Source organism: Papaver somniferum, unplaced genomic scaffold (genome assembly GCF_003573695.1).
Source record: "Papaver somniferum cultivar HN1 unplaced genomic scaffold, ASM357369v1 unplaced-scaffold_70, whole genome shotgun sequence".
Taxonomy (NCBI): Eukaryota; Viridiplantae; Streptophyta; class Magnoliopsida; order Ranunculales; family Papaveraceae; genus Papaver; species Papaver somniferum.
In genome coordinates, this window is record NW_020649860.1 from 3,174,824 (window position 1) to 3,246,912 (window position 72,089).

The 72,089-nt window shown below is 40.9% G+C and overlaps 1 pseudogene; it reads right to left on the reverse strand.

Moving 5' to 3' along the window:
- Positions 1-17,195: 17,195 nt before the first annotated feature.
- On the reverse strand, positions 17,196-56,828 carry LOC113344027 (annotated as a pseudogene).
- Between the last annotated feature and the right edge of the window lie 15,261 nt (positions 56,829-72,089).

Genomic DNA, 72,089 nt, shown 5'->3' on the forward strand with positions numbered 1-72,089 from the left:
AAGTTGGACAGCCGCGATGAGACCGACATTGGCAGTCTTGTGCGTACATGTTTTCCAAGATGCTCCATACCAGCCTAACCATCCTACTCTAGGATGGTGTTCGGTGGTTGTTTGGGAGGCGTGGTATGTATTCGACCGACCAGGGCATAAACGGGCCCGTTGGTGGTCATTAAGATGGTAGCCTGCTCCTGCTGAGGATCGTCTAGGCTGGTTAAATCATGCCGCCAACTTGCCTGGTCGTGATTGTTTCTGAGACTGTCAGTCCAGATTCAAATATGCTCAATCAGGCTAGTATAACACAATGAGAGATGTATGCTCAATCGGGCTAGTATAACACACCGAGAGAGGTGGGATCAATCGGGCTAGTATAACACACCGAGAGATGTGGCCTGTACGGGTATTTCGTGCATGCCTCACTATTAACACTTGGAGATTCATGTTACTTTGCTGAGAGCAACACTCAGTCGTCATGCCACACTAATAATGAGAGTTATGCGGGAACAACACAGGAAATACAAGGATAGTCATGCATTAATTAATAATGCTGTAAATTCACAGGGTATATGGGATTGTTGCTACATGTTCCAACCTGGATGAATTTTGTGTATTTAATTCACAGAATACTGGGATTGTTTCCACATGCTCCTTTCTAGGTGAATTATTAAAGTGAAGAAGTATTCATCACTTATCAGCAACTTTATCCTTTGCAGGATGTCAGCATTTAAATTTGGTTTTACAATTTTAGCCCTGAACTAAAATCCACCATCAACATTAAGTCCCCTGCCTAGCATATAATGGTTGCATCATTGTGGGGTAGGCATGAGATGGTGACGAATATAATCGTATAAAGACAAGATAAATGAAGTTTACCTGGAGGGACTCTGGCCGGCCATGTTGGCAATCATCCGCGTGAGTACGCCAGGCGTGACCACGTACCTTGGTGGGACCAGCTTCCTCCTTCGGGTATTTGAGCCAAGAAGGGAATCATTCTTCTACCAGAGTTATCCAATTACTTGTGTATAAAAGAGGACCGACCTTTTTTCTCTTTTTTTTTGTTCGAACAGCTTCTCCCGTTTGTGACTTTGTCTCGCCGAGCATTTTTGTCGCTGCCACCGCTGCGGACGCCGCCGGAGCTTGCTGCTGTTGCTATTGTTCGTATGTAGAAAATTGTATCACGTCGCATGCATGAGCGAATGTGGGCCCCACCTGTGCATGCTCCGACCAAATGTGGGAATTGTTGTGCCTGCCTTACTCGAACGTGGGACCCGCCGCGTGCCTGCTTTGATTGGGGCCGGTTGTGCCTGCTTCGACCAATCTGGGGCTAGCTGTGCCTGATCAACGTGGGACCCGCCGCGTGCCTGCTTTGATTGGGGCCGGCTGTGCCTGCTTCGACCAATCTGGGGATAGTTGTGCCTGATCAACGTGGGACCCGCCGCGTGCCTGCTTTTCTTGTGCCTGCTCCGACCAGACACCAAACTTGTTGCCTCACCCAACACCAGACTTGCCCCTTGAAGAACACCGACCTTGCTGATTTGACGAACCCCGACCTTGCTGACGGACATCGCTGCCTCGACCGACACTGGACTTGATGTCTTGTTTCGTTCGAACACCAGCCTTGTCCCGTACACTAGATTTGTTACTTCCGGCCTTGCTGTTGTGACCAACACCGGTCTTGGTGACTAACACCGGTCTTGCTAACCAACATCGGTCTTCCCTTACTCGAACGTGGGACCCAGGCGTGTTTGCTTTGCCCAAACGTGAACCTTGTATGTTCGAACGTGGTGTTGGTCCCGCTGTGTTCATGTCCTCCTATGGCTAAGGGAGCATGCTTCACTGATAATAATGCCGATGCCAAGTCATGAGGTGTTGACAGCTTCAAAGACATGCCAAACATAAATGATGAGTTGTTCACCACGCCCTTTCAACTATCTGAAAACATCCGTCCCACAAGATAACCCTTTTCCTATCGACTTCAAGGTTTTTCATGCTCTGTTGGGCCCTTATGAAGGATGGATGAGACGCATGTTGAGAAATGAGTACATCAAAGATAACTTGACCAAAGCGCAGATTATTGATGTAGCTTTCATGTTGAAACGGCTCGAGAGGATGTTAAAGTGGCTTCTGGTGCGAACGTTGAGGTGGATCCTGGAGAGAGCGTTGAGAGCGCTGAAGCGGATCCTGGAGAGAGTGTTGAAGCGGATTCTCCTGGACAGGCGTTGGAGCGTCTTCCTCTGAAGAGAGCATTGAAGAGGCTTCTTATTTAGTTTGATTCTCCCTCGCGAATTGCATGCTTTTTGATTGGCCATCTCTCCTGTATTGAAGAAATCCCTTACTCGGTCCGTATTGGTTGTTGCTATGATGAAGCTCGGGCACTGGTATCGACAAACGAACAACGGTTCTTAGCAGCAGCTGTGATCAGAGGAGACTAGCAGGAAGAGGCGTGATAGCTTCCTTGATATTGCCTCACGGAATGAAAAATAGGGAGACAGTCCCCTGCCCACGAGCATCCACTGAGCCTTCGACTTGATAGACGTTGTCACACTGGGTTCATGAGGCCATCTTTTCGTCTGCGTTGCGTTTCATAGACATCCAGGAATATCGATGGTCTTCGAAAATACGTCTTCTCTCTTGATTATATCCTCGTCTTTGGACATATTGGAATATAGCGTGCTTGCGTCTCTCAACATCTTTGAGATGGGTAGTGCTAAGCTGTCCCCAGTCACACTCCTTGGGAGACGAAATTTGAACCCGTCTCTCATCGATGTGGTTGCTGTCGAGCCAGATATGGAATATCTTGGACGTTGTTTCATCATTGTGGGAGTCGTGCATGTGGTACTGGAGTTGGAGTTGGAAGACGCGCAGGATATTGTATCTCGGTGGTTTTCCTCTTGCTGCTTCAGGGAAACTGCTTACAGAAGGCTGAAGGTTGTATCGCCTGTTGGTGAGATATATGCTCCCACGAACATTATGAGGCTCTTCATTACCGGCAGTCCTGGTTCTTTCTATCAGGGAAGATGTTGTTGTAGATGAGCGTTCAACAGCTTCACGAAGTTTTCCAACATGGAACGATAGACAAGAGTGATTCTCCCATATTCTTTCTCGTGCGCGGACATCGTTATCTTCCTGAGGCTGCTCCCTTAAGGTGTCGGCTCCAGTAGAAGATTGTCATCATAGCATATTGATACGTTACACCGGCATTCTTTAAACCAAGTGGCATTACTGCATAATAAAATTTCCGAGAGGAGTTCGAAAGGCAGTCTTACTTGCATCATGCTCGTACATCCTTATTTGATTGTAGCCGCTGTATCCATCCATAAAAGAGAACATGCCGTGTCCGCTGGTGGCATCCACTAACATGTCGATGTTAGGTAAAGGAAAATCATCATTGAGGAAACATCTATTCAAGTCTCTGAAATCCACGCAGCACCTGATTTGTCCATTCTTCTTCTTTACCGGCACCACATTAGCCAGCCAGGTCGGATGATGGATGGGTTTGATGAAGCCAGCAGCCGGCAACTTCTGAATCCCAGTCTTGATTTGTTCTTCTACCTCATGCCTGAATTGCCTCGGGGATTGCTTGATCGGCTCGGATCCGGGTATGACATGTAGATGGTGGGCGACCAGTTTTTCATCTAGGCCAGGCATTTCTTCATATGTCCGGGAAAATATGTCTTGGTATTCCTTGAGAAGTTGCACAAGTATCGTGTGTTCCTCCGCAGACAAGGTCGAACTGATGGAGATAGGCCAGGGATATTCCTCATCCCCGATGTTGACCACTTCGAGCTCATCAGTTGTGGAATTGGTATCGCCCTGCAGATGTCGTGGAGCATCTAGTACTTCCTCTTGTGGCTCGTCGTTGTTGTAGCATTTCATTGGGCGGAGAGACTGGGGGAAAGTATCCCCCTGCTAATTGCTAACAACGGCGTTCGTACACGTTTTTCCTTTATGATCACGGCTCGCCACAAAATTCCGCTCCCTCTTCGTGTGAACGTGGGCCGCGGCTTCACATGATAGAGAAAAATGCTTCGTCAGCAAAGATGCATCGTGGGTTTTAGCCCTCAATGATGCAAGTCGGTCTTACTCCTGAATTGACGCCCACGTGGGGAGTGGGATGCAACAAACTTTGTCTGATTCTTTCCGCGGAGCTTCCGTACGTGTTGGTTTGGTTTCCCTCGAAGTCCGTCATTGTAGTAAGCTTCTGTACGACCATGACTGGGCGAACCTTGGATGTCCTGAGAGTCTTGAGATAAATCTGATTCGAAGACGCTCCTGTGTCGATAAGGCCCTCTTGAACTCTGAATCCTTGATGCGTGCGGTAACATGTAGGGCATGATTGTGACCTTCCTCTGGTTGATTGCAGCAAAACGTCTCCGCCCGCTGATTCTTCGAGAGGTGTAAAAGTTCGCATAAACTTTCCACTAGAGAAACCGCTTCCTGATCTACCGGTATCTGGTTCATAGTGAAACTATTGACTTGAGGAGGATCGTTGTGAGGATCAGTCTCCAGTGTAGGAGTCTCCATGACAGGGCCGCTCATATCTGATGTCGTTTCTTTGATCAGGTCCATGTAGGCCCTCGCCGCTGAAGTACCTTCTCCGAGTGCGTTGAATGCGTTCCTTGTTGGTTCCAGGGCTGTCGCGGCTCTTGTGGCAATCGATAAGTTAATGTCTTAAGAAAAGTGAGTACCTCTTTCTGAGTTCTATCCAACGTTTGTTCCCTTGCGAGAACTTCTTGTCTCTCCATCAAATCCACTATGGTAATAGGGAGTTGTCCTCCTCTGGCTCCTCCAGCTCCTCATCCCGATGGAGGAGTGGCAGTTGCTCTGGTGACGGCTAGAGGCGTTACACTTGAAGAGATGCTAGGGTTTGTGGCTGCTCTGGCTCTGGTGATAGGAGGTGTCACGCCCAATGGAATATCTCCTCTTGCTCCGCTGGTGCTGGTAGTAGAGGAAGTAATTCCACGAGATACATTGATGGTATTGATTCGCTGCACGGTGACACCTGAGATATCAACACCGAGAGTGTTGTCAGCGCTAGTCCCGTCAGGATTGGTTGCTGATCCAGACCTAAGATCCACCATTTTCGAAATCAATAAAATTGAATTGGTATTGAAGAAATTGACTTCACAACCGAGAGATTAATCTCCCACTGTGGTCGCAAATTGTTTATGGGTGAAAACTATTTCTGCCGGTTTTGGTAATTTGGGGTGTGTGGATGAGAAATGAATCTAAACCCTAAACAAATGCACTGCACGGGAGTGCTTGTGATTCGAGAAATCAATCTGTACAATTCTGGCCTAAACCAAGAAATGGCCGTTCCATACTTGCTTCGGTCACAAAGTGAAGGAGATGGGGTTGATCTTAGGGAGGGAAGCGAAGAAGGTGTTGAGATTGTGAAGGTGTTGGCTTTTTTATGACTTGTATCAAAAAGCTGAACTGGCTTGCAGGATGTAAGCTATCAGTTCTGGTGTTTGAATACGATTGTATCAACACTTGGTTTCTGTCTTGTCTGTTTTTTAGAAATAGGGAGGAGAACCTATTTATACAAGTCATTGAGCCTAACCCATGTCTCTCATGGGAAGTGGAGGAAGTGGAGTGATGGAGTAGTGGAGTTGTGTGTTAGTGTCACACGACCAATCTTGCCCACTTCTCCCATCATCACTAACCGTCCATGTCTTCCTGACACGTTCTTGTGATGGCGCGTTACGCTGTAAACCGCCAGAGCAATACCCCAGTATGTATCCCCCAGTTTGTGACATGCTTGATGTCTCGAATGTGTGGATGTGGGACCCACAGAAAGTAGCATGTGATGCTAGATTAAATAACTAAGTTATTTAGGAAGTCGATATTTATGAAATATCGTGTGTATTCTATGCAGGTAATGCATCGAATATATTTAGCATGTATGAAGCATTGCTGTTTTAAGGCTTAATGAAGTAAGTTACGAATTTAAGCGTCTTAAAATAGCATCACGTCCAACCATCTTCGAGTGATCGTTTGGAGGCTATACAGGCAAGCCCTGATTTGGCCGATCACCCCATGTGGAAGAGTGGTGGACGGTGATCGTGGTGATACCTCACTGGTTTCGTAACTCATGTCTTAGGCTGTCCGTCCAAATTGGCGAAGTTGGACGGACGAGATGACTTGCAACCCACATCTGCGACCGTCAGATTAGGATTTAGGAGGTGCGCAAGTACCTTCTTTCAGCTTGGTCGAATCCATGCATGGGAGATATTTTTGGCAAGACCGACCGGGCATGCGTGTAGACGGCTTGCCGGTGTACATATTCGTACCTCACTGTCCCATGGAGATGTGATCTAAGCCACTCGATTTTTCCGACAAAGTTGAGTGGTCGAGATCGATTTGCAATTGGAACCGCGCGACCATGCCTAGTTTGGGCGCACGAGTCGAGGCATCTAGCCATCCTTGGTCTTGGCCGATTGGTTACGCATGTAGATGGGCCCACAACGATTGTGTTGACATGCTTGGGACCCTTTGAGTCTACATCTACACCCTCCATCTATGCCTGCGAAGATGGATGGTCGCGACTGATTTGCGACACATGTGATATGCCGCAAACCCTAATTAGGGTTTCATGTCCACGCTACTTTGGTTGGAAGAATTGGCAATCTACGCTCCTCTTTTGGGGAGGCCGACCATGTGGGGACCACATTGGGCCGGTGGTGAACATGCCAATACCTTCCTGACGGCTATGAGTCTGATCTAAGCCATCCAAACATGCAGGTGAGGTTGGATGGTCGTGATCAATTTAAGACCTTTAATGGAATTTCTTGCGACCCTTAAAGCATTACGCCGGCCGAACTTTGGGCGATCGTTTGCGTCTCCCTGGCTAGGTTGTGAGGTGGTCGATTATGCAGGCGTGAAGGAGCCCGCCGGTGTGCAGGACAACGCTTGTCCGGCCATGAGACGATCTATGTCGTCCAACCATGCCGGTGAGGTTGGACGGCCGCGATGAGATCGACATTGGCAGTCTTGTGCGTACATGTTTGCCAAGCTGCTCCATACCATCCCAACCATCCTACTCTAGGCTGGTGTTCGGTGGTTGTTTGGGAGGCGTGATATGTATTCGACCGTCCAGGGCATAAACGAGACCACTGGTGGTCATTAAGATGGTAGCCTTCTCCTGCTGAGGATCGTCTAGGCTGGTTAAATCATGCGGCCAACTTGCGTGGTCGTGATTGTTTCTGAGACTGTCAGTCCAGATTCAAATATGCTCAATCGGGCTAGTATAACACACCGAGAGATGTATGCTCAATCGGGCTAGTATAACACACCGAGAGAGGTGGGCTCAATCGGCCTAGTATAACACACCGAGAGATGTGGCATGTACGGTTATTTCGTGCATGCCTCACTATTAACACTTGGAGATTCGTGTTACTCTGCTGAGAGCAACACTCAGTCGTCATGCCGCACTAATAATGAGAGTTCTGTGGGAACAACACAGGAAATACAAGGCTAGTCATGCATTAATTAATAATGCTGTAAATTCACATGGTATGTGGGATTGTTGCTACATGTTCCAACCTGGATGAATTTTGTGTATTTAATTCACAGAATACTGGGATTGTTGCCATATACTCCATTCTATGTGAATTATTAAAGTGAAGAAGTATTCATCACTTATCAGTGACTTTATCCTTTGCAGGATGCCAGCGTATAAATTTGGTTTTACAATTTTATCCCTGAACTGAAATCCACCATTAACAAATAGTCTCATTGGTAATGACATAACACTGAGACCATGACTCTCCACATCCATAATCTTGCATCACCCATACTTCGACGTAAATCATCGGAACATGTACGAGGGCACAAAGGCGCAGATCCTTTACTCCTATATTCTTCAAGATACGTCTCTGCCCCCACGTTATATTAGGTAGTTGTAGTTCTTGGAATACCTCTTTGTTTATGTCCCACGATAACATTAACTGAGAGGCATGGCCTTTCTTATCACATACCCAATGGAAAGCGCCATTTAGAAATACCTCACCTATGGAATGATGAATATAATAAGGGATGGTTTGAGTGATCCACGACATTTCTCGTAACCCGAAGATGTGAAATGAGGAACAATAACAGTTTCCACGAACACTTGCAGCAATTACCAGCTTAAAATTGTCGGTCTTGCAACCATAACCAAAATTGTTGATCCTGATGTCGAAGTGGCTGTATTCTTTCAGTGCTTCTAATTCCGGTAGTTTCACGTATTCTGCAGTAGCGGGGTTCCAAAGACAAATGAAAAATTGAGCGGGGTCTTTACGGTACAACATGCAAACCAGACCCTTGGAAGAACCCAACAAAAATATATGAAAATTTAAATATTTATAAGGGACATCCGATAGAACAACATACTTCGGCATACTTGTTGGAAAAATTGTATCTAATACTGAAAATTTGTACTTCCTTAATTCACTTCTTTCCAGGATAAAATGAAGGAATTTCAGGTTGTTTTTCTAGATCGCATGATCAACGTGCTGCCGTGCAAAACAAGTTTCAGATATAAAGTCACGTATAAATTTGCAGACATACTTACAAACGAAGGTTGTTTTGACTGGCACCCTAATAAGGATTTCCATCCATATAGTTTCTGGAATGCTTGACATTGTTGCAACTTTTCCTGATCCTAGTGACGAAAAGTTTCTTGAAAAACTCAGTAAATTTCTGATCCTGACCGATGAAAAGTTTCTTGGAAAAATCAGTAATTGATAGTGGTGCTTCAAGACTCTGATTCTAGGACTGGGAAAATGAATGGAACCAGTCGGAAGAAGAAGGAACAGTTATAAGGGCTGTCGATTTTCCAAACTCGGCTTTCATATACCAAGATATTACAAAAGAACTTGGATCACTATGTGTCACGTTTGGAAACCGTAGAACTAGAATCGGAGGGGATTCGAGAGGGAAATCAACGGACATGCGCTACATCCGTTTTATTATTTAGATTAATGGGAAAAAGTGGGCTCATGCCTCTGCCTCACGACACATTGAGAATTTCGTGAGATATTTTCAGTTATCTATCTTTTATGATTGTTTATTGGGGATGGATACCCTTAAATTGACACTCTATCATGATTCTATAAAAAAAAAGTCCGCAAAACCCCCAAAAAAAAATAACAAATTTAAATTGACACTCTACCGAAAATAACCATAATTTGAGACGTATAACACCACCATTTACCTCTTTAAATATCAGCTATTAAAAATTAGCGACTGAATTAAGATCGTTAGATGGTGATGTTTGAATTGTGCTCATTTTCGGTAGGAATGTAGATTCTTATAAGAGGAACGTATTACCAAAATATTAGATTTAAATTCTTTGTCATTTGGGTTTTGCGGTGAAAATGGCGCAAATCATGTATGATAGTGTCCATCTAAGAGTGTCCATGGATCCTTCCTATAATTTATTAACAATTAAAATTACAAGGGCACCTTTTATTTTCGGTCATCTATCTTTATTGATATTTAGAGTTCAAATTTACGAGGGTGGCCTTTATGGACTTCACTCGAGCAAAGGCAGAAGCTACATCTTCTCATCTATCCCCAATCCTTGATTTATTTGAGTATTACATTAAAAAAGTTATATTGTACCTGTTTCAGTTCTGATTTCTGATCCCTCAATCCTTCCACCGTGACGTGTTGCAAAATACTGCTGGTCCATCACATTCAATCAAGGGTGTGTCAATTTCTCCTGTTTTTTGGAGAGACACATCCCTTGGAAAATCGGCATGGGGTAGAAACTATTGAAGACGGTAAAACAGGAGGAAACACAAACGTCTTTTATGGTGAGTCGTTATGGGTAGTCTCCAAATGGAGACTAAATCATTTATATGAAGGAGGACTAGTTCAATGGAAGGAGTGAAGCCACCATGGACAAAATGAAAGAGTGACACTACCATTAGCCCTTGCTCTAAGCATAGGGTAGACGGAGTAGACACTAGAGTAAAACGAAAGAGAGGTAAAAGGTGACATCTTCTCACCTGCCCCCGAAAATGTTAATGGAACCACGATCATCTGCCTCCAAAAAATTTAACGGACACACGACCGTGAATATCCTGTAATGAAATATGACTTGAAAAATGACTTGAAGGGATATGACTCATGAGTTGAAAATCTCAGTATCGAAATAGCATCGACTTATTTTTTATTTTGTTTTATGAGCAGAGCAAATCTGCAAATGATTATGCTTATAATAATAAATAATGCAAAGGTATATTTCTATGGCATACAGACATACAGTACCTAAATTTTTGGATAAACAAAATCAACCGTTATGGAAAAAAGAAATTTCACTAAATGGAGTTTGAGGAAATTTTCTTCACCAGAAATAAGAATTTCCATAATCCAGGTCCAAAGACTCTGGTGGCGAAACAAGGGTGCAAACCTAATTTTTCACTCAATGCAAGTGAGGTTGCCTTCCTTGTGATATCCCTTCCCTTTATTTGAGGGATAGGGAAGGGATGCCATGCACCATAGTGCTTTGCCTAAGGGGCTTGTCTTGTTCATGCAGAGAGTAGAGATCCCTAGTATAAACCCTAGCCTAAGCCCCAGAGTAAAGACTCCAGACTAGGGAGGTCTAATTCCTTGCACTGTCACTCATGATGGATTCTCCCGCCACGTTGGTTGTTGTGGTTATACATGATCATTGAAGGTATGCTAAATTTAACCCAAAATCATGTAATGTAATCAAAGGAAAATTTTATGTTGAGAAATCCTAGAATTTGTGGAACTCCGTCATACAATTTAGTCTTAAATCTGTGACTTGCACACCATAATAACATCTTTCTCTGTCATAAGCCGCACACGAATTATATGGTGATTGGTTAACAAACATTTAGACACGTGAAATATTGTGCAAAAGACATTTTGCACCTTCAAAATTAAAAGATTTAGCCGTGTTTTGCCGAAGCACGTTTCACGAGAAGACATTCAGACAAGTGTTCTTGCATCCTTCGTAAATATTTCTATAGAGGGAGGATTAACTCACATGGGTATATTCACATTATGTCACAGTTTTGGCGATATGTTTTCCCCTTGACCCGTATTGAACTTAAAAACCACCTCTTCCAAATCCCAGTAAAGGTTTTACTTTTTGAGGTAAAATAGGAAGTTAACCAAAAATCTAGTTAAACAGTTGGAAATTTCCTAATTATGTCCTTTATCTACTTAACAAAAAGGAAAATGATACAGTGACCGAAGAAGAAGCACCGAGTGTGCACCGCGGGAAAGGGTGGTGGGAACACTCATGCCCCCATATCCATATGCAGAGAAGGGACATTTCAGACCATCCGATCCCCTCTCAGTGCACACTTCGGTGCGGGGCTTTGGTGGATGTAGCAAAACAAAGAGCTTTGCTAGATACACCAAGAAACAGTACCGCAGTGAGCACCGAAAGGGAAATGGACGGTCCTGGTATGCTTCTCAGCATTGGGATAATGAGTAGGACATGAGTGGGCCCTACCCTCCCTCTCACACGGTGCACAACACGATAGTCTCTCTTCGGTGCATCTATCATTCTTGCAAAATAATAATGTAAGGATTATTTGTATAATTGTGTTTAGTGGGACCCTAGTTTATTGTTTTTTTTTTGTTTTTTTAATAGGAAAGAACATACGTTATCACTTAAACTAGATTTTAAACTACATATAAGGAGTATTTCATGAGATCTCCAAACTCGTGACCGGAGACTCGATCCGCTGACCTCCTACTTGAGAGTCAGGCTCCTGGACAACTGGGCTAATCCCTGATGGTTTAACCCTAGTTTATTGGGTGTATTGATTATCTGGGCATTTTTGGTTTTGGCTTTGTTTCTGTCCCTGCCTTAGTGTTTCCGATCTAAAAGTATGTCAAAGCCTTTTTTATTTTTTGATAAGAATGGAAGATATATTAAGAAAAGAGGAATTTACAAAGGAGTTCTACCAGTGATAGATTAAAAGAAAAAAATGGGAAAACAATACAACTAAATAAAAAGAGAATCCCAATTATTAAGAATGGCGCTAGAAATTATTAAGAATGGCGTTAGAAAAATTAAGATGAACTCTTTGACCCGATGCGCTAGAAAAAGTCCGTCAAAACCTAGACCTACTATAGTTACTAGCCATGTCCCAGAACCAAGTACTACCACTATCAATTGATGTTAACATCTCAATGGGCCCACTCACTCGGTAGTTGCTCCTAGGAAGCAGAGCTAGCTACTCATAGGATTGGCCCAGGACTAGCGAAAATCGAAAGAAAAAAGGGAGAAAAGAGGGTTAGACCTAGCTACATATTTTCTGATGATTCATGGGGAAGGCTATGACCACGAAATATAATAAGTACTATATATGCTTTGCTTGGAAGGGTCTTGTCTTCTTATCTTGAGAGTAGAGACCCTAGTAGTATATAGACCAGGGGGAAGCAGACATCAATCTATAGGTAGACTAGGGGGAAACAGACATCAATCTATAGGTCCAAATCCTTGCCGTGTCATGATCGCCTTCTCACACCAATTTGTCGTATCATAAAACAACTTTGCTACACACACCATAGAAGAGTAACGTGAATTGCATTTCGGGGAAATCTGACGGTCTAGGAATGGCTCTGAACATCGGGATAGGGAGTGGGGAAGGAATGGGCCACACCCTCCTCTCACACGGTTCACACACCGCTCGGTATATAAATCATTTCTGATCATAAAATTAGCCCCAAATAATAAAACGGAAATGATTTATACACCGAGCAGTATGTGCAGGAGGGTGGGGCCCATTACTGCCCCACTCCCTATCCCGATGTTCATAGCCATTCCTAGACCGTCAGATTTCCTCAAAGTGCAATTCACGATACTCTTCTACGGTGTGTATAGCAAAGTTGATCATAAAATTATCCACCGCTTCCCCTAAGTTCAAGGCTGTTAGATATGGATTTTAGCATAAGTGGGCCCCATCGACTGTATTTACCGGTATAAACTGCGGTGAAAAAGCGAAATAAACCTAGACTTTTCGAAATACGTATCTAGGGCGTACCCAAATTAATGTAAAATCACCCATGCTGAGCAAACCTCTGTTGTCTGTTTTGATTACTTTATTCGCTTTTTTAATTATTTTGATAGGAATTTTCTAATGATTATTAGTAGACATAGGGTAGAGACCATAGACGGCCCGAAAAGAAGACGGAAAAGCATACGTCTTATCTTCCCAAAAATTTATTTAAAATTAATAGAAACAAAATATAATAATTATTATCTCAGCGGTCTTGTCTCGTTTCCTTGGAAGGGTATAGTCCTGTCTTGTCTAGTCGTCTAAAAACCTACAGTGAGTGAGGAGAGTAATGAGACGTAACCGGGGGCACCAAAAACAGAGTTACAGAGATTGGTTGTCTACGAATTCGAAATATAATTGTAATTTCCGCCCATTGCTTTCCCTCGTGACGTGTTGGCAATCTAAGATCTAAACCCTTAATCAAGGTAACGGCGAACCCTTAGGCTGGGGAGGTCCCGGACTGAATAGCGAAATGAAGTTGAAAACAAATTTCTTCACCAGAAATAGAGGTGCTAACCCACTGTTTCACTCAACATACATGCAAGAAAACACTTGAAATTTTTCCTCCTTCAAATTTCCTCCCGTCCAAAATTTAGTTGATAAAATAAGGTTTTTTCTTAAGAGAGAATTTTACCATAAACATTTTATATTTTCCCCTATTATTTCTTGATTATAAAGAACAAACTAAAAACTAGTATTAAACAAGATTTTTGGGAGATTGATGATTACCATAAATCGCTAGAATAATAAAATTTGCTGGTCCCAACTAGTCTTGTAAAGGCTAAATTTTAACTCGATATATTTTACCTGCTAAATTGTATAGGCTATTAATTTTTCAAAATTTTACTTGTATATTCATCAAAGTACTACCACATTTATAGAGAGCTTGATTTATACATAAAACAGAAATGATTTATACACCGAGCTGTGTGTGCACCGTGTGAGAGGAGGGTGGGGCCCATTCCTGCCCCACTCCCTATCCCGATGTTCAGAGCCATTCCTAGACCGTCAGATTTCCCCGAAATGCAATTCACGGTACTCTTCTACGGTGTGTGTAGCAAAGTTGATCATAAAATTATCCACCGCTTCCCCTAAAGGGTTCAAGGATGTTAGATCTGGGTTTTAGCATAAATGGGCCCCATCGACGGTCTCTACCGGTGTAAACTTCGGTGAAAAAGCGAAGTAAACCTAGAGTTTTCGAAATACGTATCTAGGGTGTCCCCTAATTAATGTAAAATCACCCATGCTGAGCAAACCTCTGTTCTTTATTCGTTTTTTTAATTATTTTAATAGGGATTTTCTAATGATTATTAGTAGACATAGGGTAGAGACTATAGACGGCCCGAAAATAAGACGGAAAAGCAGACGTCTTATCTGCCCCAAAATTTAGTTAAAATTAATAGAAACAAAATCTAATAATTATTATCTCAGCGGTCTCGTCTCGTCTCGTTCCCTTGGAAGGGTCTAGTCCTGTCTTTTCTAATCGTCTAAAAACCTACAGTGAGTGAGGAGAGTAATGAGGGAAAAGTTTATAACTTGGACAACTAACATAGTCCAGATATAGGAAAATTAATCTAGACATTTGATTATTCTCATCTTCACCCCACTACCAATCCCAATGCTAGAATCATTCCCTTCTTTACCGTTAAGATTGTAACACCTATTGTCCAAATTTTGTACTAGCCCCTGTTGGACTAGATGTAGCAAGGTCGAGTAATAAGGCGTAACCGGGGGAACCAAAAATAGAGTTACAGAGATTAGTTGTCTGCGAATTCGAATTGTAATTTCCCCCCATTGTTTCCGTCGTGACGTGTTGGCAATCTAAGGTCTAAACCCTTAATCAAGGTAACGGCGAACCCTTAGGCCGGGGAGGTCCCGGACTGAACGGCGAAATGAAGGTGAAAACGAATTTATTCACCAAAAATAGAGGTGCAAACCCACTGTTTCACTCAACATACATGCAAGAAAACACTTGAAATGTTTCCTCCTTCAAATTTACTCCCGTCCAGAATTTAGTTGATAAAATAAGGGTTTTTTTTTTAAGATATAATTCTACCATAAATATTTTATATTTTCCCCTATTATTTCTTGATTATCAAGAACAAACTAAAAACTAGTATTAAACAAGATTTTTAGGAGATTGATGATTTACGGTAGAACTTCGATAAATAGCTAAAATAATAAAATTTTCTGGTCCCAACTAGTCTTGTACAAGCTAAATTTTAACTCGATAAATTTTACCGGCTAAATTGTACAGGCTATTAATTTATCGAAATTTTACTTGTTTATTAATCAAAGTACTGCCACATTTATAGAGAGCTTGATTTATACGTAAAACGGAAACGATTTATACACCGAGCGGTGTGTGCACCGTGTGAGAAGAGGGTGGGGCCCATTCTTTTCCCACTCCCTATCCCGATGTTCAGAGCCATTCCTAGACCGTCAGATTTCCCCGAAGTGTAATTCACGGTACTCTTCTGCGGTGTGTGTAGCAAAGTTGATCATAAAATTACCCACTGCTTCCCCTAAAGGGTTCAAGGCCGTTAGATCTTGGTTTGAGCGGAAGCGTTCAAGGCTGTTAGATCCTGGTTTGAGCACAAATGGACCCATCGACTGTCTTTGCCGGTGTAAGCTTCGTTGAAAAAGCGATGTAAACCTAGACTTTTCGAAATACGTATTTAGGGCGTCCCCAAATTAATTTAAAATCACCCTTGCTGAAGCAAACCTCTGTTGTCTGTTTTGATTACTTTATTCGCTTTTTTAATTATTTTGATAACGATTTTCTAATGATTATAAGTAGACATAGGGTAGAGACTACCGACGGCGGAAAAGAAGACGGAAAAGCAGACGTCTTATCTGCCCAAAATTTACTTAAAATTAATAGAAACAAAATATAATAATCATTATCTCAAAGGATGTGGTCTCGTCTCTTCTCGTCTCGTTTCCTTGGGAGGGTAGGGCCCACTCATGTCCTACTCCTTATCCCAATGCTGAGAAGCATACCAGGACCGTCCATTTCCCTTGGAAGGGTCTACTCTAGTCCTGTCTTATCTAGTCGTCTAAAAACCTAGAGTGAGTGAGGAGAGTAATGAGACGTAACCACCAAAAAACAGAGTTACAGACATTAGCTGTCTGCGAATTCGAATTGTAATTTCAATAAGTCTAGATAGACTTCGAAGTATCCACCGAATATTTCACACTCAGACACAAGTGGCGGGATCCATTGCTTTCCCTCGTGACGTGTTGGCAATATAAAGTCTATACCCTTAATCAAGGTAACGGCGAACCCTTAGGCCGGGGAGGTCCCGGACTGAATGGCGAAATGAAGGTGAAAACAAATTTCTTCACCAGAAATAGAGGTGCTAACCCACTGTTTCACTCAACATACATACAAGAAAACACTTGAAATGTTTCCTCCTTCGAATTTCCTCCCGTCCAGAATTTATTTGATAAAATAAGGTTTTTTCTTAAGATAGAATTTTACCATAAACATTTTATATTTTCCCCTATTATTTCTTGATTATATATAACAAACTAAAAACTAGTATTAAACAAGAGTTTTGGGAGATTGATGATTTACGGTAGAACTTCGATAAATCGCTAGAATAATAAAATTTCTGGTCCCAACTAGTCTTGTACAGGCTAAATTTTAACTCGATAAATTTTACCTGCTAAATTGTACAGGCTATTAATTTATTGAAATTTTAGTTTTATATTAATCAAAGTACTACCACATTTTTGGAGAGATTGATTTTGTGTGAAGTATAGAACAATTAAAAAGAAGATGTTGTGGGTGGCGCCACTTTCATATCGTTACACTGTATTCAGGATCATTATATCGCATGATAAACGAGGGATTACAATCCTAACACAATTGGGAAACGAGTTTTTCACTTGAAACTTTGATGTGAAAAAAATAAAATATGCAATAATTGTCCGCGCCGCTATTGCGAGGGTAGGGCCTTAAGGTTGAAGTCGGGTGCGAGTAAAAACCTGCGGGTGTCGGTCGGGTTTGTGCAACCCCATCACATGAAAAATAGGATACTCCTTAACACTTCACCAATAATAATTTCCTACACGATAAAACCCATGGTCAAAACCCAATTTTCCATTTTGGGAATACTTTTTTTATTTGAGGATGCCAGCATTTACCTTGTAATCAAGTTTTTACAAGTTTTTTTCATACTCGTAACACTGTTCGCGGACCCTCTTGCCCTCTTGAATTAGGATTCTAGACTTTCCACTTTGCAACCCATTTTGAGCACCACTGACAAGCTGTTTATCTAGATGGACTGAGTTATCCGTTGAATGTCCTGCCGAGCTTGCCTGCCTTTTCGAGATTTCTGGTTCTATGATGTGATAATGTTGCTTCCTCTTAGGGGATATTCGTGGTCTGGTAGTAAGATGATTGGTGGTAATACAATTAGTTTCTCCTTTTCCTGAAAATGCATACAGGGGTATCCCATGATATTGAAATAGTCCACCTTCAGAACCTACTTTTGGACTGTCAACCCCCGTGATCCGACTTATTTCGTTAGATTTTTTATCATGAGTTTCTTCCAAAAGCTTTTTGTTGAGTTTTTGGGAGAGGATTAATCCACAATGAAAATCCCAATATTCCAAGGTCATTTGTTTCAGGTGTAATTTAAGCTTTTCAAGAACTACAGTCTTCTTAAAACCTTACTTGTTGAGTGTAGGCTCAATAAAATCTGCCTCCAGAACACCTACAACACCATTTCCCCTATGGTCGTCGTCATTTAGAACACGCCATAACGATATTATAAGCCTGTTTTTAAACACTGAATCTGTGTTTGTTCACATGAGGAGCTTCCTTCAGGAACCCAATTGTTGTAACTACCACAACCTCCGAATCTGGGGCTGTTCGAGGCTTATAACGAATGAATTCATGAAACTTGATATCATCTGCAATGTTGTGATGCTTAACAACTTCTCCACGCAAAATTATTCTGAAAAATGGATGTGGTCTAAGATATAAGATGGATAAGTACTCGCGAAGAGAATAAAGGAGCAGGTTGGAGATATATTATTGGCTTATAGTTTGTGAACTGCCTTTTTCAGAAACTTTAGGGGCTCTAGCCGCTCTAGGTAATTGGATATCCTTCGTATCTAAATAAAAATCAAGTTCCTTTTCCCCATCATAGGTCTCCAGGAGAATGTAGATTATAAATTTTGTGTCGTGATTTCCTATACTATCGAATTGTTTCATCAACTCGGTTTCCGTTTGTTTGTGGGTGAAAACGGTTTCTGCTGATTTTGGTAATTTCGTGTGTGTGGGTGAGAAACGAGTCTAAACCCAAAATAATGTACTGCACGGGAGTACTTTTGATTCGAGAGATCAATCTGTACAATCCTGGCCTAAACCGAGAAATGGCCGTTCCAGGCTTGCTTCGGTCACAAAATGAATGAGAAGGGTTGATCTTAGGGAGGGAAGCGAAGAAAAGTGTTGAGGCCAGAATAGTTGATTCTGGAAGTGTGGGTGTTTTGCGACTTTTATCCGAAAGTTGAACTGGCGAGCTGAACGAAAAGCTACCAGGTGATTTCGGGATGTGTATTGTTCTCCTGACCAAAAACTTGTTGTTTAGTGGAAATAGGTGAAAGCTATTTATACAAGTCGTAATAAAACGTACTCTGACCTCGTAAGAAGTGGAAGCGGTTGAGTGGTGGAAAAGTGGTAACGGGTAACGCCTGGAAGAGATGTTTCCATAATGAAGATGCGTTTCACCACTTATTTCTTTCCATTACTAACCGCCTCACTCTTATGACACTTTCTTGTAATGGGCGTATTGCACGCCGCACGCCGTAAACCTCCAGACCAATACCTTGATGAGGATCCCCCAGTTTGTGACATGTTTTGATGTCTCGAGAGTTTTCGTGGAAAACATGTAGCACTTTGCTACATGTGGAAAGTTAATATTGAGAGGTTTGTCGTAGGTAAATAGCATATGTGATGCTAGGCTCGTTTTGGCTAGTAGTTGTGCCATGGTGGCATGCCAGTGACCGTGGCATAGTGACGTGCTAGTAGCTGTGGAATGGTGGCATGCCAGTGGCCTTGGCATAGCGATGTGCTAGAAGCTGTGGCATGGTGGCATGCTAGTGGCCATGGAATAGCGACGTGCTAGTAGCCGTGGCATGATGGTGTGCCAGTGTCCGTGGTGGTGTAAGTGGCGCTGGCATGCGCGTCTGGCATGCGCGTCTGGCAAGCGCGTCTGGCAAGCGCGTCTGGCATGCGCGTCTGGCATGCGCGTCTGGCATGCGCGCCTGGCAAGTGCGGCATGCGCGTGCGGCATGCTGGCATTTTTGGGAAGCTAGCGCGTTTTTGGGAAGCTGACGTGTTTTGGGAAGCCAACTTAGCATGGCGACCTTTTTGAGGCCGTGGAAGGTTTGAAGCGACCTGATTGGTCGACGGGAAGAGGGCCCACATGCTAGGGCGCGGCTGCACTTTTAGCGCGCTGTGGCGGATTTGATTGCCTGGCTTGTTTAAGCATGGTTTCGAACAACGGGGTCCAGTATACTGCGCGGAGCGCGAAACCCTGATTTGCAAATTAGTTGGGTTTATGAGTTCTTTGCGAGTTATCACAATAATTAGATGGATTTTGTATGTTGTCACACAAAATCTTTATCCACAGACTGCAGTGTGCTTTCTGTTTGAGCATTTCTTGCAATGGCCTTAACTTTGGTACTTGGAGGTTCATACTACTCCGCTACGAGTGAACATAAATCCGTCATGCCATACCGATTAAGGTTTCTGCTGGGGAACATAGCACAGGAAAGTACTCAGTGAGTCTCGTATTGGAGAGGTGCCGAAATTTACAGAGTGTTATGGATAAAAGTATATTGAGCGGCTCAATAAATGTGTCGTGGAGAGGTTAGTACTCGCAACACCGTTTCCTTGCAGAGTGACGTCACATCTGATACAAGGTTTTACGATTTTAACCCTAAGCTAAAAACCACCATCAACATCAAGTCCCCTGCTTAGCACCTAACAATGGCATTGTTGCGGGGTAAGCATGAGATTGTGACATGCGAGAGAAAAGTCGAGAGAGCAACATGTGAAGAGATCGCCGAGGAAATTTAACTAACCTTTAGTGGAAGGCATGAGAAATCCGTGATCCTTGTGCTGGCGGATTTTGTCTAGATTTATCTTGGACATGGGTCATTGGTACCGCTAGCTTGAAGTAGCGGATGTCATGGCTAGCTTGGACATGGCTTGGATTGGCGCGGCTTGGACGCGACTCGGACGCGACGCAGCTCGGCTTGGTCGCGGCTCGGGCTTGGATTGGCTTGGACACGGCTTGGACGCGGCTTGGCTTGAGCGTGGAAGGATTGGCACGAAGATGACGCTGGCTAGGCGCGGAAACGATGGTGTTGTCTTGAGACGCGCGCTTGGGATAGGAGGATGGCGCTGGCTAAGTCAGAATGACTCGGACACCAAACCCTAATTGTTCCGTATAAAGAAATATCTAATCCAGCTGGTATCACGCGTGTGAATCCTTAATTCATGACTGGTAAAAGATTTTCTGCTGAATATAAGAGGTGACCCTGAATCCTTCGCCCATACAAATCATCATAAAAATCGCGTCCATCTTCCCACAGGTATTGTATCATGTTTATTCCCCTAGTTCCATTTTGTCTTCCTCATCATGTAGATTGTTGGCACAAACGTGGTAAAAAATTTTTTGTAGCATATAATGGGATCTTCCGGTGATGATTGTACCTCTTCGGAAAGAAATTCTGAACCCGACGAAACCCAGTCTTCTTCTCATGAGGAGGTATTAGACAGAATTGATTCTCTGTTCCGTGAGGCTGACGAGATTATACGAGACATGTATCTTGACCATTTATGCAGAGTGCGAATGTGTGTTCAGACTCTCTTGGCTTCAGTGGACATGGAGGAAAGGTGGAGGCACGATGAAGAATCCCGTCTTGTCGGGAGATCTCAGAGCAACGAAGCTTTTCTACAAACCAGTGCTAGGGCTGAACGATTCTCCTCTCGGTTGAAGTGGCGAAAGACTGAGTCCATGAAACTTTTATGTGAGGAACAGTTTAATTACCATGTCCATGATGGTATCGAAATCCTTGACTTTGATGCAGACGAACCAGGACATCCTCAAGAAGTAGCTGGAAAGGCTCATGGGGAAGACGTCGACACGATCTACAACACTGAAACAGCTTCTGGAGTGGACGCCGAAACTGCTGTCAGGGGTGTTGACGCAAACGCTGAGGATGTCGTCAAGGCGGATGAGGAGACGGAGGCAATGTATGCTGGAGAAACTGGAGAATCTACGGAAATATATGCTGGGACTGCTGTTGAAGCAAACGCCGGACAAGAAGTGGAAGCTGCTGTTGTGGTAGCTTCTGGATGGGACGCTGCAGTTGCTGCTGCTGAGGCGACTTCTGGATGGAACGCCGAGGTTGCTGCTGCCGATGTGGCGTTTGGGATGGAACGTTTGCTGTCAGAAAGCGTGCTTGGGGGAGTGCTTGAAGAATCTCTGATGAAGGCGCTATTGATCCAGGCGTCTGCCATTAACGACCAATTTTTCCACTTTTGCTATTTCTTCTTAACGTGTAGCCTCTTTTGACTTTCCAGAAGTCTGCTTTTAATTTTTTGCTTTCATGGTGGAGTTAGGGTTTCGCCAAGTAACATTCCGTCATTCAGCTTTTATGGTTTCACATCTTTGAATGAATTAATAAAACCTTCATATTGTTTCTGAGATTTGGGGCCGAATATTCTTGAAGAAGATATCTGTTCTGCCGCCTGATGATCGTCTTCCTTGCATATTTCCTTCTTGAGTATTTTTGAATAGGTATTTTTGGGGTAGTTTGATTTCTCTGGTTTTCAATTGACGGATAATGACTCTGTGAGAGTTTTAGGTTTACTTGGTATTTTTCCTTTAAGGGGAAAACTTTTCAAGGAAAGATGTTCTTTAATTGGAATTGAAAATTCTAATCATGAACGCAAGCAGTGCAATCAATTTTGAGGAGTTACAAACATTGCATGAAAAGGAAAATGCTGAAAGAAATGCTGAAGGGGAACGCTGGAGGTGAAGGTAGCACAGCGTTTTAGGTATTGAAGGGTTTGAGCTATCGCGAGTGAATCGTGACACCTTCCAATTTGTCGGTATTGATGAGCTTGCAGTAACCACCCAAGATAACATCTGCCACCAGATATGGCTCGTCTTCCTTTTCTTTAGGCGGACCGGGTCTAGTGGCCATCTTTACTGGTATGTTCCCAAATTGAAACGAGGTCATCTTGACTACTACATCTCCAATTTGAAATGGGTTGGAGCGTTGCGCAACCACTTGATTGAAATCGTCATGTTTGGCTGTGATAGCTTCCAAATTTTTGACAAAGTACTTGAAAGGCCCAACAATTCACATCTCTTAATGACGCCTGGGTTGGTAATCGAACCGAGTCCCCATGCTTGGCCGATAGGAGAGGTGACTGGGTGCAGAAAGGATTGTTTAACCAGACTTACTTGTGTTCGGAATCTTCGGATGAACGCCGACGGGCTTTCTCCAGGAAATTGAGTTACATTGGTAAGTTGTTGATATGGCATCATGTAATCTTCAAAGTTGGACGACTTGTTGGAAATTCTTTCGGGTATCGACATCGGCAGAGGGGATACCCCTAACTTTGCTTTGTTATCGTGTACCCACGTGCGCCCCAGAATCATGTCGTAGCTTGAGAGTTCTTTGACAATGTAGAATTTGCCGTGTGTTAGAGTGTCTCCCACCTTGATTTCAAGATTGATGTAGCCATACGCGTGTATCGCCTCTCCTTCCAAGTTTTTGACCATGGTTAGGGAATGGGTAGCCTCCTGCTTCAAAACTCCCGAAGCTCTCAGAGGTTTGATGGTAATGATGTTGAAGTCAGAAGCCACGTCGATGAATGTGTTATCGAGCTTGGCGTTCCTCAGATGAACTGCGGTCAGCAGTCCCCCATTGTATTTTTCAGCACCGCTTCTTGGGAGAGTTTGTGGTTCTGGTGTGGTTTCTTCAGTAGGAAAGAGTCGCTTGCCTGATACAACGGCTGTGAAGATGTCTTGACGTTGTGCCTTGGAGAGGTCGAGAATTTCGCACACATGTTGCATCATGGATTGCACAGTTTCGTGTACGGAGTCCCCAGAGACCATGCAACTCCTGACTGGAAGTGGATCTCTGTGAACTCTTTCATTGTCTAATCGAAGCTCCCCTGCTTCTATCTTTTCTTTAAAGATATGCTTCACCTTTTTGCAGTCATTGGTCGGGTGGTGGACAAATTTGTGATAGCGGAAATATTTGGGCTTCGCCATTTGCGCTTCAGTTGGTGGGCGCCTGATAGGAGGTAGCCTGATGGCGTCGTCTTTTATCCATGCTTCCAAGAGTTCAATCACTTCTTCAGTTGGGAACGGGAAATCCAAAACATTTTCTCCAGCCTCTTGATGTCGCATGGGAGCTTTAGCGGTGGTCTTCCGTGACAGAGGTGCCTGTCGTGCTGGCGTTGCGCGCTTGGATGGTCGTTCTGTTGTTGGAGCCTTCCTTTTTCCTCCTTCTTCTACCACGCTCACAGAGGAGGGACCAATGTTGTATTGCTTATTGATGAGGTGTCTATTTCCTCGAATTTCACGTGCGTCCTCGTTTTTAGTTGGCCTGGTTCTTTCCGACAATGCTGGTGCTGTTGTGGCTGACCGTTTTGCGGCTTCATGAAGCTCAGAGAATGTATGGAATCGCAGATTCTCTAGTAAGGCGTGGTAGATGGGAATCATGCCATTGATACAGGAGTCCACCAATTATTGTTCGGTCACGTTTGGGTCATGACAATCGAGCGCTTGACAAAATCATTCGGATGTTCGTTGTTTCGTTGAAACATCCTTCCTAGATCTGACAAGGTAATTTGCTCAGACATAAAGAAGTATTTCTTGTAGAAATATGCAACCATGTCAGACCAGTTGGAGATGCTTCCTGGCGTAATGATGTTGTACCATGTGCATGCTCTTCCAGTAAGTGATTTCGAAAATTCCCTCAAACAGAGAACGTGATTATATTCGTGTTCCCCCAGGGACTCCAAGAATTGAGGGTAAGTGTACCCCATTGGAAAAGGAATTCTTTGTACTTCAGGAGGATACGGGGGCTGATGCTGATGCATGTCCATGAAGTCGCTTTTGTCTCTGTTTCGGAGAAGTCGTTCCAAATCTTCTCTCGTGACAAAATTGGGAGGTTGATTTCTTTCAGCTGAAGTTCTCGGGCGAGTCTCTTCGTCTACAAAAGTGTGCCATGTTGAGGTGCTAGCATCAGGGGTATTGGATGTGTTCCTCATTGGCTCTGGCTGGCGTGATTCTTGTGGTAGCCGCTCTGTCAGTGTCTTGAGAAAAGCAAGCACCTCCTTCTGGGTTGAGGCCATGTATGTTTGGGCCCTGGCGAGAACCTCCTGCCTTTCTATCAAATCAGCAATAGTAATGTAGGGTCGGCTCCCTCTGGCTCCTCCAGTTTCTCGTCCTGACATCGGAGTAGCTGCAGTTCTGGTAACAATTTGAGGTGTCATACTTGGTGAAACATTGGGAGCGGCAGTAGCAGCTATGGCTCTGGTGATTGGAGGTGTAACACCTGAAGGAGCATTTTCCGCGGCAGAGGCTCTGGCTCTTGTGATTGGAGGTGTAACACCTGAAGGAACATTCTCCATGTTTTCGGTGTTGACAGATGGTGTATTAGCACCAATGGGAGAAATGTTAACACCGAGAATAATTTCGGCGCCAGTGTTCTCGGGGTTTGTTGCTGATCCTGACCTGAGTTGTACCATCTTGAGATCGGGGTTGAAAAAATGAAATCGGGAATTGGAAATTGATATTGTAACCGAGAGATTAATCTCCCACTGTGGTCGCCAATTGTTTGTGGGTGAAAACGGTTTCTGCTGATTTTGGTAATTTCGTGTGTGTGGGTGAGAAACGAGTCTAAACCCAAAACAATGTACTGCACGGGAGTACTTTTGATTCGAGAGATCAATCTGTACAATCCTGGCCTAAACCAAGAAATGGTCGTTCCAGGCTTGCTTCGGTCACAAAGTGAAGGAGAAGGTTTGGTCTTAGGGAGGGAAGCGAAGAAAAGTGTTGAGGCCAGAATAGTTGATTCTGAAAGTGTGGGTGTTTTGCGACTTGTATCCTAAAGTTGAACTGGCGAGCTGAATAGAAAGCTACCAGGTGATTTCAGGATGTGTATTGTTCTCCTGACCAATAACTTGTTGTTTAGTTGAAATAGGTGAAACCTATTTATACAAGTCGTAATAAAACATACCCTAGCCTCGTAAGAAGTGGAAGCGGTTGAGTGGTCGAAAAGTGGTAACGGGTAACGCCTGGAATTGATGTTTCCATAATGAAGATGCGTTTGACCACTTATTTCTTGCCATTACTAACCGCCTCACTCTTATGACACTTTCTTGTAACGGGCGTATTTCACGCCGCACGTCGTAAACCGCCAGACCAATACCCTGATGAGTATCCCCCAGTTTGTGACATGTTTTGATGTCTCGAGATTTTTCTTGGAAAACATGTAGCACTTTGCTACGTGTGGCAAGTTAAAATTGAGAGGCTTCTCGTAGGTAAATAGCATATGAGATGCTAGGCTCTTTTTGGCTAGTAGCTGTTGTAGATGGGGAAAAACGATTTGCTGGTTTTTAAGGAATTGAGGAGACGACCGTACGGAGGAGACTCCTCGAATCGAGCGAAATGTTAAACCTCACACAGATGCACCGCTGCAAAGGAGGTGCTTTAGATTCGAGAGATCAATTTGTAGTACTCCGGCCTAAATCAAGACAATGACCGTTCCAGAGTAAATTCGGTTACAAGAAAGGATGGGTTGATCTGTAGGAGGGAAGATGGGAAATATGTGGAATCAATGGTAATCAAAGATTGTAGATGTGTGAATTCCGAATACGCTAAGCTCTGAGTGATTGAAATTGCTCAATTGAGAGTAGTTGCTCAATTGATGAGTTGATGATCTCGTGTTGTCGATGAGACGTGAGATTGATGATGTTGATGATGTTTCAATCATGATTCAGAGACTTATTTATATTGATGGAATTGTAGACACCATGATTCCATGAAGTGTGACAGTTGACGGAATCAAGGAGTGGGGAAGTGGAGCTCGTGTTTGAAACCAGTTGCTTAACGTGTGGAGACTTGGTCGATTTTCCACCCACTACCTCGTGAATTCCTTCAACTAATTGCACGACTTTCTCACATTCCATCGTGTGTTTGAACACACGTGCCGTAGACCGCCAGACCAAAACCCTAAGTGATATCCCCCCAAGTGACACGATTGACGTCTCGTGGTTTGTTAGTAAATTGATGACTTCGTGGTTTGATGGGACGATGAGTCCATGTAGTCGTTGAGTTGAACATGATGTTCTGAAACTCGTGAATTGAACATGTCATGAGACAGAGGTATAGATCTTACGATGAAGTGAGCAAGTATTGCTCATTCGATGGATCGTTGAATATTGATTGTTGAACCAATATTCCTTGGTTTGAACAAATATTTATCATCTGAGCAAGTGTTGCTCATGTGATGAATTGTTGAATATTTGGTCGTCTGAGCATGTGTTGCTCGTCTGATGGATTATTGGCAGCGTACCAAAAATATTAATTAGAATACTGGTCGTTGAACCGAGCATAATTAATAAAATTAATGACCATGAGGTCGTCATAAAATTATGAAGGTTATAATCTGGAATGATGATCCTTGGATTCAGAAACCCTAATTTGATCAATTGATGATCAATTCATGGTTCGTCAGAATTTCAACCATGGGACGAAGGAGGGAGTGATTACATGGGACCGTGGATCAACCATGTAGTGTCCATATGCTCAGGTGAGCAAATACGAAGAACTCCCGAAGAGTTGACGATTTGTTGGTGAAAGAATGATTAAATGCTGGTTTAATCATTTATTCGAAAATGCTCGTCTGAGCCTTAGGTGAGAAAACCTAATTAATTATGACGAGGCGAGGGACCGACCATGGAGTCATGAAACCGGCCTTGGGTTGTCCCGTGACCGCCTGACGATCACTTCATGAAAATCCAAAGTGTTTGGGAGAGTTTTGGACCTAATACGAGCAATTGTGCAAATTAGGTCAAAACTGTGAAAATTGATGGGACCGGCTTCCGTGAGCCAAAGAGCAAATCTTGGTCGGTCAAGATAGCGTGCTCGTGTCCCCAAGGCGTCCGCGTCTCAGTCCTGAGAATTTTGATATTTTCTGGCGTGCAATTGAGCATCCATTAGAGAAAATATGCCAAAATTAGGGTTTCGACGAAACTGAGGAAAACACCATGAGATGATGAAAAATAATTATAAAATAAGGAATGAGGAGGCGTGGGACAGCCGTGGTCAAGGCATGGTCGGTCGGTCGTGACCACGGTCCCGTGGTGCCTTTTCCTTAATTTTATAATATTTTGATGATTTTATGAAAAATTCATGAATTTTGAGAAATTTGATGAATTTTGGGAGTTTCCATGAATTTAAGGAGTTTTCATGAGTTCAAGGAAGCAAAAAAATATTAAAATAATAAAACAAGGGCGTGTGGGACCGTGGAAGGCATGGCCGGCCGACTAGGGCCCGGTCCCACGAGTTTTACTAGTTTTTTTAATATTTTTAGGTATTTTGATGATTTGAGGGATTTTTTCCTAATTTGAGAGAAATACCATGAAGTCAAGGAATTTGATGAATTCAAGGAAAACTAATAATAAAATAATAAAACAAAGGGGCATGTGGGACCGGCTAGGGCATGGTCGGCCGGCCAAGGCCCGTTCCCACAAGTTTTCATAATTTATTTTATTTTATTATTATTTGATGATTTCTGCAAAAATACCATGAAACAAAGGAGTTTTTTCATGAAATTAGAAAATAATAATAATAATAAAATAATAAGAAACCGTGGGTGTGGGGCCGGTTGGGACCAAGGCATGGATGGTTGGCCAATGGTCACTTCCCACACTCCTTTCCTTAATTTTATATTATTTTTTATGGATTTATGGAAGTACCATGAAACCGAGGAGTTTCCTCAAGACGAAGGAGATTTGATAAAATGAGAAAATTTTCATCAAATCATGGAAAATAATAAAAATGCATTAAAAATATAAAACTTGCATGGGATTGACCACAACACGGTCGGTCGGTCGTGTTTCCATGCTCCCAGCACCCTGGTCAATATTTTTAATTATTTATTATTTTCTTCTCTATTTTGCATAGGTTCATCGTTTCGTTGTATTTTTGAAATACTCGTTCGTGCGGTGACTGTTAGTGTATCATCGTTGAATACACCTTCACCATTTGAATCGGGGCTTACTTAGAGGTAGCTCAGACGCCCGGTTGTTGATTATTTATTACTAATTGTGGAATTCAGTGGAGAATAATTCATAAAACTAAGTAATAAGATGTTTATTATTAATCCATAGGATCAGCTGAGGATTCAACTACGAATTCAGAATAATAAAGTGAGCATTACCATTCCATGGGATCGTAGATTCGACCATAGAATCGGAGTAAATAAGGTTTATCTATTACCATTTATGAGACCAGTTGTGGATTCGATCATGAAATCGGAGTAATGAGATAATATAGTTATTGTTATTCTATGAGATCAAGCTGTGGATTTGTTCATAGAATCAGAACAATTGTTATTGTCATTCCATGGGACCAGGCGTGGATTCGACCATGGAATAAGAGCGATTGTAATTAGGAATAATTAACTTTGTGGCTCTATACTAGCAGAGCAAGCTGTCTAGGAGCATTAATTATCCTGATACGAGCTTGCCGGTAAGTCATATCCTTTATATAGTCAGGGTAAACTTGTTGTTTGTTCCTGAAGACGTTATCGCTCTATACTAGCATAGCAAGATGTCTAGGAGCCGTCCATCTCGTGATGCTATATAGAAATAATCACTGAAATTATTCAGTATTCATGAGATATGCCGTTGTCCAGTCATGAGACTACATATCTACATGTACTCTGAGAGAAAGTACTCTCCGTTGAGAATTCGATGAGAGACTCGTTTCTCGATACTCACGTCTTATTGCTGAATCAGAGCTTCGTATAATTATGAGTTTACGAATTTAGCCTTTGTCGAAAATGCACCATCTACATTAAGTCCCCTGCTTACTGAGGAAATCTGTGTTCCTCAGTCAGCATTAAATGGTGATTTTCCGGCCTTAAATAATAATACCAGTAATTGAACTTAGTCGTAAGTTGAGACGTTACCGGATTTAAAGAGCATGAGCAAACCACGAATTGATGAAGGTTTCAATGTCATGATTGGAGCGTATTTTGATGAACACAAATGGGTGTTGAACCGCTGGTTTGGACGACGAGTCCATGGTCGGTTAGGATTCGCGGGTCGGACCCAATAAGGAAATCCTTAGAAAATTAGGTTTTGGAAATAAAATTGATATAAAAGGAATTAATCCTTTTTTTTTCCCACAACCGATCAGTGCTTCATCACCTCTTCACCACCTTTACGCTAGCAGCAGGAGGAAAAAATTCGCCGGCGCTCCACCGACCGCCGCCGTCCGATCACCGACCGGCCAAATTCCTGCCGGCGCCGACCAGGTAAGCGCCGTTTTTTTTTAAGATGTTATTACCTTGATGAGTTGTTCATGTTTTGATCATGATGAAGTTATATACATGTGTGTATATTAGTGTGAGTTTTATGAAAAACCCTCGTTTTTGGAAACGTATGTTCGTTCAATCGTTGGTTTTGTAAACTAACTATAATCTCTGATTTAGGAGAGATTTTTTTTAGTATATGAACCTAGGTTCAGTGATAAAGTTTATGAGCTTTCATGTGTACCAAGGTTTTATCATAAAAGAAGTGAATTTTCATGAAATCGGAATAATCCTTCGTTTTAAAGACAAATAACGATGACACGAAGGAAAATATGTATGATGAACTTGTGTCCAGTGATAAAATTTTGCTTATGAGCTTTCATGTAAATACAAAACTTTATTATATGTATGAGATGTGAGCTTTCACAATATTTTTTGAAATAAACCTTCGTTTTAAAGACAAATAACGACGATACGAAGGAAATTTTTTTTTTTTTATATATATGTATCCGTGACATATATTGTGTAAAATATGATGGTATATTTTATTTGCATGAATTTGTTTTCATTAGATAAAATTCCTTAGAATTTATGTAAGCAATGTTGTATTAATTGTTGTTTTTTCGAAAAATCAGAAACGTGGGTTTTGAGGAACCTTCGAAGATAGACAATATATTTATGATGAAATATTTTATTGTTATGAACTTCATAGGTCAGTTTTGTGAATGTTCACATTATGAAAATTGTGTTCCTGATTTTATAAAAAAATCAGTTTCGAAACTAATAAAGCTTCGTTCGTTTTTTGCAGTTTTCGAAGAGACGAACGATTTTGAGGTGTTAACTCTAGCATTACTATCACTATTGTTGTTGGAATATAAAAGGTAAGAGTTAAGAGTTACAAGACTCCAAATCTATGATCCACGCAAATATTTCTTCCATTCCTGAGTAGGTTTCATCGTGCATAGAGGTTTTGATCCCACCCTCTTACTGTCATGTCGAGCAATAGCATTTCTTCTCAAGATGATCTTCGGTCGAAGCGTGAAATAGTAACGTCTATCTCAGTAAGTTGTACACTTTTCTTCTTCCCCTTTCTTGTCTTTGTTCAGTCGAGATTGTTGATCACAAGAGAATGATTTGTCGTAGGACTGTAATTAGAATGCTATTCCTCATAATGAAAGGCCTAAGCGGACTGTTCGAGCTCCCGCCCGGTATGGATCGGCTAGTGCTGAAGCTGGATCGTCTGTAAGTAATCCTATGACTCTTGAGATTGTACTGAATCCCGAGATTAACACTCCTTCGTTTCATCGTAGGCGGATGTCCGTGTCGTCGTCGATGCTAGACGACGAAAGAGTGGAAAGTCCGTGACCGTGGTTGAGGTTGAGGAAAGCAGTAAGCAGGCATGTGAAGCTTCTGTAGGATCCGTGGAGACCCGAGACGGTGCTCATTCTCGTGAATACCCAACCGCTGGACTTTTATTCGAAGCCCCATTGATTAATACCTTCCCAGATAATGAAATCGGCGGATTCGTGGTTCCCAAATGTTATTTGTCTCTGTATACCAAGATCTGGAAGAATTATGGTCACATTGCTACCACAGAAGTGTGGAAAGGTTTTATTCCAACCCTTTTTAACCACGGTAGCGGGGCTATTGCCGATCATCGAGGAAATGAATCAGATACACTTATGAGATGTCAAAAACCATGAACTGCACCAATGAGATGAAATGATCTCAAATTGTGAGATATTGCGATTCAATGTAAGCTGGCTCCGTCGTCGTCTTGAGATAATTAAGGTTCATAAGGCGACACAGGCTGCTGATGCAATTTCCATGAATGCAGCTTTACTGGATGAGGAGAGGATACTGGCTCTGGAGTCAGCAAGGGTTGAGAAAGCAATCGAAGACTTGAAGGCAAAGACCAAGATTTTTCAGAAGAAGCTTAACGAGGCTTCTTACAGGGATTATCCGTTGCTGGATGGTTTGCTCTGAGTGAGCATTTGTGGTTGTTGTTTTTTTTGAGTAAATCTGAGTTTCTAGTTAGGTGAAACAGTTGATCATGGTATGAACGAATTTTGCTCATTCATGGAATGTTTAATGAACAAAGGAGCACTCGCATGCTCTTTGGAGGAATGAAATTACATTTTTGAAAATGCTTGAAATGATGAAGAGGTAGTTTGTTTCATGGATCAGGCATAATAAGCTTTGAGCCATTTGCCATTGATGATGTTTCTTTCCTTTCCTCCATTGATTGCTAAAATTTTGTAGTACCCGCTAGACACTGCTTTGATAACAACATATGACCCTTTCTATTTAGGAGAGAACTTAGGAGCTGACATGTCTTGTTGAATGTGCTTTGCCGTCTTTAATACCAAATCTCCTACTTGAAATGTTCGAGGTCTTACCATTTTGTTGTAAGCTCTGGAGATCCTCTGTTTGTAAGCTTCCACATATTTTTCCACCTTGGTTCTCCTTGATTCCAGCATATCTATCTCAGCGGTTCTTGATCTGGAGATTTTGGCCTCATCTCATTGTACACCACTGGACGCTGCAATCCTTGCTGAGGGAACTTTGATTTCTGCTGGAAGTACGGCGTCGGCTCCATAGACAAGGGAATATGGCGAAGTACCGATCGAGCTCCTTGGTGCAGTTCTGTAAGCCCATAGAGCCATGGGTAATTGCTCATGCCATGATTGAGGATTGTCATGAATCGTCCGACTGATAATCCTAACCAAAGTCTTGTTGGTACTTTCTGCTTGACCATTTCCTTGTGGATAGTAAGGCGTGGAGAAGATTTGTTTGATCCCATATTTATTAATCAGCTTCTCAACATCTAGATTGGCAAAAGGAGTTCCGTTATCTGTGATGATATGCTTAGGAACTCCGAATCTGCATATTATGTGCTCTTTGATGAAGGCGGCAATTGTAACTCCAGTGGTGCTTCGAAGGGGAATAGCCTCGACCCACTTGGTGAAGTACTCTGTCGCAGTGATGATGTATTCATGTTGTTTTGAAGATGATGGATTGATCTTCCCAATGATATCTAGTCCCCAGCTGTAGAAAGGCCACGGACTATTCATAGAATTCAACGAGAGACAAGGAGTGTGGATGAGATTAACATGGGTTTGGCATTGGTGACACCTCTGAACGTGTGCGACTGCATCATCTTCCATGGTTGGCCAATAATATTTCTCATGAATTTGAAGAAATAGTTTCCTCTTTCCTTGATGTTCTCCATCATGTACTTCCTTCAGGATTGTAGGGATTTCATTTTCGGCTAAGCACCTCAGTAAATTTCCACCAAAGCTTTTGTGGTATAAGATCCCATCGAGATAGACGAATCTCTTAGCTTTCTGAATGAGTTTGACTGCTTGCTTCTTTTCCAGTGGTAGTTCATTGTCCCAGAGGTATTTGATGTAAGGCTCCCTCCAGTCCCCAGTGTGGTAGACCGTCAAAACCTCCAAGTGATGAGGAGGTGTTTGGCAATCAGGACAAGATCCTTGTAAAGCTCTTGACTGAGTCTCCATGGATGGCCAGTAGTACCCCATTCTTTGAAGCTTTATGTAAATTGTTACCACTAACGTTTGCCCACAGACTTCCTCATGTATGCGTTTGAGCTGTTTCTCCGCTTCGTCGCTCCCAAGACATCGTGATAGAGATACATCAGTGTTTCGATAGTATAGACCTCCATGAAGCTAGAAGTAGTTCTTCAATTCCTTGAGGATGACTTGGCCTTCTGAGATAGAGCTGCTCAATTCATGAATGATGGGTGCTCGCCAATCGTTCGCTGAAATGTCTTCGATCTGAGTGAGCCAAGTCGAAGATGCTGTACGCCTCTGTACAGTGATCGTTTTCTGTGCTCCTTCGAATTGCATCTTGGAGGCGAGAGTTTCTAGGAAATCAGCGTGCCTATTGTTAGTCCTTCCAGTATGGACGATCGTTGCGTCAGCAAAATAGGTCAACAGTCGCTGAGCATCGGTTCTGAATGGAGCAAGTGTAATTTCTTTGAGAGAATACGTTCCATTCATCTGGTTGATCAATAATTTTGAATCTCCCCTTATCTCGAGGTGTGTTGCTCCTGCTTGCTTGTCCAAGGATAATCCTAATAGGAAGGCTTCATATTCCGCTAAGTTGTTGGTGCAGTGGAATCCAACTTGAACGAATGTGAGAAAACTTCACCAGATGGAGACACTAGCACTATGCCCGCTCCTCCGGCGTCACTACTAGGGGTGGCGGATCCATCAAAGTATAGAAGCCATGTTTCTTCCTTGATGACCAAGATGTCTGGGAATTCTCCGGGAACTTCTTCATGTAGTGTTGTTGTGTCTTCCCATGGAAAAGCGGCGAGCAAGTCTGCGACCGCTTGACCTTTGATGGCTTTAGGTGGCGTGCAAGCTATGTCAAATTCTGACATCTGGAGTAGCCACTTCGCTGGTATTCCTATCAAGGCTGGCTTTGATAGCAAGAACTTTATGGGATCAGCTTTGGAGATGAGTACGACCCTGTTAGATAGTAAATAATGTATGAACTTCTGGATTGCATGTACCAATTCCAGGCATGCCCTTTCGGCCTTTGGGTATCGCAGTTGAGCATCTCTCATTGTGCGGCTGAAGTAGTAAATTGGTCGTTCGACGCCTTCGTCGTCTTCCTGAGCGAGGAGTGCGCCGATGGCGACGTCACTGGAGGATGTGTAAAGAATCAGAGTTCGTCCCTGCACTGGAGACCTCATGACGGCCGGTGACAATAATATCTGTTGTATTTTATGGAAATCTTCTTGTTGAACAGCTGTCCAGGTGAAGCTTGGTCCTTTCTTCAGCAGAGGTGTGAACGAAGCAATGAGTTGAGCTAATCCAGGAATGAAGCGTCGAATGTAATTTACCATACCCATAAAGCTCTGTAGTTACTTCACGGTACGTGGAGGAGGTATGGTGGTAATAGCTTTTGCCTTGTCTGGGTCGACTTTTATCCCTTCAGCCGTGACCAGGAATCCTAAGAATTTTCCGGAAGAAACTCCGAATGCGCACTTTAGAGGATTCATTTTTAATTTGTATTCTCTACACCTTTCAAAAACCTGCCTTAGAACTTCGAGATGAGATGCTCGAGTCTTTGATTTTACCACCACATCATCAACATAGTCTTCTACTTGCTTGTGCATCATGTCGTGGAATATGGCAGTCATGGCTCGTTGATAGGTGGCACCAGCATTCTTTAATCCCAAAGGCATAACAGTGTAGTGAAAATTCCCAATGGGAGTACGGAACGTAGTCTTGTTAGCGTCACGTTCATACATCTTGATCTGGTTGTACCCACTATAGCCGTCCATGAATGAGAACATACCGTGACCACTGGTTGAATCGATGAGCATGGCAATGTTGGGTAGAGGAAAATCATCCTTTGGACAACATTTATTCAAGTTTCTGAAGTCTACACAACATCTGATTTGACCATTTTTCTTCTTAACAGGTACCACATTTGCTAGCCACGTTGGATTAAGAATATGCTTGATGAACCCTGCTGCCAACAGTTTCTGGATTTCGACCTTGATTTGCTCCTCGACTTCGTGTCGAAATTGCCTGGGCGGTTGTTTGACAGCTTTGGAACCAGGGACGATGTGTAGGTGATGGGTGACGAGTTTGTCATCTAGACCCCGACATTTCTTCGTACGTCCAGGCGAAGACATCTTGATATTCTTTCAATAATTTTACCATCTCGGTCCGCTCCTCTGGTGATAGCGCTGAACTGATCAGGATTGGCCTTGGATCGTCTTCAGTCCCAATGTTGATTGTTTCGAGATCGTCAATGGTAGAGTCAGTGCCGTCCTGTAGTTGTCGTGGGGCATCTTGGACTTCTTCTTCAAGTGATAGTTCACCCTGACACGATTCTTCATGGTGGGGAGACTTTTCATCGTTCTCCCCAATTAATTGCCAATCTTTCCGTCGGAGATAAATGACTCTCCCTTCTACGTGTCGATCGGTCGTGAAGTTTGTCCCTGGAGTTGAGACTTGATCATTATGGCGTTTAGTCGGTGTAGTAGGTGACTTGATCATTTTATCAGCTGAGGACGACGGATCATTATCAGCCTTCTCGATAGTCTTCCAGCTTGGAAGTGGAGTACTGCGAATCCTGCTTGGAGGTTCAAAGACGCCTTTTTGAGATTCAAGGAACTCAGTATCATAGACGGGAGCATAAGGAGATGATGAAGCCGGAATGCGAACGATCTTGTTGTCGAGCAGGGCCTTCATGCATTGATGGTATGTTGAAGGAACCACCTTGTTATCATGGAGCCATAGGTGTCCCAGTATTATTTGGTAGTCAGGTTCTTGCTCGATCACATAAAACTTTGCTTTCGATCGAATCGGCCCCACCCTCAAATCTATGTATGCATATCCATATGTATGGCTTTGACTTCCTTCAAATCATGTCATTAATATGGGATAGCAAACGATTTTACCTTGCGGGAATCTGGCCATCCTGAGAGTCTTCATAGTGACAATGTTGGTGGAATCACCGGTGTCAACAAGAGCTCTTCTAAATTCGATGCCTTTGATGAAACCAGTGACATACAATGCTCGGTTGTGTCCTTCATCCGTCATGCGATCTTCTTCTCCAAAAGAGATGTTGTCGATCAAATGTCCAGGAACTAGGGAGACTTCTTCAACTGATGGTGTTGGTGGCATTATTTGTACGCTAGATGGTATCTGGTTAAGTGCTGAAAATGTGTCTGTGCGCTGATCCCTGGAGAAGTGCAGGAGTTCGCATAGATTTTCAATCAAATGTGTGACCTCTTGTTCCACCGGCTTCTCGTATGTGGTGAAGCTGTTGTTTTGAGGGTCAGATGACGTCTCAGTCGCCGGTGTTGAGGCTTCTGGAGCGGAGATACTGCCTAACTCGGATGTCAATCTGATGAGAAAGTCGAGGATGTGGTTTATCGTCTCCTTCATCAGGTCCATGTTCCTGGTATTGACCTCTAGGATTTGGACCAACTCTGCCAAAGTCGGGATCCCTCTGCCCTCCATGCCGCCAGATGTAACATGAGGAATGTTGCCGTTTGAAATGTTCTGATCTGAATTAGTTGAATTAGTCCTAAGACCAACCATCTTGTGAGATTGTAAGATTGCAACCGAGAGAATGACCTCCCACTGTGGTCGCCAATCTGTAGATGGGGAAAAACGATTTGCTGGTTTTTAAGGAATTGAGGAGACGACCGTACGGAGGAGACTCCTCGAACCGAGCGAAATGTTACACCTCACACAGATGCACCGCTGCAAAGGGGGTGCTTTAGATTCAAGAGATCAATCTATAGTACTCCGGCCTAAATCAAGACAATGACCGTTCCAGAGTAAATTCGGTTACAAGAGAGGATGGGTTGATCTGTAGGAGGGAAGCTGGGAAATATGTTGAATCAATGGTAATCAAAGATTGTGGGTGTTTGAATTCCGAATACGATAAGCTCTGAGTGATTGAAATTGCTCAATTGAGAGTAGTTGCTCAATTGATGAGTTGATGATCTCGTGTTGTCGATGAGACGTGAGATTGATGATGCTGATGATGTTTCAATCATGATTCAGAGACTTATATATATTGCTGGAATTGTAGACACCATGATTCCATGAGGTGTGACAGTTGACGGAATCAAGGAGTAGGGAAGTGGAGATCGTGTTTGAAACCAGTTGCTCAACGTGTGGAGACTTGGTCGATTTTCCACCCACTACCTCGTGAATTCCTTCAACTGATTGCACGACTTGCTCACATTCCATCGTGTGTTTGAACACACGTGCCGTAGACCGCCAGACCAAAACCCTAAGTGATATCCCCCCAAGTGACACGATTGACGTATCGTGTTTTGTTAGTCAATTGATGACTTCGTGGTTTGATGTGACGATGAGTCCATGTAGTCGTTGAGTTGAACATGATGTTCTGAAACTCGTGAATTGAACATGTCATGAGACAGAGGTATAGTTCTTACGATGAAGTGAGAAAGTATTGCTCATTCGATGGATCTTTGAATATTGATTGTTGAACCAATATTCCTTGGTTTAAACAAATATTTATCATCTGAGCAAGTGTTTCTCATGTGATGAATTGTTGAATATTTGGTCGTCTGAGCATGTGTTGCTCGTCTGATGGATTATTGGCAGCGTACCAAAAATATTAATTAGAATACTGGTCGTTGAACCGAGCATAATTAATAAAATTAATGACCATGAGGTCGTCATAGAATTATGAAGGTTAGAATCTGGAATGATGATCCTTGGATTCAGAAACCCTAATTTGATCAATTGATGATCAATTCATGGTTCGTCAGAATTTCAACCATGGGATGAAGGAAGGAGCGATTACATGGGACCGTGGATCAACCATGTAGTGTCCATATGCTCACGTGATCAAATACGAAGAACTCCTGAAGAGTTGACGATTTGTTGGTGAAAGAATGATTAAATGCTGGTTTAATCATTTATTCGAAAATGCTCGTCTGAGCCTTATGTGAGAAAACCTAATTAATTATGACGAGGCGAGGGACCGACCATGGAGTCATGAAACTGTCCCTGGGTTGTCCCATGACCGCCTGACGATCACTTCATGAAAATCCAAAGTGTTTGGGAGAGTTTTGGACCTAATACGAGCAATTGTGCAAATTAGGTCAAAACTGTGAAAATTGATGGGACCGGCTTCCGTGAGCCAAAGAGCCAATCTTGGTCGGTCAAGATAGGTTGCTCGTGTCTCCAAGGCGTCCGCGTCTCAGTCCTTAGAATTTTGATATTTTCTGGCGTGCAATTGAGCATCCATTCGAGAAAATATGCCAAAATTAGGGTTTCGACGAAACTGAGGAAAACACCATGGGTGATGAAAAATAATTATAAAATAAGGAATGAGGAGGCATGGGACCTCCGTGGTCAAGGCATGGTCGGCCGGTCGTGACCACGTTCCCGTGGTGCCTTTTTCTTAATTTTATAATATTTTGATGATTTTATGAAAAATTCATGAATTTTGAGAAATTTGATGAATTTTGGGAGTTTCCATGAATTGAAGGAGTTTTCATGAGTTCAAGGAAGCAAAAAATATTAAAATAATAAAAAAAGGGCGTGTGGGACCATGGAAGGCATTGGCCGGCCGGCTAGGGCCCGATCCCACGAGTTTTCCTAATTTTTTAATATTTTTAGGTATTTTGATGATTTGAGGGAATTTTTCCTAATTTGAGAGAAATATCATGAAATCAAGGAATTTGATGAATTCAAGGAAAACTAATAATAAAATAATAAAACAAAAGGGCGTGTGGGACCGGCTAGGGCATGGACGGCCGGCCAAGGCCCGGTCCCACAAGGTTTCATAATTTATTTTATTATTATTTGATGATTTGTGCATAAATACCATGAAATCAAGGAGTTTTTTCATGAAATTAGAGAAATAATAATAATAAGGAACCGTGGGTGTGGGGCCGGTTGGGACGAAGGCATGGCCGGTTGGCCAATGGTCACGCCCCACACTCCTTTCCTTAATTTTATATTATTTTTTATGGATTTATGGAAGTACCATGAAACCGAGGAGTTTCCTCAAGACGAAGGAGATTTGATAAAATGAGAGAATTTTTATCAAATAATGGAAAATAATAAAAATGCATTAAAAATATAAAACTGGCATGGGATTGACCACGACACGGTCGGTCGGTCGTGTGTCCGTGCTCCCAACACCCTGGTAAATATTTTTAATTATTTATTATTTTCTTCTCTATTTTGCATAGGTTCATCGTTTCGTTGTATTTTTGAAATACTTGTTCGTGCGGTGACTGTTAGTGTATCATCGTTGAATACACCTTCACCATTTGAATCGGGGCTTACTTAGAGGTAGCTCAGACGCCCGGTTGTTGATTATTTATTACTAATTGTGGAATTCAGTGGAGAATAATTTACAAAACTGAGTAATAAGATGTTTATTATTAATTCATAGGATCAGCTGAGGATTTGACTACGAATTCAGAATAATAAAGTGAGCATTACCATTCCATGGGATCGTAGATTCGACCATAGAATCGGAGTAATTAAGGTTTATCTATTACTATTTATGAGACCAGTTGTGGATTCGATCATGAAATCGGAGTAATGAGATAATATAGTTATTGCTATTCTATGAGATCAAGCTGTGGATTCGATCATAGAATCAGAACAATTGTTATTGTCATTCCATGGGACCAGTCGTGGATTCGACCATGGAATAGGAGCGATTGTAATTAGGAATAATTAACTTTGTGGCTCTATACTAGCAGAGCAAGCTGTCTAGGAGCATTAATTATCCTGATATGAGCTTGCCGGTAAGTCATATCCTTTATATAGTCAGGGTAAACTCGTTGTTTGTTCCTGAAGACGTTATCGCTCTATACTAGCAGAGCAAGCTGTCTAGGAGTCGTCCATCTCGTGATACTATATAGAAATAATCACTGAAGTGTTCAGCATTCATGAGATATGCCGTTGTCTGGCCATGAGACTACATATCTACATGTACTCTGAGAGAAAGTACTCTCCGTTGAGAATTCAATGAAAGACCCGTGTCTCGATACTCACGTATGATTGCTGAATCAGAGCTTCGTATAATTATGAGTTTACGAATTTAGCCTTTGTCGAAAATCCAGCATCTACAGATGTGGCATGGTGGCATGCCAGTGACCGTGGCATAGCGACGTGCTAGTAGCTGTGGCATGGTGGCATGCCAGTGGTCGTGACATAGCGATGTGCTAGTAGCTGTGGCATGGTGGCATGCCAGTGTCCGTGGCATAGCGACGTGCTAGTAGTCGTGGCATGATGGTCTTCCAGTGGCCGTGGTGTTGTAAGTGTCGCTGGCATGCGCGTTTGGGAAGCGTTTCTGGCTTGCGCGTCTAGTAAGCGCATCTGGCATGCGCGTCTGGAAAGCGCGTCTGGCATGCGCGTCTGGTAAATCGCGTCTGGCATGCGCGTCTGGTAAGCGCGTCTGGCAAGCGCGTCTGGCATGCGCGTCTGGCATGCGCGTCTGGTAAGCACATCTAGCATGCGCGCATGGCAAGTGCGGCATGCGCGTGGGGCATGCTGGCTTTTTTGGGAAGCTAGCGCGTTTCGGGAAGCTTGCGTGTTTTGGGAAGCCAACTTAGCATGGCGACCTTTTTGAGGCCGTGGAAGGTTTGAAGCGACCTGATTGGTCGACGGGAAGAGGGCCGACATGCTAGGGCGCGGCCGCACTTTTAGCGCGCTGTGGCGGATTTGGTTGCCTAACTTGTTTAAGCATGGTTTCGACCAACGGGGTTCAGTATACTGCGCGGGGCGCAAAACCCTGATTTGCAAATTAGTTGGGTTTATGAGTTCTTTGCGAGTTATCACGATAATTAGCTGGATTTTGTATGCTTTCACACAAAATCTTTATCCACAGAATGCAGTGTGCTTTATGTCTGAGCATTTCAATCAATGGCCTTAACTTTGATACTTGGAGGTTCATGCTACTCCGCTGCGAGTGAACATAAATCCGTCATGCCATACCGATTAAGGGTTCTGTTGGGGAACATAGCACAGGAAAGTACTCAGTGAGTCTCGTATTGGCGAGGTGCCGAAATTTACAGAGTATTATGGATAAAAATATATTGAGCGGCTCAATAAATGTGTCGGTGGAGAGATTAGTACTCGCAACACCGTTTCCTTGCAGAATGACGTCACATCTGATGCAAGATTTTACGATTTTAACCCTAAGTTAAAAACCCCATCAACACCATTTTATAAGGAGACCACTTTAGGAGCATCGAAAGATTAATAGAAAAGTGTTCCTTTGAAGAACGTAACAACTTTGTTTTATTGAATATAAATTCAACCATTGGAACCACTACTCCATCATGACGTGTTTGTTTCAAGAAGGTGTACGAAAGGAGACCAACACTTTGAGTGAATGACTTTTGATGAGCACACCGGTGGCGGCTAAATACCATTACATCGGCCCCAAGCCTCATCGTGCTTGTCCTGATCCCATTTCCATATTTTCCAATGGAATGATTTGATTTCTTACCCAAGAAATCAAAGCTCATACAGCGTCGCATTGTTTCAGGGTCCATACCGCCTCCATCATCTTGAATTAGTAAAGCAGGAATTTCAACAAAAGGAGTTTGGATTTTATCTACAATGACAAAAGTAGCTCCATGTTGAATCTCATCGACAGCATTGTCAATCATCTCAGTGATCGCACCAAAGGCCCACTTGTGTGAAGTAGCATTTGAGTGAAAAATATTGGGGTGAACTTCCTGATGATTTTGCCCATTTTGAGAGGCGATCATAGAAGACCGATTGTTCTTATAGAAGCCAGCTTCCCAGAATTGACGAGTAAGGGGAGCAGGAGGCAAAGAAGATATAACTGTGTAATTCCTCTGATTCAATGAACTGCAACAGATTTAGTTAGCTTCTTCGGCGGGAAATTACTTGGTAACAGATTTAAATCCTGTTCGAAATAAGCTTTTGGGTGTTCAGTCTCATCATCACTTGACAAATCGACAACATTTAGGTATCTCATCTCAAGCTAAAAGGTTTAAAAACGTGAAAATAACTTTTGAGGAGGGAAGGGAGCGAAAAAAAAGTCGAAACAAGGGTGGAGACGAGGAGATGACGAATTATGGTCCTTTTCTTTTTGAAACTAATATTTAGAATATTCTATAAGGACTTTAAGAGCTGGCACTATGGTGCTCTCCATCCCTTCCCTATCCCTCACTATCTCTCAAAATCTCTAAAAACCATCTACTATGATCTCCCATATCCCTATATGTGTAGGGATATCCACCCCTTTCCCTACACGGAAGATCACATCTGATCCCGCTTGTAGAGAAGGGAAATCACACGGCTACTCATTAGCCATATAAATTTACCCTTTACGGCTACTGAATAGCGGTAGCATTTTACACGGCTACTGAGTAACCGTTTCTGGTTTTTAAAGTTTTACTTTAAAAGTTTTCTTTTCCACTAATTTTTTTACTAAAACTCTTTTTTTACCTATTATATCTCTTTTTTATCTATTATATATCATTTTTTTACGCTAAAATATATTTTTACCTAGACAAATATATTCCCATTGAAAAAAAACTGCAAAAAAAAATACGACTATTGAGTAGCCGTTTGACACTATTCATACGGCTACTGAGTAGCCGTTTCATGTAGGGAAGGGATAAGAGGACACCATAGTGAGACTGCCTTCCTTGTGCTATCCCTTCCCTACATTTGAGGGATAAGGAAGGGTTTGGAGGGCACCCTAGTGCTAGCTCTAAGGCCTAGAGTCTAGACAAATAGAGGTAAGGATCGGGTGATGGAATGAATATGACAGAGTCTCTCACAGACCCCAACAGCCATTGGATATAAAAAAATTGAAGGGCTGGGAAGAAATGGTAAAACACGAGTTTTTTTTATTAACCCCAAACCCGGTTTAATAGGGCACTCCTCTCTGTTCCTTCCTCTTTACCATGACACCATTCATCTCATCAGACAATAATGAAAGAGTTGTTTTTTCGAGATGAAAGAGTTGATCAAATTTGATCAAATTAGGTTCCACTATGGGTAGAGGGAAACTCCCTTTCACCCCAAACTCAATCACCTTCTCTTTCATCTGAACGAGTGAGTGAAAGTCTTCCCTATACGGTTAAGAGCAAGGGCTATGAGGATTGAGAGTCTCTTTCAAAATGGAAAAGTTGATCAAATTTCATCAAATTAGGTTACACTATGGATAGAGTGAAACCCCCTTTCATCCTATACTCAATCAAACACTCATTCAAACGAAAGGGCGGCTGAAAGTGATCCCTATGCGGGCCTTTTAAAAAATAACAAGAAATACGGCATACTATAAGCCGTGTGATATAAATATTATTGATACGGAAAAGTTATAGCCGTGAGAAAATTTTGGGTAACAAATTTTCGTTTGTAACATGGTTTGGCAACACGGCTTTGCCACTATAGAACTCTGGCAATTTTATGATACACGTGTAACGATCTGACAAACACTAGGCCCCATTTCCCACCTTTAATTCTTTAAATGATTTAAAGCAGTGCTATCCCACTGCTAAAACCCAGATCCAGAAACATTGAACCCTTTAGAAAAATGGTGGGTTCCGAAGTGAAAGTGGTGAGATCTAAACTGAATGCAAATCTAACCGTTTATTTGCTCATCCAACGTCTTAGAAGCCGTCTTCAAATTAGATTCATTGCATTTTTTGTGCAAAATTTAGTGCAAATAACTTTCACTCATATAGTTTCATTGATCAATTTTCAGTACCATCTTTCACTTATATAGTTTCATTGGTCAATTTTCGGTTTCAAAGTTGAGTTCATATTTTTCTAGACACATTTTTGTGTTTCCCATGCATATTTGTGTATTTTCTCAAGTGCATGTATGAAAGTTTTTCTTTCGGTCTATTTAAGGTAGACCTCCATATAAGAATAACCTTCACATAAGATTTTTTTTGTGGTCCCTAGAATATTGTTATATAGAGGTTTTGTTGTATTCTGAAGTTCTGTTCAAACCGGGTCGTGGATATATACCAAAACCCGCGTGTTTCATCAATTAATCACAATCATTCAGTTTTTTTTTATCAATTGGTCGTCGGGATCTGTGAGAAACTCTGTCATATTAAGTCTGTCACCCGATCCTATCTCAGAAAAATAAAGCTCCCACGTTGAACGGTGAGGAAACCCTTGCATTCTATAGGCGGGCTTTCTTTTTGAGTTTTGTGAAAAGAGTTTTGTTTTTGAAGACACTTGGCATGATTGGGGTTTAAAAAGAACAAAAAAAATAAAAAATAAATTTAATTTGGATCTTGTTTGTACCAAAAATTACTTTAGGAACAAAACACAATCGATTTAATGATAATGATATGAACTAGGGATTGAAAAGTGTATAAATGAGACACGGATTTAACGTGGTTCAGCAAGTGTTGCCTACATCCACGGAGGAATCTCTATATGGAGAGATGTTTTATTGATTACTAGATTTGTGCCCGTGCTACGCACTGGGCATTTTATTTCTTTTAATTTGTTGTGGCTTCGCCCCGCCCAGCTCCGTGGGGATGTATTTTTGATTTGGCGTCAGCAAGGCTTCGCCTCGTCCCGTGGAGATGCATTTTTGAATTGGTGTGCGTGGGGCTTTGTCCCGCCCCATGGGGACGCTTTTTTGATTTGGTGTGCACGGGGTTTCGCCCCGTCCTGTGGCGATGCATTTTTGATTTGGTGCGCGCAGGGCTTCTCCCCGCCTCATGGCGACGTTTTTATGATTTGGTGTGGCGGACAAACACATTTAATAGGTGGACAATATGTGTATATTTTTTTTTATTTTCGCAGAAAATATGTTGAGTTTCCCCCCTTTATATATTAATTTGGAAAAAAGAGTCCTTATACGGTAGATACTCGATTTCCAAGTGTCCTCATGAATTCTAAATTTGGTTTTTTTAGTTTTTTTAATCTTTTCCTATTCTTTTTAAACCAGTCGTACGTTGCCAAGTGTCCTCGCTTATTTTTTCCTATTCTTTCTAAACCAATCATACGTTTCCAAGTGTCCTCACCAAAACGCTAGTTTCAAAAAACTCAAAAAAAACTTATTTCGGCCAATAGAAAACGAGGGTTTCCTAATTACTCAACATGGGAGCTTTATTTGTCTAGGCCTTTAAGTCTTTAGATGATAATACCATGGTTTTCTGTTTTCCCCTAGGGTTTTCATGGTGTAATCCCTCTATTAGGGTTTGGAATACATATATTTATACAGTTATGTAGACGTGTAGAAACTTCTAGAGTCTTCATCTGGGTTAGCAGAAGTGGGTTGTCGAAAACGGGCCAATATGATAATGGGCCAGTGCGTATAGTTACCGGGCAAAGCTGATGGATTTTTCCCGTTTATAACACCAAGATTAACTGATATTGGTACCAAAATATCATGGTACAAACAGATCTATTGACGTGACAATATTTAGGTGAGGACATTTGGTAGTGTATGCTTGGAATCAGGCCATAACGTGGAGAGTTGTGTATATCAATTTTCTAGACACACTTTTAATACTTCTCTTGTATTTCCTTTAATTTAAAAGTTTTCCAAGTAAACAACAAAAACCTAGACATCTTAAAACTAGGAACCTTAAATACTAACCTAGAGTAATTGTGGGAATAAAACTACTCTTTGTGCTTCTTAATTTTTGTGCAAAATCCTATTAGGCATCTTAGGCATCTAAACTAGGACGGAGGGAGTACCAAATTTAAAAGTAGACCATTCTAATTCTATCATTCTTCTTACTCACCCAAATTCTAGTTATAAGCTCTCGTATTCATTCTCAACTATTTCTCATCCAAAAAAAAAGAAAAAAAACACTATGGTGATTCCTACACCAATGAAGAAGATTCCGCGATTGTTAGAGCCTGGGCAACGGTCAGACAACACGATGAATATCTAGACATTGACGTTGATCAAACATCCATGTCTTTTTGGAACCGTGTTTTCATAGTTTTTGTTGCACTAAACGGAAATCGTAACGGAAGAACTTTGGCAATCGTTAACGAAAGATTCGAGGAAGTCTTTGAAGAATGCGAAGTTTTCAAAAAGGAAATGAAAGCCCAAAAGGAAGCCAATCCCACTATGTCGGGTGCGATAAGAGTAAGTTTTTTAATAAGTTGTTTCATTAGAAATCGTTTTGAATAACACTATATAACACAACGTATTGGTTTCTATAGTGGTCGAGAGCTCACCGCAAATATGAGGCAGTTCATGGGAAAGAGTTTGAACAAAATGATAGCTATCGCATCTTGGAAAATATTACCAATGATTTTGACCGATACGAATAAGGGTTCATTTCAAATTCTATGATCTATCTTATCAATGTAATGAAAAATATGTATGCTTTTCCGATTCAATAAATGAAAAACCATTTTGGTCTATTTAGTTTGATGTTTATTCCATTTTCTTAAAATAAAAAACTAACAGTATCAAATTTTAAGTATTTTCGGCAAGGTTTTAATCATAAACGACCACGACTGAACCCTAAACCAGAAATCGGCAAGGTCTATTTATGCTATAAGTATGTATTTCCTTTCAGTTTCAACGAAATGCTCTGAAATACGTATGCCTTTTCCCTTTCGTTGCATAATTATGTAAGAATAGAGAACAATATACTTCCACAGTTCCACTCATAAATTCACGGTTAGGAAATAAAAAAAATTCTTCACAGTCACAGACAATGAAATAACGAAAATTATGTATGAACCGAGATTTTAAACCACGCCAAAACAACACCCTCACAGTGGGTGGGCCCAAAGCCTGCACCCCTATTTTCTCCCTTCGGCGGGGCCCACCCACTGTGAGGGTGTTGTTTTGGTGTGGTTCAAAATCTCGGTTCATTAAGAATTACTCATGAAATAAACCGTGAAAAAAAACCCGCCATAATGCTCTCACAAACACCCGGCGCACCTGCTACTCTCCACGGGGCCTATGGGAGCCACAAAAAAAAAAGTGGGAGCTTTTTAGAATTCGGTTTTTGTGTGGTTTATGATGTTGTATGTTTAGAACCACCGAGGAAATAATTAAAGAGTTATTCTATATGAACCGTGGAAATGAACCACGTAAAAACCATTTAAAGACAGAAATGTGTGGGCCCTGCCCTGCAGAGAAAAACAGGGGGTCCCTTTTGGGTTATGTGATAGCGTGGTTTTTACGTGGTTTTATTCCACGGTTCATTAAGAGTTTTTGATAATTAAAAACCAGCCGTTGTTAAGGTCTTTGATTTTGGTTTTTGGTACACCTTTAGCTTTTTCCCTTTGATTCTCTGTCATAAAGCTAAAGTGATGGCGCTCTTGGAACCGCAGCTTAACAGGGGACTGCTTTTGTGTGCAGCCACGGATGGGTACCACATCACTTTCTCTCTTCCTTTCCTCCTATCCTGTCTCATATCTGAACCATGATTTTTGGTTTTGGATTTGTTTTTTTATCCCAGCCTTAGTGTTTCCGCGAAGATGCAACACCTCCCCCACTCTATTTCACCATTAGGTGTCATTGATCTTAGCCCTTGATCCCTTGGATTGGCATTAGCAGTGGGTTCCAATTAAAAAAAGAAAAGGATTAGCAGTGGGCCCTTTTGTGTGGCATCATACCATTATCTGCATGACACCTCATGGTGGACATGGGTGGGGGGAAGTCTAGCATTATCGGTGTTTCTGGTCTAAAAGGGGAGCGTCTACAGCTGGGACAGCAGGCATTGGCACAATCTTAATGGTTAAAGAGGGGAATGATTCTAGCATCGGTATTAGTAGCGGGGTGAAGAGGGGAATGATTAAATGTCCGGATTTATTTTTCCATCTGGAGTTTTCTGTCTAAAAGTCCATCAAAATATGGACTTACTTTTAGTTACTAGCCATGTCCCAGAACTACTACCTCTATCTATTGATGTTAACATCTCATGGAGCCCACTCTCTCTGAAGCTGCTCCTAGGAAGCAGAGCTAATCATAGGATTGGCGTAGGGTTAAGGACTAGCGAAAATCGAAAGAAAATAGGGAGAAAAACAAACATCTTTTCTGATGATTACATGGGGCAGACTACTACCTCGAAATCTAGTAAGTATTATATATGCTTTGCTTGGAGGGGTCTTGTCTTCTCATCTGGAGAGTAGAGACCCTAGTATACTATTGACCAGGGGGAAGCAGACATCAATCTATGGGTCCAAATCCTTTCCGTGTCATGATAGCTTTCTGTGAAAGGACAAATAGTCCCACATCGCTATAATCCGTTTAATTAACTTAAATATAATATGGAAGGATCGATCCATTCATTGCCAATTGGTTTTGAGTTGGATGCCCGCAGACTTTAACATGGTATCAGAGCTAAGTCTCATACCTAGACCTGCGTACGCCGGATGTAGCCCGAGTTGGCCGAAGTGTTTAACTGATTTTGTCACTTGTACACCCCGGGTGTAGGCCAGTGCCGATACTGGCCGTGATGTTACCCCCTGATTTAGTCACTCACTTGTGTACACATGTTACCGATGGACTGGTAACTCGTACGTAGGTCCACGTGTGAGGCCCAGTGACTGGCCTTACACGTGAGGGGGCGTGTGAAAGGACAAATAGTCTCACATCGCTATAATCCGTTTAATTAACTTAAATATAATATGGAAGGGCTGCTCCACTCATTTCCAATTGGTTTTGAGTTGGAAGCCCGCAGACTTTAACATTTTCTCACACCAATTTGCCATAAAATTACCCACCACTTCCCCTTTAAGGGTTCAAGACTGTTAAATCCGGATTTTAACATAATATAATCTAACGGTAAAAAAACCGCTTGAGCGGGATAGCTTCCCGCAAGATCGTGCGGAATAGCACTTCTCGAATTTGTATTGATTGGCACGAAGAAAAACGACTTAAGAAATCTCTGTTCCGAGGCATCGACTTATCTCCCCAAATTAGTAGACCTAGAGACTATAGACCGCAAACTCTCAATGGACGTTTACACAAAATCTCCCCTATTGAAGCAAGCCACTGTTGTATGTTTTGATTACTTTATTCGCTTTTTAAGTATTTTGATAGGGGTTTCCTGATGATTATTAGTAGAGCTAGAGACTATAGACCGCCGAAAAGAGGACGGAAAGCAGACGTCTTATCTCCCCAAAAATTTATTTAAAATTAATAGAAACAATGTCTAATAATTATTATCTCAATGGATGCGGTCTCGTCTTGTACTATCATCTTATTTCCTTGGAGCCACACATGTACAATAATCAAGTATCTAGCTTGGAAGGGTCTAGTCTTGTCTTGTCTAGTCGTCTAAACACCTACAGTGAGTGCGGAGAGTAATTAAATGTAATCGGGGGAACCAAAAACAGAGTTACAAGGATTAGCTGTCTGCGAATTCAAAATTTAATTTCCCCTCGTGACGTGTTGCCAATCTAAAGTCTAAAGACTCTAAACCCTTAATCAAGGTAACGACGAACCCTTAGGGCCGGGGAGGTCCCGTACTGAATGACGAAATGAAGATAAAAACAAATTTCTTCACCAGAAATAAAGGTGCAAACTCACTGTTTTACTCAACATACATGCAAGAAAACACTTGAAATGTTTTCTCCTTCAAATTTACTCCTCACGTCCGGAATTTAGTTGATAAAAGAAGTTTTTTTTTAAAATAAACTTTTACCATAAAAATTTCATATTTTCCTTCCCCTATTATTTATTGATTATCAAGAACAAACTAAAAACTATTATTAAACAAGATTTTTGGGTCATTGATGATCTACTGTAGAACTTCAAAAATCGCTAAAATAAAATAAAAAATCTGGTCCCAAATCCCAACTAGGCTTTTGCAGAACAATTAAAAAAGATAAGGTTGGTCCCCTAGACTGAGGCCTTGTATATTAATCAAAGTACTACCACATTTATAGAGAGCTTGAGTTTGTGTGAAGTACAGAACAAGAAATTAATAAGACGTATGAGTGGTTAATAAGACGTATGGGTGGTTAATGAATACATATTTAGGGAATAAGAAATTATCATTAATTTTCGGAGCTGTAATTTTGATTTATTTATTCGATGGTAAGAAATAGTTCTAATATAAAGACCCCGTTCACCGAACCATCCTAGTGGCTAGTGTTATAAACACTTTACAAAATGGTCGTACTTCCATTAGGAAGAGAGTCAAGTGGTGACTCACTGTTAAATATATTAGTGAAGTTAACTATTTATCCTTCCATACATAATTTAAAATTTTCCATCCATTAGTGTAGTTTGACAGTGTTGCTATTTGTGGGTGGTGGTGACGCCACTTTCATATCGTTACATCGCATTCAGGATCATTATATCGCATGATAAAAGACGGAGTACAATCCTAACACTATTGGAAAATGAGTTTTTCACTTGAAACTCTGATGTTAAAAAAATAAATAGAAAATGCAATAACTGGTTGTGTCGCTATTGCGAGGGTAGGGCCTTAAGGTTAGAGTCGGGTGTGAGTAAAAACATGTGTGTGTAGGTCGGGTTTGTGCAACCCCATCACATGACAAAGGTGATATTTCATTCTTAAACTCCGTAAGGCCAAGTATTATGGTACCTTATTTCCCTTCCCTATCTCTCATTTGTTGGGAAAACTCTGTAAGGCCAAGTAATTCTAAATTTCAGACCCTGAATCGTACCAGAGACTCGTTAAATTGAATGGGGAAAAGAGGGTTTTAGGGAGAAATAAAATAGAGAAGAAGAAGAAGAAGAAGAAGAAGAAGAAGAAATGAGAGGAAAGATCGAGCTCTGTAACTTTATTCCTTTGTGACGGAAAATGAGTTTCCGTCATGGTCAAGTCAACGAGTTGACTGACGGATACTGAGTTTCCGTATCAAGTAGGGAAGGGATAAAAGGGCACCATAGTGCTTGGCCTAATACTTCACCAACATGGTCTCTAAAAATCTAACATCACTATTCCAAATCCAAAGCCTTTTCCAGTAGCAAGTCTAACTGCACTATTCTCAAGTAGGAGGTCAGCAATCGAGTCTCCATTCAAACATTGGAGATCTCGTGTAATTATTTCTAATTTACTGTGGGGAAGTGGGCCGAGTTTGTTCAGGGATGTAAGCCGGTGGCTACGCTAAGATTGCGTCAAAAAAGGGGAAAACTAACTCTACCTTCCGTTATAGCCTTACCGACAATTTCTCCTGGTAAATAATCTCGACTGAGAGAACAATGGGACGCACCGTAACACCATTTATAATTATGTCGTAGAGAAGCATTCTTTAAGAGTTAAGACCACACGATCCCCTACCGGAAGAATTATCAGTTGGTGTATCACTACCGTCACTTCCGAACGAAGATGCTTTCCATACACCATGTCTCGTCTTAGCTCATGAGTCATGACTCTCATCTTCGGAGTATACACCACCAGCTAGTCAGCCTTAACCCTGGATTTTTTGGGAAACGAAAATGGCCTCGTCTTATCTTGTCTTATCGCCTGGAGAGTATACAACAACTATCTATTTATTACCGGTTGGTGTATCACTTCCGTAAAAATTGTTGTCTCGGCTGTTGCAAGGTCCCTAATTAAATGCGAAAATGATATGTTTTAGAGTGAGTCGATTAAGGAGATGTTACTGCCTGTGTTTTACTGTGCAATTCTATATGTCGTGCTATAACCTATAATTTCGTGTTTCGTGGTCTGGGAGTCTCCTCGTGTCTTGTCTCATTACCTGCACCACCAGCTAAACTCTACAAATCCTGTGTTTTACGGTAAAGAGACGACCTTGCTACAGCTAGTCCAACAGGAGCTAGTCCAAAATTTGGACAATAGGTGTCACAATCTTAACGGTGAAGAGGGGAATAATTCTAGCATTGGGATTGGTAGTGGGATGAAGATGGGAATGATCAAAGGTCTGGATTAATTGTCCTATATCTGAACTATGTTAGTTTTCCAAGTTATAGACTTTTCCGAGATGGATTAATTGTCCTATATTTGGACTAGTTGTAGCAAGGTCGAATCAGAGGTCAGCTGTGGAAATAACACAACACACCGACCAACTTCCAAAAAAGAGAGAATGGATGGAAAAGAAGATGTCTCTCCTCCTGACACTCGTCTGGTCTAGATAGTGAGCAGAGTAATGACATACTCAGGGGCACCGGAGATCACACATTATCCGACCTTGCTACAGCTAGTCTAAAAGGGGCTAGTCCAAAATTTAGATAATAGGTGTCACAATCTTAACCGTGAAGAGAGGAATAATTCTAGCATTTGAATTAATAGTGGGGTGAAGATGGAAATGATCAAAGGTCTGGATTAATTGTCCCATATTTAGACTATGTTAGTTGTCCAAGTTATAGACTTTTCTCACATTATCGTTCTCTAGGAAGTACACCCTTCCCTTTGCGGATAGAGAGACCGAAAGGTGTTGTCTGCAACATTTAATATGATTCCATACAAGATGCTAGGTTGACCGCAATTTTATCATGAGGAATGCACCAAAGAGGAAATGAAGGGTAGAAATGTAAAAGTTCTTAATCTCTGGACGGTGAATGTGCAAAATTTTAATAAGCGGGTCACACCCCACCCCTCCCCTCACACGGTACAAAAGTGTGTTGTTTCCTCACGGTGTTGGAAAGCTAACTTTATAGAGATGTGTACACTGTATACTGTATAGTGGGAAATATTTACTGAAATTGAATTTTCAAACTATTTTGTATTACAAGATTATCCTTAGACCAAACCCATATCGAACTAACTGTAGCAGCCGACAAAAAATTCACTTCACTTAAAAAATTTAATCCATGGAATGGAGTTTAGGGACGAAGAAAACTTTAGGTTTGGGAAGTTCATTCGTACGTGAACTTTTGTATGTATGCACGACACGCATGGATGATAAAATGACATTGATAATTTTTGAAAAACAAAAACTCTTAGAGCTAGCACTATGTTGCCATCCATCCATTCCCCATCCCTCAAATGTAGGGAAGGGATAGTACAAGGAAGGCAACCTCAATATGGTGCTCTCTTATCCCTTCCCTGCACGATATGATTACTGAGTATCCGTATAAATAGTGGCAAACAACAACTCAGTAGCCGTATTTTTTTTCCAATTTTTTTTTCCAATGGAAATATATTTGTCTAGGTAAAAAAAAAGATATTTTAGAGTAAAAAAAGGATATATAATAGGTAAAAAAAAAGAGTTCTAGTAAAAAAAAAGAGTCTAAGGTAAAACTTTAAAAACCAGAAACGACTACTCAGTAGCCGTGTAAAAAGCTACGGCTACTCAGTAGCCGTGTGATTTCTCTTTCCTACAAGAAGGATCAGATGTGATCCTCCTAGTAGGGAAAGGGAGGGATATCCCTACACATGTAAGGATATGGAAGATCGTAGTACTTGGTTTTTTGAGTTTTTGATGGATATTGAGGGATTGGGAAGGGATGGAGGGCACCATAGTGCTAGCTCTTAACGAACCGTCCCCCAAAAGTTCCCAAAACCGTTAATACACATGTGGATGAGGTGGGCTCAAGTGGTCGTTCTTAGCTAGGGATGCACAAAACCGATTCAACCCACCAACCCAATCCACACCCGCCTGAAATTACCCGCACCCGACCCAACCCATTTAGGAGCGGGTCGACTATGGGTCACAACATCAAAACCCATCGTATGGTGGGTCGACTGTGGGTGACAACTTCCCTCACCCGACCCAACCCACCCACCCATCCACCTAAATATTTCTAAATTAATGTTAACCCTTAGATTACTTATCCTAGATGAACCACATCCATTGAAGTGATAATATATAATGCCTAAACCTAATCATCGGTAGCTTCTCTTCACTGAAGAGTCTTCAATCAGTTCCCTTCAATGGCAGTCTCAGAGGCTCAGTTATTTTTTCATTTTCTCTTCGCTTTGTAAATCAAATCACAGCATCACCAGCAGCAATCAATCAACATCGTCACCAGTAAACCAACAACCAAAGGTGAGACTATGAATCATTGTAATTTGTAAATACTAATTAGGGTTTTGTTTCCTAAGATTGATTTTGGGTTGGCTTATTTCAATTGGATTCTTAATGTAATGTTCATTGTATTTTATGGTGGGTAACCCACCACCCACCCGATGCAACCCATTGTAATGTTGGGTTGGTTGCGGGTGACAACTTATGTTACCCACCATCAGTGGGTTGGGTGACGGGTGAGGCCAAACCCGACCCAACCCGATCCATGTGCATCCCTATTCTTAGCATTGGGATGGGGGGTGGGCAGAAAAAATTAGCTTCCCCTGAACAAATCAGCTTTCCCCATAACAAAAATCATTATAATTACGCTATGTTTTTTCATTGTGTTTCACCATTTCTCAATTTATTTTTGGAAAATTGTTTTTTCACCTATGCTCCAGGTGAAGAATTGTATTTTCACCTTAATTCTACCATTATAGAATAGAGTTTAAGAATCTTCATAATAAGCCATTGGTTTCTACAATAAATCGAACGGGGCTTCTATAAAAAGCTATGTGGGTTTCCTCAAAAAACCTACGGGTTTCCACAATAAACCGAACCGGGATTCTATAATAAGCCATGTGGGTTTTCTCAATAAACCCACGGGTTTCCATAATAAACCAACTGGGTTTCTATAATAAGTCATGTGGGTTTTCCTAAAAAAAACCACGTGTTTCCACAATAAACCGAACCGGGCTTCTATAATAAGCCATGTGGATTTCCTCATTAAACCCACGAGTTTCCATGATAGGTCTGGTTGGGCTTCCTTAATAAGTCCGGTTGGGCTTCCTCAATAATCCAGAGTTGGTTTCTTTAATAAACTACCGGGCTTCCTTAATAAGTCCGGTTGGGGCTTCCTCAATAAGCCAGAGTTGGTTTCTTTAATAAACCACCGAGCTTCCTTAATAAGTCTGGTTGGGCTTCCTCAATAAGCCAGAGTTGGTTTCTTTAATAAACCACCGAGCTTCCTTAATAAGTCCGGTTGGGCTTCCTCAATAAGCCAAAGTTGGTTTCTTTAATAAACTACAGGGCTTCCTTAATAAGTCCGGTTTGGGCTTCCTCAATAAGCAAGAGTTGGTTTCTTTAATAAACCACCAAGCTTCCTTAATAAGTCCGGTTGGGCTTCCTCAATAAGCCAGAGTTGGTTTCTTTGATAAACCATAGGGCTTCCTCAATAAGCCATATGGGCTTCTATAATAAGCCGTATGAGTTTCTTTAATAAACCGATGGTTCTCAATGATAAACCGAAACGGGTTTCTCCAATAAACTGAATTTCACCATTATGAAATAGCTTGTGCGGTATGCACATGCACCATTTTAATGGGGTACAAACTGGCAGCAACAACTACCACTAGTTCATCATCACGGCCATGTTGTTCCAGTGAGCAACCATTGCTCATATAACTTCGCAAACTCGAGAATCGAAAGACCTTCTTCATCACTGCCATCATCGACTGAAGCCTATTCGACACCCACTCGTTCTTCACCTTGAACTGCATCATCATCTCCAAGCTCGGGTTCAATAGCAGCAACCAATAATCCATTGCCAAACTCGAATATGATTGATTTATCGAAATCAGGCTAGTACCCATGTTTTCTGTCATCTCCAGGAACCCAGTGATGTATTCAAGTTTGAATGTAACTGTTAATCAAGATCCATCTCCGTCGTGATCATCACGATCATCAAGTTCTGTCTGCCATTGCCTGTGTTCTGTGTTGGAATAGGGAAGATGAAGTTCCCTAAGTAAATAGGTCGGGTGCCTTCAACGTATTTTGAATCCTTCTTCCCCCTTGTAAAAGACTGAACTTCCTTTAGTATTTCCCTTGAACTTGACTACCCCTAATAAGAAGCTGCCCCTTAACACACGGTGGGGGTGCCATTAGCATTTGGTTCTGTAAAATGACCATTTTGCCCTTTTAGTCTTCTAAGTTCTTGTTTTTCTCATAACTTGTTCATACGAACCCAGAATGACTCAGTTCTTTCGCCATTGCCTTCGTCTTCTCGTCCTCTACAAAATGAAAAGTAGAAATCTTGTACTTGAACGAGTTCCACTTGGTCTTTGTCCCTTATACACTTCTAGCTAGCTTCTTTTATTGCACAATTAGGTGTTATTTCACTTCTTTTATTAGTTAATTGAATGATAATCCCTGTCTCCTTTAAAGGTCCCAGATTCAAGGAATCATAAACATAGGCTAATATTACGCTTATGGAAGCTCCCAAATCAAGCAAAGCACGGTCAAACCGCCTGTTACCAATAGTAATTGGCACTGTAAAACCACCAGGATCTTTACACTTTGCAGGCATCTTATTTAACAACATGGCTGAAGCACTTTCTCCCACCTGAGTGACCTCGTTAGCAATCAACCTCTCTTTTTTTGTACACAAATCCTTCAAAACCTTGGCATACCTGGATACCGTTCTGATGGCCTCAATAAATGGAATGTTGATATGCACCTTGCTGAAAATATACATAATCTCCTTGTCTAAAGATTGCTTCTTTGACTTGGCAAAACGACTAAGAAACTGAGGTGGTGTGGTAAAAGTAGGAATTGCGTCCTTAGGTTGGCCGATTGAAGTTGGCTTTTCCTTTGGAACAGTTTCAACTTCTACTTCCTTTTCTGAGTCGTGACTAACCTTTTCTTGTTGTTTTGGCTCTTCTATTTGCTTTCCACTCCTCAAAAGCACTGCATTAACATTATCTCCTGGGTTCACGAAAGGTTGTGATGGCAACTTTGTCGATGCTTGTGATTTTAGTAAATTCAAATCGGTTGCCATTTGTCCCATCTGTTTTTGTAGGTATTTAACAACAACATCATTCTTTTGTTGATATTGTAGGTTTTGTTAAAATATTGCCTTTTGTTCTTGGGAAATTTCATCTTGCTTTTGCATCATAGCCTTCACCATCTCTTTTAGACTGGAACTCTGATTCTGCTGTTGAATTTGAGGTTGTGCTTGAAATTGTGGTAGTATTTATTCGGGTTAGCTAACCTAGGATTCCATCTCGCTTGAGGGTTTAAGATACATGTATTTATAGTGTTTATGTAACCCTAATTCTGATATAAACTTGATGTGCAAGCAACTTGGGCAACAAGACTTCTGGAAACTTCTGGAATCTTCTGTCATGGGTAGACGGGCTTGATTCGCGGGCCTTCCGTGTATTTTATACACGGTACAAACGTCGCCCCCTCTTAACCTCCAACTTGTTGGGGGTTAAGAAGTTTGTTTTTCCTTCTGCGTCGATCGTTGATATTGAAACTCGCCCCCAAGCGTTTGTCGAGACATTACAAAGACGCCCCCAACTGTGGTAACCTGCAACAAAATTTAAATTTTCTCACATGCTAGGCGAGACTTTTTTCCACGTGGTGGACTTGATGATGCTCGAGAGCTAGTCGAGTCTTGAGTAGAAGGTAGTGTGCTTGCTGCTAGGGCAAGGCTTTTTGCTCGCAACGTAACAAGGTTGTAGCGCTCGCTGCTCGGGCAAGCTGGATGTATTGCTTGTGTTGAGTACGAGTCTTTGGACCAATATCGGGTATTGGTCTAGCGGTTCGACGAGACTTTGGACCAACATCGGGCGTTGGGCTCATGGTTGAGATGATACTTTATGCTTGCCAAGGTGCAAGTGTTTCATAGTCGCGTGCAAGACAAGATTTTATGCTTGCCATAAGAGCAAGACTTATGTGCTCACGTGCAAGGTGAGGATTTAGGTGCTTGCTATGTGATGCAAGGCTAAATATTGAAGGGTCTAAGCAATCCTCATCTCGAACTCGATCACGTCGCCATCCACGAACCTCGAACTCGATCATATTGCTGCTCCAAGTGCATATAAAAGTTTCTCAACCACTGGAAATTTTTCTTCCATGTTGTAGGGAATTGAAAGACGATTCCAGCAAGTATCACTCAATTCGGACTTAAAACGAACAAATTATTGACGAAACAAGATCTGAGAAAGCGCGCGTGATGGTACATACGTGGCTGTGCTGACCGTGCACAGCGTGCTGACACGGCAGATAAGAGTTGACGTGACATTGTTAACTGTACATAAAGGTGCTGACGTGGTATTGCTGACTGAGATGGAATTTGCTGACGTGGCGGAACAGTTACTGACAAGATTGATGACATGGCAGCTGACTGGATGTCGACACGTCATTACTGACTGGACGGTTTCTGCTGATGTGGCAGATGTTATCGCTGACGTTGCGCTGCTGACATGTACTTTTTGCTTGCGTGGATACTGATTTGGCAACTAGTCAGACCCAACCGCCTGGACCGATTTGGACCATCTACGAACCGGTTGGAGCTGAACTGAACCGATAGACTAAGCTGGATCTTACGGGTCATATCAACTGAATCTGACGGATCAGATGGTATGGTTATGAAGCTGTACGCGAGGCTGGACCTCTGTGGTTTTCTGCAACACCTATATCTATGATTGTTTTTCTGATTTTTTCCATTCTTCTGAAACTGCCTTCGCAACAGTTTCTGCAACTGTTTGCAACGCTTTACTTGTTCGTAACACTTACAGATGAACCCAATTTTTTTTTTTGCTGAACTTTGCACGGAACTTCTTGCAGATTTCTTCCGCAACTTTCTCAATGGCAAAACACGATTGTTATACACGAATCCCCTTAGTCGGCGCCAATGTTTGTACCCAAAATTACTTTTAGGCACAAAACACGATTGATTATTTGATGATGATGATGAAGCAAAATTAGGGTTATGAAACAAATTGAAGAAAAATAAAGAGACACAAGAATTTAACGTGGTTCGGCAAGTTGTGCCTACATCCACGGTGGAATCCCGTAGGGGAGAAATTGTATTGATATGTGGTTTAGAATTGTATGGTTAGCAAACCTAGAATTCCATCTCCTTTGAGTTGGATTTTGGCCTCTATTTATAGAAAAAAAACCATAATCTAGTTCCATAATAACCCTAGATTTGTAGTTATCCAAAATAACCACCTAGATCCTTCAATATTTGTATATATCCATGAAGATCCATGTCTATCTTGAAAGATTCTTGTATATCTTCACATGATTTGAGTTTATCTTGAAAGATCCTTGTATATCTTCATAAGATTTGTATCTATCTTGGAAGATTCATATCTATCTCCCAAGATTTGTGCCAATCCCAAAATAACTTCCAAAATAAATCTTTTGGGTTTCTATATAATAAGCTAGACCATGCTTCCATAATAAGCGATTGGTTTATACAATAAATCGAACGGGGCTTCTATAAAAAGCCATGTGAGTTTCCTCAATAAACCTACGGGTTTCCACAATAAACCGAACCGGGCTTCTATACTAAGCCATGTGGGTTTTCTCAATAAGCCCACGGGTTTCCATAATAAACCAACTGGGTTCTATGATAAGCCATGTGGGTTTCCTCAAAAAACCCACGTGTTTCCACAATAAACCGAATTGGGCTTCTATAATAAGCCATGTGGGTTTCCTCAATAAACCCACGAGTTTCCATGATAGGTCTGGTTGGGCTTCCTTAATAAGTCCGGTTGGGCTTCCTCAATAATCCAGAGTTGGTTTCTTTAACAAACCTCCGGGTTTCCTTAATAAGTCCGGTTTGGGCTTCCTCAATAAGCCAGAGTTAGTTTCTTTAATAAACCACCGAGCTTCCTTAATAAGTCCGGCTGGGCTTCCTCAATAAGCCAGAGTTGGTTTCTTTGATAAACCATCGGGATTCCTTAATAAGTCCGGTTGGGCTTCCTCAATAAGCCATATTAGTTTCTTTAATAAACCGACGGTTTTCTATGATAAACCGAAACGGGTTTCTCCAATAAACTGTATTTCACCGTTATGCAATAGCTTGTGTGGTATGTACATGCACCATTTTATTGGGGTACAAACATGCAGCAACAGCTACCACTAGTTCATCATCACGACCATGTTGTTCCAGTGAGAAACCATTGCTCATATAACTTCGCAAACTCGAGAATCGAAAGGCCTTCTTCATCATTGCCTTCATCGACTGAAGCCTATTCGACACCCGCTCGTTCTTCACCTTGAAGTGCATCATCATCTCTAAGTTCGGGTTCAATAGCAGCAACCAACAATCCATTTCCAAACTCGAGTATGATTGATTTATCGAAATCAGGCTAGTACCCATGCTTTATGTCGTCCCCAGGAACCCAATGATGTATTCAAGTTTGAATATAACTGTTAATCAAGATCCTTCACCGTCGTGATCATCATGATCATCAAGTTCTGTCTACCATTGCCTGTGTTCTGTGTTGGAATAGGGAAGACGAAGTGCCCTGAGTAAATAGGCCGGGTGCCTTCAACGGATTTTGAATCCTTCTTCCCCCTTTGTAAAAGACTGAACTTCCTTTAGTATTTCCCTTGAACTTGACTACCCTTAACAAGAAGCTGCCCTTTAACACACGGTGGGTGTCATTAGCATTTGGTCCTGTAAAATGACCATTTTGCCATTTTAGTCTTCTAAGTTCGTGTTTTGCTCATAACTTGTACTTGAACGAGTTCCATTGGCCCTTCTACACTTCTAGCTAGCTTCTTTTATTACAATATTAGGTGCTATTTCACTTCTTTTATTAACTAGTTGAATGATAATCCCTGTCTCCTTTAAAGGTCCCAGATTCAAGGAATCATAAATATAGGCTGACATTACGCTTATGGAAGCTCCCAAATCAAGCAAAGCACGGTCAAACCGCCTGTTACCAATAGTAATTGGCACTGTAAAACCACTAGGATCTTTACACTTTGCAGGCATCTTATTTAACAACATGGCTGAAGCACTTTCTCCCACCTGAGTGACCTCATTAGCAATTAACCTCTCTTTTTTTTGTACACAAAATATAATGCGGAAAAGAAATAACACAGACACCAGAATTTTGTTAACGAGGAAACCGCAAATGCAGAAAAACCCCGGGACCTAGTCCAGATTGAACACTACACTATATTAAGCCGCTACAGACACTAGCCTACTACCAATTAACTTCGGATTGGACTGTAGTTGAACCCTAATCAATCTCATACTGATTCAAGGTACAGTTATGCTCCTTACGTCCCTGATCCCAGCAGGATACAACGCACTTGATTCCTTAGCCGGTCTCACCCACAACTAAGAGTTGCTACGACCCAAAGTTGAAGACTTGATAGACAAATCTGTCTCACAAAGAAAAGTATATAGGATTGAATAAATCTGTCTCCCATAGAAATACCCAAGAGTTTTTGTGCCGTCTTTTGATAAATCAAGGTGAACAGGAACCAATTGATAAACCGATCTTACATTCCCGAAGAATATCCTAGTATTATCAATCACCTCACAATAAACTTAATCGACTAGCGAAACAAGTTATTGTGGAATCACAAACGATGAGACGAGGAATATTAGTAATCTTTGAAATTAACTCTCTAGTTACATGAACCCTTTGTCTATTAACCATGGTCATGAATTCCAGGTCATTAAGATTAACATCATGGATGTTAGCATAGAAGATTCTTGTAAGAGTGTCAAAACCTTCACCAAGACCATCAAAGATGTTTCCAAGCTTGAAGTTTTCTAAACAAACTAAATCCTCTTTATGTCCACTAGAGAAATCCAATTTCTTTTCTTAAATAAATCCATTAGATGAAATACATTCAAAAACTTCAGCACACGAATTACTGGCAAATCTAATCCTAAGAGAATTTTGATCTATAGGCAAATTCATGCTAGAAGATGAAGAACCCAAATTTTTTGAAATTCCTTTTGAACCCTTGAAATTCACCATGAGATCTAGAAATTGGAAGAGGAGACAAGAGGAAATCACTTACTTGGAATGAACTTTGAACACCCATTTTTCTTATTTTTCTCCAAGGAAGATTTGATGGAGAAATTTTGTGAACCCTAGAAAGTTCACGTATGCGGACTGATGGGAGGAAAAAGAATGTACGCGTACTTCTTCTTTATATGCCCACTAATGGGCTTGGACCCGTTTACGAACCGCGACCCACCAAAGGAATGTGGGATTTTCTTTGATGTTCACACACCAAGGTTGTGCATCCCGTGAAAGCACAATTTGTGAGAAAGCTCTTTAGAACAGAATGATATGTTCAACCAAACTGTACACACAACAAACTATTTCTTGCCCCTTCTCAAGATATACAAATGGGGTAGTGCCAGGCTTGTTACCAAGAGGCATGATGTCCAGAGGAATCCTCATGCAACATTTCTGGTTGATATTTGTGAGCAGTCCCAGTGATATAATCAAAGTAATGATGATAATCAGGGTTGTCAGAGATTTCTATCTTCCTTTTTACATGACTAGAAAGAAGATTCTTCCGATATCTTGACCTTGTGTCAAAAACATGAGAACCCGTATTGGATCTAGTTTTACATGTACAGAACCTTTATCGGGTCGATTCTTAAACTTAACAGAATTAAATTTTTCTAAGAATCTAAAAATGCTTTCAAAAGCTCTAAATAGATCTTTGTCAATTGATCCATTATGATAGTATTTCTCAAAAAGATTAAGAGTTAATCTAGTGAGAGTCCATATCTTTGAGCGTAACGAACGTTTTCTCAATCTTCCCTTCTTTTTATTTTTTCCTTTAGATTGTTTCTCATCATCTAAGTTTTCCAAGATCTTAGATAAAATGAGATTATCATGAGAAATCAGAGCTTTTTTCCATAATAATCTTTGAACAATCTTTAAGGATTTCTGGCGTGCGTTACAGATGCCAAGAGCAAGTTTTCCAAAGAAATTTCCCATACGGAAATTTTTAAGGATCAAACAAACACAAACTTATTAGGTTTATAGTGTTTGCCTGCTCTGATACCAATTGAAAATGCGGGGGTCTAACAACCACACCCAAAAATTCGTTTGGAAATCTGAGAGGACTTAATCCAATACATTTTCTAGAGAATCAACTAGACAGTCAGACTCAATCTAGAATAAAGTATATCAAAGAGTTTAATATCTCTAACTCTTAATTCAATCCGCAATCAACAAATAGAAATCTGTGAGCCTGATTGAATATAAGAGGAAGTACTTGAACGGTACCAAAGACCAATGTTCAAGTGTCAATCAATGTAAATCTACAACCCAAGGTTGGATATTATAATTGATTGATCTTAAAGCACAACCTGTGATATTTCAATTATATAACAAAATATAATGCGGAAAAGAAATAACATAGACACCAGAATTTTGTTAACGAGGAAACCGCAAATGCAGAAAAACCCCGGGACCTAGTCCAGATTGAACATGAACATTACACTGTATTAAGCCGCTACAGACACTAGCCTACTAGCAATTAACTTCGGACTGGACTGTAGTTGAACCCTAATCAATCTCACATTGATTCAAGGTACAGTTATGCTCCTTAGGTCCCTGATCCCAGCAGGATACTACGCACTTGATTCCCTTAGCTGATCTCACCCACAACTAAGAGTTTCCACGTCCCAAAGTCGAAGACTTGATAGAAAAATATGTCTCACACAGAAAAGCCTATAGGATTGAATAAATATGTCCTCCACAGAAATATCCAAGAGTTTTTGTTCTGTATTTTGATAAATCAAGGTGAACATGAACCAATTGATAAACCGGTCTTATATTCCCGAAGAACATCCTAGTATTATCAATCACTTCACAATAAACTTAATCGAGTAGCGAAACAAGTTATTGTGGAATCACAAACGATGAGACGAGGAATATTAGTAATCTTTGAAATTAACTCTCTAGTTACAACCCTTTGTCTATTAACCATGGTCATGAATTCCAGGTCATTAAGATTAACATCATGGATGTTAGCATAGAAGATTCTTGTAAGAGTGTCAAAACCTTCACCAAGAACATCAAAGATGTTTCCAAGATTGAATTTTTCAAAAAAAAACTAAATCCTCTTTTTGTCAACTAGAGAAATCCAATTTCTGTTTTAAAATAAACCAATTAGATGAAATCCATTCAAAAACTTCAGCACAGAATTATTGACAAATAAAATCCTAAGAGAATTTTAATCTATAGGAAAATTCATGCTAGAAGATGAAGAACCAAAAATTTTTGAAATTCCTTTTGAATCCTTGAAATTCACCATGAGATCTAGAAATTGGAAGAGGAGACAAAAGGAAATCACTTACTTGGAATGAACTTTGAACACCCATTTTTCTTATTTTTCTCCAAGGAAGATTTGATGGAGAAAATTCGTGAACCCTAGAAAGTTCACGTACACCGGCTGATGGGAGGAACAAGAAGGTACACGTACTTCTTCTTTATATGCCCACTAATGGGCTTGGACCCGTTTACGAACCGCGGCCCACCAAAGGAATGTCGGATTCTCTTTGATGTTCACACACCAAGGTTGTGCATCTCGTGAAAGCACAATTTGTGAGAAAGCTCTTTAGAGCAGAATGATATATTCAACCAAACTGTACACACAATAAACCATTTCTTGCCCCATCTCAAGATATATACAAATGGGGTAGTGCCAGGCTTGTTACCAAGAGGCATGATGTTCTGAAGAATCCTCATGCAACATTTCTGGTTGATATTTATGAGCAGTCCCAGTGATATGATCAAAGTAATGATGATAATCAGGGTTGTCAGAGATTTGAATCTTCCTTTTCACATGACTAGAAAGAAGATTCTTCCGATATCTTGACCTTGTGTCAAAAAACATGAGAACCCGTATTGGATCTACTTGTGTTGACAACGTGTTCAATTCGTACATCATTATTCCATAGTTTTACATGTACAAAACTTTTATCAGGTCGATTCTTAAACTTAACATAATTAAGTTTTTCTAAGAATCTAAAAACGCTTTCAAAACCTCTAAATAGATCTTCGACAATTGATCCATTACGATAGTATTTCTCAAAATGATTAAGAGTTAATCTAGGAAGAGTCCATATCTTTGAGCGCGACGTACGTTTTCTCAATCTTCCCTTCTTTTTATTTTTTCCTTTAGATTGTTTCTCATCATCAAAGTTTTCCAAGATCTTAGATGAAATGAGATTATCATGAGAAACCGAAGGTTTTTTCCATAATAATCTTTGAACAATGTTTAAGGATTTCTGGCGTGCGATACAGATGCCAAGAGCAAGTTTTCCAAAGAAATTTCCCATTGGGCAATTTTTAAGGATCAAAGAAACACAAACTTATTAGGTTTATAGTGTTTGACTGCTCTGATACCAATTAAAAATGCGGGGGTCTTACAACCACACCCAACAATTCTTTTGGCAATCTGAGAGGACTTACTCCAATGCACTTTCTAGTGAATCAACTAGACAATCAGACTCAATCTAGAATAAAGTATATCAAAGATTTTAATATCTCTAACTCTTAATTCAATCCGCAATCAGCAAATAGAAATCTGTGAGCCTGATTGAATATAAGAGGAAGTACTTGAACGGTACCAAAGACCAATGTTCAAGTGTCAATCAATGTAAATCAACAACCCAAGGTTGGATATTCTAATTGATTGATCTTAACGCACAACCTGTGATATTTCAATTATATAACAAAATATAATGCGGAAAAGAAATAACACAGGCACCAGAAAATTTTGCTAATGAGGAAACCGCAAATGCAGAGAAACCCCGGGACCTAGTCCATATTGAACAATACACTGTATTAAGCCGCTACAGACGATAGCCTACTAGCAATTAACTTCGGACTGGACTGTAGTTGAACCCTAATCAATCTCACACTGATTCAAGGTACAGTTGCGCTCCTTACATATCTCATCCCAGCAGGATACTACGTACTTGATTCCCTTAGCTGATCTCACCCACAACTAAGAGTTGCTACGACCCAAAGTCGAAGACTTGATAGACAAATATGTCTCACACAGAAAAGTATATAGGATTGAACAAATCTGTCTCCCACAGAAATACCCAAGATTTTTTGTTCTGTCTTTTGATAAATCAAGGTGAACAGGAACCAATTGATAAACCGGTCTTATATTCCCGAAGCACAACCTAGTATTATCAATCACCTCACAATAAACTTAATCGACTAGCGAAACAAGTTATTGCGGAATCACAAACGATGAGACGAAGTTTGTTTGTGATTACTTTTCTATCTTGCCTATCGGAGATATAAAATATTGATCCAATTATTTCAATTGCACTCAACACGATAGAAACATCAAGATTAGATCACGCAACTATAAAGATAATAGTTGGGTCTGGCTTCACAATCCCAATGAAGTCTTCAAGTCGTTAACTTACAGGGTCTCGAGAAGAAACCCAAGTTTAAAGGAGAATCGACTCTAGTTATGCAACTAGTAACACACAGTAGGTGTGGGGATTAGTTTTCCCAGTTGCTAGATTTCTCCTTTATATAGTTTTCAAATCAGGGTTTGCAATCCAAGTTACCTTGGTAACAAAGCATTCAACAATCAATGTTAGATGAAAAACCTAATTCAACCAAGCATATATCTTTCAACCATTAGATCGAACTTAGCTTGTTACACACAAATGAAATGTACCCTCATTTCGGTTTATGTAACCGTACCTAAACGTGTACACTAGGTTGGTTCACAAATAGTTAACCGAGGTTTCGCCATATGATTACTCTCATATCAACCTTATTCATCTTAACCATAACTAGTTCAAATGACTCAAATGAAACTAGTTAAAGAGTTGTTCAATTGTTATAAAAAACACAATTGAAACCAAATTGGTTTGATTCACTTGAATCAATCATGGAAATTATAGCCACGGTTGCAAAGATTGTATTCCTTATGATTTAAATGTTTAAGTCCATGAACTGACCGATTTGACAAAGTAATCAGCTTAAGTATGCGTACTTCAGCAACCGGATTTTGAGTTTGTTAAGTTTCCAAACTCAGCAAAAATTTTCGGATCGAAAACTTCAGCCAGTATGCATACAGGTACGCTGTAGTTGCAGGAATTCCTACACTACACCCCTCATATGATTTCATTGTTGATCAGCTCATTTTTAGGTTTACACTCTTAATTTTATTGATTAGTTTTTTAATGTTCTTACAAGAAAGATAAAGAAGTCAAGAATGATCTCTGCTCTGAACTTTCTCTCTCCTATTTACTTGTTTCTTACTCAAAAAAGATCTCATTTTCTTTACAACTCGAATGACTATTTATAAGGAAATACATAATGGATGACAGCTAATCTGTCCTTTATTTTCGGATATGGTTTGCGACATTCTCGCAACCTTACAAATGTTAACTTCGCAAGCTCTCTAATTTTCGCAAGACTATCACATCTTTCTCATATCCCTTGCTGACGTCGTTTCTGAAATTATTCTGCGACGTTATTGTGCTGTACCATTGATAATTTCGCTGAGACATAATTGTTGCGAGATTCTGATCCTACATCTTGCCTCTTCTCATATCTTCTCTGCAAAGTAGAGAATGCTGTGAGAAATGCCGCAACTGCTTATCTTCTCATATTCTGTATTTATCACACATATTCTTTCTTCCATTTATTTCTCGACACGTCTTTTGTAACCGTTACTTTTTAACCGCTTAAATCTTTCCGTATTAACCGTGTTTATTTTCTCGAGGAAAAATTCCCTCTATATATATTTCTTTTCACTCTCTTCTTCTTTTCTTTTATTCTCTCTGCAACTTCATCGTTCTTCTGCAAATTCTATTATTGCAACTTTTCTTCTTTCCTCTTCAATCTTTTTAAGTTCTTCTTCATCTTAAAACTAGATCTTCATAGTTCGTGATCTTCTTCGAGACAATCTCCCTGCTATCATTTTTCATGGATTCATCAAGGGTAGTCTTCTCTTTTCTTCCTTATGAGTTTTGCTGAAATTGATATATTTGAAATTAATCTCGTTTATTGCCTTATGTGATGTTGTTTATGTGATTCCCATACTCTTGTTATTTCAGCAAAAGCGGCTCCAACACTAAATTTACAGTTCAGAACCCTAACAATCCAAAATCACAGCATAAAGTTGTCGCACATAAAAGAAAGTTTGCGAATGAGAAGGTAGTAAGAAACACTATCTTTTTCTAATAACAATATTGTTGCCTCTGTTTCTTATCTAGATTGTAATTCGCAGGTTGATAAAGATCTTCATAAACCTCACAAGAAATCTCTCCACCTCAAGATTGTTCCAACTTCTGTTCCCTTCCACCTACTCATTTCTTCCAAATCTCCTGCGACATCTTCGCAAGATAAACCTTTATCTCCAATTCGTGAAGATGCTGCCTATGATTTCATTTCTTCCAAATCTCCTGCGACATCTTCGCAAGATAAACCTTTATCTCCAACTCGCGAAAATGTTGCCTCTGATTTCATTTCCCCAGTTGATCTTTCTATGATTGAAATTCCCCTTGTGGATCCTTCTGCGAATGAAACCTCTTCTCTTCCCATTGAGAATGTTTCTCAACCTTCTATCTCTACTAGTTCTCTACCCAAGTCTCTTCCTCTGTCGAAAGAAACCGTGGAAGGGATAGATATTGCTTTCAAGGTTTTATCTGAGATTCTGGATGATGGAAAGAAGTCTTCTACTAATCCCATCGAGTCTAATGTTTGCGAAATTCTGAGCAAGCATTTGGGTTCTGACAAAGCTGCTTCGCAGACAGCTTTAGAAAAAGAATGTAATGCTCTTCGTCTTGAAAATCAGAAACTTCAGAATGTTTTGCTGGATCTTGACAATCTTCGCAAGAAGAATGATGAATTAAGAGGTATGATTTCCTTATCTATGTCTTTAATTTGCCTTTTCGATGGTTTTATCCTTCCCATGTTTAATTATCCTTTAAATCCCTCTTTCGCATGTTAAGCATTAAATCAGAAACGAATAATGGAGAGATATCAATTTGAATCTGCTGTTGAAGAAGCCCGTGTTGATAAAGAAGTCTTGATGGATCAATATAACCAATTAGATAACCTTTATTCATATTCTCTTGATCAAATAAATAATCTTACCAATGAAAATACCCAATTAGTTCAAAGACAAGATCTATTATGTAATGAAGTATCTCGTCTTTCTTATTCTTTAACCAGAGCTAATTTAGGGATGGAAACTTTATCAGATGAGAATAAAACCTTATCTCAAGAGAAGCGAACTTATTTAAACAAGATGGCGATATCTTCGCAACAACTTAATATTCTCCAAAAAGTATGTGCTGACCAAGAGAAATCTCTTCGCTCTTTAAGAAATGAACTTAAAGAAGTAACATAATCATCTATTGCTGAAAGAGATACACTCATTCAAGGTAGAATAGCTTTAAATGTGAAGGAAAATCAACTTAAAGAACAATATTCCAAATTAGAAGAATCTTATTCTTCTCTTGCGAAGAAAAATGCCTTCCTTGTTTCTAAAGAGAAAAATCTTCAGTCTCGACTTAAAGTTTTAGTTGGAGATAAATTTGATGACGCAATGGACCATTGGGAGAATAATTGTCTATCCTTGATTCAACACCTTATGTCGCAAAAGGAAGGTAGTCATAATAGTTTGACTTCCTTAATTATCTTTTCTTTGTCATATCTCTCTGAATTCCTTATTTTAACAAAATTTTGTATTCTATTTTTCGCAGAGTCTGAGAAGAATCTTCATTCCTCTATTTCTGACTTGGAGGCTAAATATGCTAAAATTCGCAAAGAGAATGCCTTGCTCGTCTCTACCCTTATTGGTTCTCGCGATCGAGCAGAAAAAAGACTTGATTATCATGCTTATTTTAAAGATATTCAAGATATGAATCATCAAAGAGCACTTCTTCGCCAAGTTCATCTCCAGGATGAAGTCCTTGTAAATGACATCTTACTGTTCAACTCTCTTCCTCCTACATCAATTGATCATCTAGAAGTAGATGATGATGAAGTTCCTCGTCCTGCTGATAGTGATTATGATTACGAAAGCGGTGCGGAGGATAATTTCCTGGAAGATGAAGAAGAGGTTCCTTCTAAAGAAGTATCCGCTGGTGTTAATCAGAATGAGAAAGAAATTTCTCCTGAAGAAGTAATTGATGGCGATAATCAAAATGCTAGTCATGGCGAAGATCAAAGCCGAAATGAAGAAGAAGCTTGCGAGAATGTTGGCGAAGAATTTCTGTCATCTCCTGCTACTGATATTAATATTGAAACTTGAGCTTCTTTTCTCTCTTTGTTTTCTTGAACTGTCTTATTTTTATCACTTTTGAGAGTTACATTTTTCAATAACTTTGAAGTCAACTTTTCCTTTTAATATTTTATTGATAAGAAAGATAATGCTTCTTGTATATCGATTCCCATACTTGCCTCTCATTATCTTTCTTGCAAAAAATAATCTGTTATGAATGCTTATCATTAATTTTTTTTATCATATGGTCTTATTTTGCCTTCCTAATTAAAGGTCTTATTATGCCATCTCTTGTCATTGCAACAAAATCGCAGGACGTCCTTGCACTTTCATACAAAAACCCATTGATCTTGTCTTAACCTTTTCTTTTGAATTATGGCCTCTTCAAGAATGTTGCGACAATATGACAGGCCTAAATATTCTTGCAAAAATAAAGCCCTATGACATTGCCGTCTTGCGACGAAATCGCAGGACGTCTTCGCACTTTCATGCGAAAACCCATTGTTCTCGTCTTATCTTTTTCTTTTGTATTATTGCCTCTTAAGGATTGTTGCACAAATATGACAAGCCTTAATATCCTTGCGAATAAAAAGCTTCATGACATTTGCGTCTTAAGACACTTATCAGCTCCCTAATGGAGGGTGCCGCCCTTATCTCCCCCTGGTTGCCCCTTCAAGGAGGCGTACTTATACCATACAAGGTTAGCTCCTCCCATCCAGTCTTAACAACAACCAGTTGTTTTTGCAGCCTCTTATCCCTTTTTCCTATAAGGCTTATGGTTACGATACTGCACCCTAAGGTGGGGTTTTCTTCAGGCCGAGTGCAGTATGAGCCAAGACTTGCCAAGAATGGAAAGGACGCTTCAAATGCCCCCGGTACTCTTGACTCAACCGTGTACCTCGGCGCCTTGATCAGATTCTGCATTCCTTGGGAGAGTCCTTATTACCTTAGTCGCCCAACCTAAGTCATATGCTTAAGTTGAGAATCTAAGGTGCCTCTCCCGGATGGGATTTATTGACCCCAAATCTCCATGACTCAGGTTCCGGTGGCGGTGTAGCCTTTCCCTGAGCCATGTAACAGGTACCCCCTAATATGACGTACTTTAGGTCTTACATTTGCCTCTTGCAAAATTTTATTCGCGAACTAGGGTGTACGCCATAAAGGTTCGCCCCTTTCTTTTATGTCATTGTTCTGTGGTTATCTCTGCGAAAATTTCGCACATCGTGATCTTCTTTTGATATGAGTAGTTCTGCAATTATTTTTTCAGAATTCATAACTTCTCAAAGCTTATTACTGATAATATCTTTTCAACTACAACCTGTTCCATGGTCTGTCTAATCTATGACCAACATCTCTCCCTTCTGGTTCCATTAATCTATAAGCTCTTGTTCCAACTATCTCCTTAATGATGTAAGGTCCATCCCATTTTTTCGCTAATTTTCCACCATTTTCTCGCTGATATATTGGTGTTTCTCGCAGAACTAAATCTCCTGGTTGAAATTCACGTATTTTGACACGTTTATTATATTCTCGAGCTAATCTTCGCTGATAATTCTCCATATGTTGTAAAGCTTTTTCTCTTTTTTCTTCTAATTCATCAAGTTTGTTTAAAATTAAACCCGCACTAAGATTTTTCTCCCAAGCTTTTCTTTTTGTTGTCGGAATAATAACTTCTGTTAGTAACACCAAGGTGACATTCCAGTAGCTTCTCTTCTAGTTGTATTATAAGCCCATACTGCATTATGTACTTGTTCGCACCATGATCTGTGATGTCCTTCCAATTTATTCTTTAATATATCTGTAATTGTTTTATTTGTTGCTTCTACTTTCCCATTAGCTTGTGGATACAAAGGAGTGGACTTTCCACATTTTATCTTGAATGCATTAAGTAACATTTCTATAATCTGCCCCTCAAACTGTTCCCCATTATCAGATACCAACTGTGCAGGAATTCCAAATCTGGAAATGATATTTTCGAATATGAATGTAAAGATATCTTTGTCGCGAATATGTTGTACTGCCTTCACTTCTG